This window comes from Cucurbita maxima, unplaced genomic scaffold (assembly GCF_002738345.1).
Source record: "Cucurbita maxima cultivar Rimu unplaced genomic scaffold, Cmax_1.0 Cma_Scf00106, whole genome shotgun sequence".
Classification (NCBI taxonomy): Eukaryota; Viridiplantae; Streptophyta; class Magnoliopsida; order Cucurbitales; family Cucurbitaceae; genus Cucurbita; species Cucurbita maxima.
Genome location: NW_019272122.1, coordinates 26 through 72,114, shown reverse-complemented (window position 1 = coordinate 72,114; position 72,089 = coordinate 26). Strand labels below are relative to the sequence as shown.

At 35.9% G+C, this 72,089-nt stretch overlaps 1 protein-coding gene across 1 annotated transcript; it reads right to left on the bottom strand.

Annotated features, from left to right (window-relative positions):
* Positions 1-38,339: 38,339 nt before the first annotated feature.
* On the bottom strand, positions 38,340-71,043 carry LOC111473152 (glycine-rich cell wall structural protein 1.0-like; the record flags this gene model as incomplete). The annotated part of the gene is made up of 2 exons (XM_023118705.1): positions 38,340-38,747; positions 70,987-71,043. Coding segments are annotated over 2 exons (465 nt in total), but the record flags the coding sequence as incomplete, so codon positions are not given.
* Between the last annotated feature and the right edge of the window lie 1,046 nt (positions 71,044-72,089).

The following is a 72,089-nucleotide window of genomic DNA, read 5'->3' as shown; positions in this document are numbered from 1 at the left end:
ACTCAACTTGGGCACTAGATTCAGGGGCCACTAATCATATTTGTTCTTTTTTCCAGGAAACTAGCTCCTAGAGAATGCTTGCGGACGACCAGATAACACTCCGGGTTGGAACAGGAGAGATTGTCTCAACAAGATCAGTAGGAAATTTAAAATTGTTTTTTGGAGATAGATTCATTATATTAGATAATGTACTTTTTGTTCCTGGAATGAAAAGAAATCTAATATCTATCTCTTGTTTATTAGAACAATGGTATAAAGTATCTTTTGAAATCAATGAAGTGTTCATTTGCAAAAGAGGTATTCATATTTGTTCTGTAAAACTAGAAAACAACTTATATATGTTAAAACCGAGCGAAACAAAAGCTATTTTAAATACCGAGGTGTTTTTTAAAAAGCTGAAACTCCAAATAAACGATAAAAGATTTCTCCTAATACCTATCTTTGGCACTTAAGACTAGGCCACATTAATCTCAATAGGATTGAGAGATTGGTTAAAATAGGACTTTTAAATGAGTTAGAAGACAACTCTTTATCTTCATGTGAGTCTTGTCTTGAGGGTAAAATGACTAAACGACCTTTTTCCGAAAAAGGTTATAGGGCTAAAAAAACCTTAGAACTCGTGCATACAGATCTTTGTGGTCCAATGAATGTCAAAGCACGAGGAGGGTATGAATATTTCATCAGTTGATGATTATTCAAGGTAAGGCTATCTTTACCTAATGCATCACAAGTCCGAAACTTTTGAAAAATTCAGAGAGTATAAGACTGAGGTTGAGAATCTATTAGGTAAAACTGTTAAAACACTTCGATCAGATCGAGGTGGAGAGTATATGGACTTAAGATTTCAAGACTATATAATAGAACATGGAATAAGGTCTCAACTCTCAGCCCTTGGTATGCCTCAACAAAATGGTGTATCACAAAGGAGAAATAAAACTCTGTTAGACATGGTTCGGTCTATGATGAGTTTCGCGCAATTACCTGATCCGTTTTGGGGATATGCAATGGAGACTGCTACATACATTTTGAACATGTTTCCTTCTAAGAGTGTTTCAGAAACACCTTATGAGTTATGGAAAGGGCGTAAAGGTAGTTTACGTCACTTCAGAATTTGGGAATGTCCAACACATGTGTGCAAAACCCCAAGAAATTAGAACGTCGTTCAAAATTATGTCTATTTGTAGGATACCTCAAAGAGACGGAAGGTGGTTTGTTTTATGACCCTCAAGAAAAGAGAGTGTTTGTATCAACAAACGCTACATTCTTAGAAGAAGACCACGTAAGAAATCATCAACCTCACAACAAACTAGTATTAAGTGAGATTTTTAAAGAAGCTACTGATAAAACAACAAGAGTTGTTGATCAAGCTGACACTTCTGATCAATCACATTCTTCTCAAGAGTTGAGAATGCCTCGACGTAGTGGGAGGGTTATAACTCAACCCGATCATTACTTGGGTTTGGCAGAAACTCAAGCCATCATACCCGATGATGGCATTGAGGATCCATTGACCTATGAACAGACAATGAATGATGGAGATATAGATCAGTGGATCAAAGGCATGAATCTTGAAATGGATTCTATATACTTCAATTCAGTCATTCTGGGAACTTGTAGATCAACCAGATAGGGTACAACCTATGGGTTGCAAATTGATCTATAAGAGGAAACGAGACCAAACTGATAAGGTACAGACCTTTAAAGCTCGACTTGTAGCAAAGAGTTATACCCAAAGAGACGGGGTGGACTATGAAGAAACCTTCTCTCCTGTTGCTATGTTTAAATCGATTAAAAGACTCTTATCCATTGCCACATTTTATGATTAGGAAATTTGGCAAATGGATGTCAAGACTGCCTTTCTAAACGACAATCTTGAGGAGAGTATCTATATGGCTCAACCAGAGGGGTTTATTGAACAGGGTCACGAGCAAAAGGTTTGCAAGCTTTAAAGATCCATTTATGGGTTGAAGCAAGCATCTCGATCATGGAATATAAGGTTTGATACTGCGATCAAATCTTATGTGGCTTTAAACAGAATGTTGACGAACCTTGTGTTTACATGAAGATAGTCAACTCTACTGTAGTTTTCTTGGTGTTATACGTTGACGATATCCTACTCATTGGGAATGATGTGGGATTTCTGACTGACATTAGGCATTGGCTAGTGACACAATTCATGCGCCCACGTGCTAGAGGGAGTCACCCACGTGCACAAACGCGCGCGTACAGACGCCCATGAGGGAGGGAAGATGCGGTGGTGCGCTTAACACGTGTCGCCGACTGAATGGTTCATACGACTTTGATGGTGTGGGTTCGATCTCTGAAGTACGCAGCGGACGCTGGCAAGGCATCGAGTCGGGAGGCCAGGTCGTGCGCGGGTTCTCGTGTCTGGAGCAAGTATCGGTCTTCTAATCCTACCCGACGTAGTATTTTCCTAATCTTTTATAAATCAATGCACGCGTGACACGCGTCCTCATTTCCGGCGACGCGCAGACCTCTCCCTGCCTGACATGCGTCCCTCTGCCATTCGTCTTTTTCCTCTCAACTCTGCGATTTTCCAGAAAATCGATTATCTACCATTTTCTTTGCATTTTTCTATTTCTTTCACAAGATTTGTAGAGTTTATATTTGTCTACAAGTAGATATTTTTATTGTAATTTATTTCTAATCACGGTGATAATTAGCTCAATCCAAAGTTATCAAGAAACATCAATACCTACATTCTTTGACGAACTCCAGAACTACTATTTCCAATCTTAATCGATCAGGACTTCCTGCACGGATTATGAGTCAAATCCTCTATAGATTAATACGCTCAAATTTCAGAATTTAATACTTAATATTTCTCACAGATCGGAGGAAAATCTGAAAACAACGATTCAAGAACTTACATATGGATTTTCTTCGTTCCTTGACGGTTTTGGACGATTCAATGGTGTAGAATGCTTTCTATAGGTTCTGTGAAGGATTTTTTAAGAGATCTCGACTGAAATCGGACTCCTTGTGGCTATTTTTCTAATTTTTGAAAAGATCTCGACTGGGGTTGACCTTGACCATTTTTCTAATTTTCCACCATTTTTTTCTTTTTATATTTTTCTATTTCTAAAAATTTTTCTCTTTCTACCCCATCTCAAAATTCCATCCCCAAATGAAATCTGGAAATTCAACTTGGAAAAAAAATTAGGTTTTGAGTTTATTGAGATATAATATTTAGAGTATATATTATTTATAAAATATAAATTAAATATTATAACTTAATATTCTTTATTTATGATTTGATTTACAGTATATTTTATTTTATTTTCAGTATTTAATTATTTTATATTTTCCTCATTTATTGCTAGCTTGTATCCTATTTAAAAGATATTAATATCAATGAGAAGACACATCTTTTTAATCGGAGATCGGGTGTTACAATTTATGTCCATGATTGTTAAATTATATAATGTTAATCTTCATAGGCAAGGGAGCTTTTGAATAAAAGGTAAACAAATCGTATTATAAAAGTTAGAATAAATTATACTTTTACTGTTCCGTTTCATTTTCTTTTTAAAAGAATAACAATATCTCTTTTATGAAATTTACTATTTTTTGTTTTTTTTCTTTTTAGCAAAATTGTCTAATAGTCAGTCACCTAGGTATTGAATCGAGGAGAGAAATTTGGGGGAGCAGTTGTCTCAATGAATATTACCCTTGATTTCTAAAACAACAAAAATATAATCTTCTAGAATTTTAAATAAAAATTGAGATTTACTTCCATTTTTCTCTAAAAAAATTATGTATAAACTCTATTTTGATATAATTTAAATATATACATAATAGGTAAGTATATATGCTTTAAATATTTGTTTTACTTCACTAAAATTTTACTATATTTATTGAGTCACCATTTGTGCTTTATGAAAACTCCCATATAAGGCTGGACAAATTTAGATAATAATCCTCCCATTTAGATACCCAATATTCTAGGAGATGGTTAATTAATTTTGATGGAGAATATGAGGTTAAAATTCGAGAACATGCGAATGTAATGACCTGTCTTTTCAGTCTATTTTCCTTCGGTACTATCCTAACGAGTAACTTGAACTTGTACCACATACTCTACACACAGCCCATACGTGCGAGTATGGACTCACCAGTCAGTTCGCACATCGTTGGGCCACTTTCCATGTCGTGCGAGCATACTCTAGGATCTACTTAAACTGGACACCGTTAGAACTAGTAACCCGCACGACAAAATTAGGTTAAACATAATGTTTGTTTTCCTGCCTAACAGTCGTAGCATTATGATAAACATAATGAACGTTTTTCTGCTTGGTCATCGTAGCATTATGATAACCATAATGATTGTTTTTCTGCCTCATAACGTACACGTCTGTACTATCATGAAGGGTAAGAGGTATCCTCAATGCATGAACACACAATAAGAAATGAGGTCCCAACATTTTTCTATTTTTATTATCATTTAATATAACTCCGCTAGCATTCCGTACATATCATATCATTTCTCATATCATTTCACATATTTTTTATGCATATGTCGAAATTGTATTTCATGCTAGTCTGTCGTTTTGCATGTCAATCACATCATATCATTCAAATTACATAAATATATTATATCATAGCATTCCATGCTTCCAGATGTAACAATTTTCATCATTTACATATCATACCATAACATATCGCATCACAATATATCATATCATAAACATGTCAATTATCACATATCTCGTACCATAACATATTTCATATCATTTTCATATCAAATCACAAAATATATGTATATGTATATATATATATCCGTCATTCATATGTCATATCATAATCATATCATATCTTAAACATTTTGTTGTCATATCGCTCTCTAACTTATCAATAGCCTTAACATTCTTATATCTATCATAATCATATCGTTACATGAACGTACCTTAGTCATATCCTTACAGGAACGTATCCTAACGCTATCGTTCTATCAATCTATCATCATCCTTACTTTTAGAGTCATCCTAACACTATCGTTTTATCGTTCAATGCTTAATTTTAAAGCATATTGCTTTCTTAGTATTCTTAAATCAATTTTTTGAAACTCGGAATTTCTATACTTGTGTTGATTGGAAAACTACTTTAGAATTCATTTGACTTTCCATCTATCATTTTTCTCATTCGACTTGGTGGAAAATAAATGAATTTAAATAAATAATTTTATCAAAAGTTGTTTAGTATATTTCTATCGTGTTTACAATAGCTTCTGGATCAACTTTTAGTATTCGTGAGAGAATTCTTAATTAATTTAGGAGTTCTTGAACACATAAAACTGTTTCTTAAAACTAATCATTTTTATTGTTTTTTTTATTTTGATGATCTATCATTTCCTTAAGATCCCTATTTAGTTGTATTTAGTTCTATAATAACCTTGAATTATGTTAAGATGTTACAATTTTCTCTTGTTATTGTTGATAATTTTTTTTTTTTTAATTATTATAGATTGATTTGTGTTTGTTGAACTTTTAATATTTTTTTACTTAAAATTTTTTTTTTTTAATTATTATAGATTGATTTGTGTTTGTTGAACTTTTAATATTTTTTTACTTAAAATTCTATGGAATAATTATGAAATGTGGATAAATAAATTTTTAAATTTTTTTTTAGAGTTGACAACCCGACAACCCAACCCGAAAATTTTTCGGTTGGGTTGGGTTGGTTTGAAAATTTTCGGGTTGGGTTGGGTTATCAATCCAACCAACCCGAACTTTTGGTTGGTCAAAAAAATCCCTCAACTCAACCCAACCCAACTCTGACCATGTACATCCCAACTTTTTATCTCGGTTATTTCCTTAGTCATAGTTCGTTTTAGTCAATTTCTTTTAATGAATTCTTACTTCCTCTTTAAAAATGGCTATGACATTTCCTAAAACTCATACAAAATTCTTATAGTTTAATCTCTACCCTTAGATGTGCTTAAATTTTTTTTTGATTGGTTTGTTTTTTTAGATCTTAAGAAAGGAGTGGTGAGAGATCAAAGGAGAGAGGTGGGCAATAAGTTACTATTTTTTTTTTTTTTTTCTATGCAGACTAGTCATTCAGAGAGAAATTTGGGGATAGAGATTGTGAGAAATTGGTGGAGAGAGAAGGATGGGTTACTTTTTTTTTAATTATTATTATTATTAATTTATTAGGCTATAGGTTCTGTGAAGAATTTTAGAAGAGATCTCCGATGGAATAGGACTCCTTATGGCCATTTTTCTAATTTGTGAAGAGATCTAGTTGAGTTTGACAATTTGTGGGTTTCAGAGATATTTCTAAGCATTTTTCTCTTCTACCTCTTCTCACAATTCGGTCTCTAAGATCCTCAATAAAATCTTGGATCTTCAACTTAAAGCGAAAAAATTAGGTTTTCAGTTTCTCGTCGGAGATCGGGTGTTACAATTTATGTCGATGATTGTTAAATTATATAATGTTAATGAATGATGTAGAAATTAAAATTATATCTTCCTCGTTAAGGTAGCTTTTGAATAAAAGGTAAAGAAATCTTATTATACAAGTTTTAGATTAAAAAGATTCTACTACTAAATTATTCTTTTCACGCCTAAAGAAATCTTATTATACAAGTTTTAGATTAAAAAGATTCTACTACTAAATTATTCTTTTCACGCCCATTATTAGAGTCTCTTGTCATATGGGTGGATCATCTCATAAGATAGAAGATAGAACATTCGAGACCTCATTGTAATACATCTTTATAGACAATAATTAAACTCGCTACTACCACGAGGACTCAATTCGAGACCTCATTGTAATACATCTTTATAGACAATAATTAAACTCGCTACTACCACGAGGACTCATAATGAGACCTCATTGTAATACATCTTTATAGACAATAATTAAACTCGCTACTACCACGAGGACTCATAATAAATTTAAAGGAGGGCTTTCAGGAGATGTTGCAGGATTTGGGCCAGTTGGGACACGTCTCTTCGTGCCTAGACCCAATGAAGGCGTTTCGGGAGACATTACTGGATTTGCTCTAGTTGGAACACATCTTTTGGTGCCTAAACTTGATGGAGGGTTTTCAAGGGATGTTGCTGGATTTGGGCCAGTTGGTACACGCCTCTTAGTCCCTAGACCCAATGGGGGCGTTTCGGGAGATGTTGCTGGATTTGGTCCAGTTGGGACACGCCTTTTGGTGCCTAAACATGAGGGAGGGCTTTCAGGAGACGTTGCTGGATTTGGGCCCGTTGGTACACGTCTCTTAGTTCCTAGAACCAATGGAGGCATTTTGGGAGATGTTGCTGGATTTGGTCCAGTAGGGACACGTCTTTTGGTGCCTAAATCTGAGGGAGGGCTTTCAGGAGATGTTGTTGGATTTGGGCCAGTTGGTACACGCCTCTTGGTGCTTAGACCCAATGGTGGCGTTTCGGGAGATGTTGCTGGATTTGGTCCAGTTGGGACACGCCTTTTGGTGCCTAAACTTGAGGGAGGGATTTCACGAAATGTTACTTGATTTGGGCCAGTTGGGACATGCCTCTTTGTGCCTAGACCCAATGGAGGCGTTTCGGGAGATGTTGCTGGATTTGGTCCAGTTGGGACCCGTCTTTTGGTGCCTAAACTTGAAGGAGGGATTTCAGGAGACGTTGCTGGATTTGGGCCCGTTGGTACACGCCTCTTAGTTCCTAGTCCCAATGGAGGTGTTTCGGGAGATGTTGCTGGATTTGGTCCAATTGGGACACACCTTTTGGTGCCTAAACTTGAGGGGGGGCTTGTAGGAGATGTTGCTCGATTTGGTCCTGTTGGTACACGTCTTTTGAGACCCAAAGAAAGCACATTGTCATTCTCATTCCACTTTGCCTCGAGACCATTGAGATTGGACAATATAGCGACTAGAGAGATCAACAAGAAGGCATAAACCATATTGACATCTTTAAGCAAACCCATTTTTTCCTCACACAAGTATCATAACTATGAAATCACAACTTTATATAATCTCTCTGTGAACAACTAATTTAGAAATTTAGTAATAGCTGTTGTGTAAAATATATTTCCATCTTTAAATAATTTACTGTTTATAATGATTGGAAACTAATTATGTCTGGTAAGAAATACATCTAATCATTTCTATCTATTTTATTTGAGGAAAATTTCACCCAACTTTAATATTAATTCTAGAATGAAAATATTTTCATCTAATTTAGAATCTTGTTAAAAATATTTCCATATAATTTTAAATCTGAAAGTGCAATGTTACCTTTATTTTGAGTCACTATTTGTGCTTTAGGAATCCTCCCAGATCAAGTTTTGACAAATTTAGATGTGTTAGATTTTATGTGAAAATTAGAGTTTTTGTAGTAGTAAAGTTTTGGAATATTATTTATATATCTATATCATTCTATTTTTATTAAAAATTTCATTTTCTATCATTACTAATGGTTGGTGTTACCGTTAAAAAAAATAGATAGAATTGTTTTAACATGCATGATACTTTCTTGTCTTTTGTAATTTTATTTTGTTTTATTCTTTAATTCTATTGCCTAAATGTTGCAACAAAATTTGGAAAGATATAGAATTGCGGAAGATACATAATTGGTGTGATTTCTAAGAACAGAATTAAAATAAAAGAAGAGAAAAATTTTAATTTTATTCCCATTGCCTAATTTTGTTAGAGAAGATACGTAGTTGCAAGAAATTAGGGAAGATACATAATTGCAATAAAATTAGGAAAGATCTAGACTATAATTTCAAGGAGAAGATCTAAGTGCTCACCTTTCTTAAAAATAGAATTAAAATAAATATTTCCTAAAAAAATAAAATAAAAATTTCCTAAAAATAGAATTAAAATAAAATAAAATAAAAATTTCTATTCCCATATTAATATTGGTCATTTTTGTTAATCGTTTTCTATTTTCTTCCTCTAGCCTATGTTTCGAAATCTTCTCCTCTTTCCTTATTTATATATTTATTTTCTTCCTTAAATTTGATAATTTGAATTAATAAAAAATAAATTAACTACCCTCCATTAATTATCTAAATTTTACTAATATAATAATCGTTAAAACTATTATTTATTTATATAAAATTCTGATGGTCTTTCATACGCACCAAATAAATAAATAAATAAATAAATAATTGAGAAATGGAGTAATAGCGGTAAATATATTTCCATCTTTAAACAATTTAGTATCTAATAATGATATGTTTGTAGCAAGGTAGCATATTGTAATCATCAAAGTTCTTTTAGAGTAAATTGATAAATTAGGAAAAAAAAAACTTTCGGGATTCATGTTGTCTCACTTGGGCCATTAATGTGAGTTCGATGGATTCAACCGATGATGGTATTTGGAGAAGTTGTTGGGGATTGAAACTGGACGCTTCAACTTCCATGACATGGTATTTGGAGAAGTCGTAAGTGCACAATATGCCGAAGACCTTAATATGAAAGAAAAAAGGAAGCGCGAGCGTGAGATGCCCGAACATTGCATGAACTAGAACATTCTTTATATATTTTAAAATTGTCAAGTGACCCTAAATGGTACTTTTGATGATATCTATGATTTGAGCAAAAAAATTTGTCGAGGAAGAGAAATGTTGGAGGAGAAGCGAAATGACAAAACATATATTTCTTGTGCATACGTCTCATTGTAATTTACTTCATGATAAGTATGGAAATATTATATGCAGCATCTCATTGAACCATGATTTTTATTTTGAGATTTCGTGCATGTTGTATGTCAATGATTATGAATTAGTTCTTTAACATGTTATGAATGAATACATATACCTCGATATTATTCGTGTTCTCCTCTTTTTTGTTGGTTTTTAGAAGCGTGAGCATGCTAGCCCATAGTCAAACTTAGGGAATATGTTAACGAGCCCACCTAGTGGGTTCACCCAACCCTACTCGAAAGAAAAAGTAGAACCCAAAAAACAATTATAAAAAATTAGGCCCCACCAATCATGATACATATTGTATGTGGACGCATTTTCCAATTCTAAGAGTGAAGTCACTTATGATGTTTACCATGTTATTGAGGTAAAGATAAATAACTCATGCATGGTTGACTCTACTTAGGTGTTGCTAAACCTTATTTTTAAATATGTTTTCACTTGGTTTACTTTAAATATTGTATGTGGACGCATTTTCCAATTCTAAAAGTGAATATATTTTAGTTTTTAAATAAAATATCTATAAAAAATTCTTGAGTGTGATAATCTACATAATATACTTAATTGCAATGGTGGTAGGGGAAGATCTAAGCTATAATTGCCCTGTTTTCTGAAAATAAAATTAAATAAAAGAAAAGAAAAAAATCTAATATATAGCTTAGCAATCTAATATTTTTTTAGATATGCTTCTATCATAAAATGCCTTTCTCCCTCAAATCTTAGACATTTTTTTTTTTTGTATATGCTTTTATCATAAAATGCCTTTCTTCCTCAAATTTTGACTTCTGTTTCTTTTTTGCATAACTTGATATTCAGGTGTGAGGGGTTATTTTTGCAAAACCTATATTGTAGCCTATTCTAGCATGACCCCTACTTGGTTGACAAGAGATAGTTTGGAAAAGGGATGAGACCTTATGGAGAGAAGTGTGGGGTGAGGTTTTTTTAACGTTTTTTTTTTTCTTCATTTATTTGGGACTTATATTAGTTATATATGAAAGTAAAATTAAAATTATCTAAAAATATCTCAATAATATCTCATAAATTGTATGTGGGGTCATATTAAAAAATATTCTAACTTTTTTACCCCTTAATTCTTTTTTTTTTTTTTTTTTTTTTTTGTTTTTTTGGAGAAAAGCTGAAGTCTCTCCAATTAACTTTCATATTTATGTCCATAATTGTTAAATTATAAATGTTAAACAATGAGGTAGAATTAAAATTATATGCTCATAGGTAATGGAGATTTTGAATATAAGGTAAAGAAATATTATTATCAAAGTTTTAGAATAAAAAGATTTTAAGACTAAATTATTCTATTTCACGCCCATTATTAGAGTCTGTCACCCTAAAGTTGAATCATCTCATTAGGAGGCTTTGTAATACATCGAGAACCTAATTAAGTTTGCTACTGTTAGGAGGCATCATAGTAAATTTAATGGTGGGCTTTTAGGAGATGTTGCTCGATTTGAGCCAGTTGGAATGCGCATCTTGGTGCCTAAACCCAATTGAGGCTTTTCGGGAGATTTTGCTAGATTTGGTCCAATTGGGACACGCCTCTTGGTGCCTAAACTTGAGGGAGGGCTTTCAGGAGATGTTGCTTGTTTTGGGCCATTTGGTACACGCCTCTTAGTGCCTAGAGGCAATGTAGACGTTACGGGAGATGTTGCTGAATTTGGTCTTGTTAGGACATTTTTCTTGGTGCCTAAATTTGGGGGAGGGCTTTCAGGAGATGTTGCTGGATTTGGGTCAGTTAGTACACGCCTCTTAGTGCCTAAACCAAATGGAGGCGTTTCCGGAGATCTTGTTGGATTTGGTTCTATTGGGACACGCCACTTGTTGGTTAAACTTGAGGCTGGGCTTTCAGGAGAAGTTGGTGGATTTGGGCCAGTTGGTATACGGCTCTTAGTGCCTTGACCCAATGGATGTGTTTCGGGAATGTTGTTGAATTTGGTCCTATTGGGACAGGCTTATTGGTACCTAAATTTGAGGGAGGGCTTTTAGGAGATGTTGTTGGTTTTTGGCCAGTTGGGACACGCCTCTTAGCTCCTAGACCCAATGGAGGCGTTTTGGGAGATGTTGTTGGATTTGGTCCCGTTGGGATACGCCTCTTGGTGACTAATTTATTGGTAACAAATGATTTTGGAAAACTAATTATGCTATATAAAAAAAGATATCTAACCATTTTAATCTATTTTATTTTAGAAAAACTTCATCCAACTTTAATTTGAATTCTAGAATAAAAATATTTTCATTTAATTTGAAATCTAGTTATAATGAAATTTCATCTAACTCTCCACCCTCACAACTCATTCCCCAACTTTAGACTATTTTTTTAATTTAAATTTCTTTGTTTTTTTTTTTTTACTATTTTTTAAAAAACAAATTTAGTATTTACTATTTGAAAATGTACCTTATTCCTATAAATTTTTTGAGATTGGCTGTGGATCTTCATACCATCTTTATAATCACCAAACATAAAAAAGAAAGAACAAAAAATGAATGATTTAGTGTTATTTATGCTATTCATTTTTCCACTTTTCTCTCATCCATTTCTTGCCATTGCTGACTCATCATCGGACCTGAACCATTCCCGTAGATCTCTTTCTACTTTCCTCTTCACTTCTCCGCCCCCTCCAGCGGCGTTCCTCTTCACCTCTCCGCCACCTCCAGTGCGAAGCTTCTTTAAATCTTCACCCCCGGCAACATTTCTCTTCCCCTCTCCGCCCCCTCCAGCGGCGTTCCTATTCACCTCTCCGCCACCTCCTGTGCGAAGCTTCTTTAAATCTTCACCCCCGGCAACATTTCTCTTCCCCTCTCCGCCACCCCCGGCGGCGTTTCTTTTCCCCTCTCCGCCACCTCCTACGCAAAGCTTCTTTAAATCTCCACCTCCAGTGGCGTTTCTCTTCCCCTCTCCACCACCCCCGGTAGCATTTCTCTTCCCCTCTCCACCACCACCTACGCGAAACTTCTTTAAATCTCCACCTCCGGCGGCATTTCTCTTCCCCTCTCCGCCACCCCCGGCGGCGTTTCTCTTCCCCTCTCCGCCCCCTCCGCCGCAGCCAATGGAGTGATGTGAAGACTGTACAGAAGATCAACCACGCTAGAGAAGATAAGCTATTGGTGAGAGAGATATTCTCAATAAGAGATGAACATTTTTAATTCAAGCCCTTTAATAATGTAACATACAAATCTTATGATCACTACTTTTATTTTAATAATAAGTTTATCATTATATAAATACAACTTTATTTCACGTTTAAAAATATTCATAAATTTTCAAAAATAGTATTAATATTTTTAATTTATTGAACGAGAACTTTTGTAATAATATTTGGATGAAAAAATATTATAGTTTTAAAATTACAACAATTTTGATTTATTATTATTATTATTATTATTTTACAATTTCGATCAAATTAAATGCAAAAAAAAAAAAAAAAGGAGAATTTTAAGTTCAAATTCACTTTTATTTTATTTTATTGCAACACCTCCTCCAACAACATAATGATCAGGCCATAAAAAGAAAAAAAAAATAGTAAGATTTACTGTGAGAGAGAAAAAGGAAAACAACAAGACTTTATACCGGTTTAATTGAGAGAGAGAAAAAAAAATTTAGATCTTCTCTCTTTTACTCTATTTCAATTATTTAGATTTTTACCATCATTTTAGAAAATCATGATCAACAACATTAAAATGGTAAAAAAAGAAGAATCTATTAAAATTGAATAAAGATAAAAAAGAAAAAAAAGAAAAAAAAAGCAGAGAAAAAAAATCATTAAAATTGTTGAAAGATAGTTACAAAAAGAATTAAAAGCAAGGAGAATAAAAAATGGAAACCTTTTATTGTTGGATTAAAATGGGATAAAGATAATTGTTCATAAAATTAAAAGAAAAAGAGGGGAATAGAATTGTCAATTTTGATGTCTACCGTCAAACACAACTTAGCTTCTAAGAATAAGAATTATAAAGGATAAACCATGGAAAAATAATTGAATTTGAAATATCATAGGACTAGAAAGCAGATAATACTCTAACATAAAATAAATTCATCAAATTCTTTTATATGACAGTAGCTTATATCTTCTAGAAAAATGGTTAACTCCGTCTATAAACTTGTTACATGAAAGTTCGAACTTGAAACTGATGTTATGAGCACACGTAGGTTAACTTGGATTTCAAAAGACAGAATCAAACTTTCATTAACGATAAATTTATGACAACAACTTAAGCTAATCAGGTAAGTGGCCTTTCTGTCGGCTCGGTCGGAATTCTTGTCTTCTGTATGACGACACGTGTCCAGTGGCCCTTGCACGTGTCATTTATGCTTTATGTTATATGATGTTGTGATGACGTTAAATGATGATGTGTTGATGTTATATGATGATGTGATGATGTACATGATGTTGACATGATGACGATGATGCATAATAATAAGATGATGAGACGTATGATGATAAAATGCCTTAATATGACAATCTTCCATATTAAGATGTTGTACATGTATTAAATGCCACAATGCATTATGACAACAAGTTTTCAAAGACACAACCCTAGTTAATGTTAATGATGATGAATATATGAATGTCAATGCATGCATGTTACTTAGAATAATAAGTGAATGGTGTATAGTGTTGTGTCTTAAAGATGATTTAAAAATGAAAACTGTGGGGATCTCGTGCATTTTGTGTGTTCATATATATCGGGATAATTCTTCACTAATGATGATGAGTGGGGACGCGCACAGTATGATGATGAAGTTGTTCATGGGGAGCAATTGGCAATCAACGCTTGATTAATAATTGTCAATTGGCTGATGTGAGAAGCAATCCAGAAAAGAAGACTTGAGGAGTACTTGAAGTTGATGCTTTATCCTCTATCAACGCTTAATTAGCTTCGGTGACTAATATTGTACAAAATCTAGCATTGGGAGAAGGTTCCATGAATAAAGCACCCGTCCAAGTTGCTGTTGTAATGACCCAAACAGCAGCTGAATCTTGTGTATATTGTGGAGAAGAACAAAGTTTTGATTAACGTCTACTAATCTAACATCAATTTTTTATGTGAAGAATCAAGCTAATAAGGCATCTAAAAAATAATCCCTTCTCAAAGACTATAATTCAGGGTGGAAAAACTATCAAAACGTCTCATGGAAGAGACAAGTCTTATACAATCAACAAATGTCATCCTCCAACTAACAGACCGAACTTTCACTCATCTAGAAGGAAAAATAGAAGATATTCTAATTCAAGTGGACAAGTTCATATATCCAGCAGGTTTTATCATTTTGGATTATGAAGCGAACCATGAATACCAATTATCTTGGAGAGAGCATTTTTGAAAACTAGAAGAACAATTGTAGATGTCCACAACAGAACTATAATGTTGAAAATGCATGATTAACAAATAGAATTTAATATCAATGACAACATAAAATATTCAGCAATAGTAGAGAATCGATCAACAATTTATAAATTGACAAAGAATCCAGTAGCTGATAGTTGAAAACAGCAACAAGAAGAAGACAACAATTGGAATAATTGCACTAAACAGCAATTAGAATTGGATGAACTCGTAAGATATGTTTAATCACTGGAATTATAGGAAAGAAAAAATTCATCAATAAAGTCATATATTGAGAACATACCTTGAACTACGTCTTAGAAGTAGAGCTATTTGATATATAGGGGATAGATTTCACAATATTATTTCCACCCATAAAATTATTTCTTTGACAATGGATAATTGAAAAAAACAATTGAGGAAAAAAGAGCTGACAAACTGTAAACAGGTAACAAGCTCCAAGGAAACCAAGTTAGTTTTTTTTTTTCTTTTTATTTATGCACTTGCATAGTTGCATTACCTTCCTTGGAATGATAGATTTTTTTCTAGTCATTATTTTTACTCTTTGTCGTGAACAACTTGCATGCCCCAACGAAAGGTAGTCAACTTTTGTATGAGAATTAATCGTACTTGGATGTGGTTAATTTCAGCATATTAGGGAGGCCAATTGGTTTTAGTGCATTAGGATGTCATCGATGATAAATCTTATTTTCGTGTAGTGCACGTTGCCACATAGTTTCTTGTTCATCTTCATTTTCATTTGGTCTTATTTTATTTAAAATCATGTACACCTTTTCATGCAATAATATGCAATGACACGAACAACAAAGAAGAATTTTTAGAATGGAGAGATCCAAATTCGTCCTAGAAAATTTGCTAACCCCTCCAAGAAAAAAATCCATATGGAAAAAAGAAATTGATAGAAAATAATCATTGTGCATTCTCGGGTAAGCTTGAAATGAAAAGACGACAAGAGTGACAAGAGAGGGGCTGCTACACATCATAAATCAAATGTTGCAGCAGACATGCAAACATACAGCAGTAGTTAGACAGATAACAGACTTGTAGCAAAAATAGTTGGACAGATAGTAGATTTACCGCAGAAGTATTTCCATGTTTTTTTGGAGGAAATTTTTAAAGAAAGGTCACGTCAAATTTTCACATGTGATAGAAGAGGAAGAGAACGTTTCCTCTAACGGTGCATAACGACAAGAAAATTCTTTGAACACACCCTTTACAACCTTAATGTCTTACTTAGAAGCATGTATCCATATTTTGTGGTTATTTTATTTTGCTGTCTGCATATAATTTTGAATGATGTCCATGCACCTTAGAGACATGAGTTTTATTAGGTAGAGTAATATATTATGCATTGTACATAGTAGAAATCTTTTGGGCAAGAACTAGGAATCCAATGTAAAATGCTTTAGTATGATAAATAAAAAAGTAAGATAAAGAGGTGTGTTTTTAAAAAAATTTATTATAACTGTGAGTTAATAAGTTCCACTTAGAAAAAAAAGTTATTAACCTACATTAATTTTAGGAAGTTATTGGCTTTAATAGGTTTAGGGAAATTATTAGTCTTTACCTATAAGATTTGTGAGTAGTTGCTTAATTTGATGAGAAAGTTTTAGGAACTTGATGAGAAAGTTTAGGAGATCTGTTGTACTTTCTCCACTTTTAGTACTCATGATATGTATGTTATTTTCACAACAATAATTGAAAAGCATAAAAGCTTAAGATTCCTGTATTCAAGAACTCTCTCCTCTCAAATTGTTCTACTTCAGTTATTTGTTTTGAAATATTCGACCATGGGTTATTTCCAACATTTGGAATTAGAGCTCCCAAGATGGTGAAACAAATGTCGTCACCATATAAATTCATCGGAGGAGAAGTGACAACGATAAAGAGTGGAAAGGATGGGAGTGCAACGCTCCAGTACCCGTTACTCAAAAAGAGTAACTACGCAGCATGGTCGATAAAGATGCATGTTGACTTATAGGCACAAGGTGTGTGGTATGCCATCGAGCATTTTGACATTGAGGAGCGTAAGGAAATGTATGAGGTAAGGAAATGTATGAGTTAAGTAATCTTCCTTTTTGGACCATGTATGAGCTTTAGGAAATGTCGTAGCCATTTGGACTTTTTGGACCATGTATGAGTTTTAGGAAATGTCGTAGCCATTTGGACAGAGGAAGTAAGAATTCATTAAAAAAAATTGGCTAAAACTATGAAGAAGGAAATAAACCGAGATAAAAAGTAGGGGTGTACATGGTCCGGGTTGGGTTGGGGAATTTTTTTTTTACCCAACCCAAAAGTTTGGGTTCGTTGGATTGGTAACACAACCCAACCCAAAAATTTTCACAGCCCAACCCTCTACTTTCGGGTTGGGTTATCGGGTTGTCAACTCTAACAAAAATTAAAAAAAATTATTTATCCACAATTCATAATTATTCCATATAATTTTAGGTAAAAAATATTAAAAGTTCACCTACAGACACAAATCAATCTATAATAATTTTAAAAATAGTTATCAACAATAACAAGAGAAAATTGTAACATTTTAACATAACTAACCTTATTACATAACTAAATACAACTAAATTCCTATCCTTCTTGAGAATTGATTACTCTATAAGTAAAGAAAATATAAGGAAAAGATAAGATCATCAAAATAAAAAACAATAAAAATGATTAGTTTAAATAAACTATATCTATCAAATAAAAAAATATTGCAAAAATACATTGAGATAGATTTACTTAAGTTTGAGTACCTGAATTAAAAAAAAAAAAAAAAAATTGTTATACAATAATTTTGCAACCTAAAGATAATAAATACATTAGAATTTATAATTACTATCTCAATTTTATAACAAAATTTTAAAATTTATAGAAACTAATTTTTTATCCAACAATTATTTTTGTCAACGGTCTTACATGTTAAAGAACTTCTAAAACAATCAAGAATTTTCGCAGTAAACATCAGAATCATAAAAATATTTTGAACTTTTAATAAAATTATGTATTTAAATTCATTTACTTTCCACAAAGTCCAATGAGAAAAATGAATTTTAAAGTCGTTTTCCAATCAACACAAATATAGAAATTCTGAGTTTCAAAAAAATTCATTTAAGAATACTTAAAATGATGCTTTAAAATTACTCTAATACATGTATAGTCTATGAACATTGAACGATAGAACGATAACGTTAGGATTACTCTAAAAGTAAGAATTATGATAGATTGATAGAACGATAGTGTTAGGATACGTTCCTGTAATGATATGGCTAAGGTACATTCATGTAATGGTATGATTATGATAGATATAAGAATGTTAAGGCTATTGATAAGTTAGGGAACGATATGACAACGAAGGGTTTAAGATATGATATGATTATGATATGACATGTGAATGATGGATATGAAAATGATATGAAATAAGTTATGATGTGAGATATGTGATAATTGACATGTTTATGATATGATATTTTGTGATGCGATATGTTATGATATGATGTGTACATGATGAAAATTGTTCAGTCTCGAAGCATAAAATGTTTTCATATGAAATATTTATGTAATTTGAATGATATGATGTGATTGACATGCAAAACAACGAACTAACATAAAATACAACTCCGACGTATGCATAAAAGATATGATAAATGATATGTGAAATGATATGAGAAACGATATGATATGTACGACATGCTAGCGGGGTTGTATTAAATGATAATGAAAATGGAAAAATGTTGGTACCTCATGCATTATTGTGTGCTCGTGCATTGGGGGATACCCCTTACCCTTCACGATAGTACGGACATGTACGTTATGAGGCAGAAAAAAATCATTATGGTTATCATAATGCTACGATGACCAAGCAGAAAAACGTTCATTATGTTTATCATAATGCTACGACTGTCACGTAGGAAAACAAACATCACGTTTAACCTAATGTTGTCGTGATGATTACTAATTCTAACGGTGTCCAGTTTAAGTAGCTCCTAGAGTATGCTCACACAACAAGGAAAGTGGCCCAGCAGTGTGCGAACTGACTGGTGAGTCCATACTCACACGTATGGGTTGTGCGTAGAGTATATGGTACACATCCAAGTTACCCGTTAGAAAAGTACTGAAGGAAAATAGACTGAAAAGATAGGTCCTGTCATTGGATTCACATGTTCTTGCATTTAAAGCCACAATAGTATTTAAATACTTAAGCCACTTCTGTTTCAAGTTAAGGCAAGACATTCGTGTACAGCTGACGACGGCATCGCAACTTGAGACCGTGAAACATGCATAGGGTAGTCGTATTTATTTTCATACACTTAGGCTAGAATGAGATGTCTTTAATTTAAATGTTTATTTATTTTGTTTAGTCTTTTGTTGTGTCAGTCTTTTAAAGGTGTTTTCAAACCACGTACGTCAATGGCTGTATTTTAAGATGAAGGTGAAGTTTTATGAAAGTTTAAATGAAAGTATTTCTGCCTTAAATTTAGTAAAAAATGAAACAAGATAGTCTGATTTACTTGAAAGAGAAAAAGAAAAGTAGATCCAATTTAACAAGAGGAGATCAATAGAAAAGTTCATAATTTCTTCTCTTTTATAGGAATTATTTACATTTTTGTTATCATTTTATTGGTTATAGAAAATGAAAATCCAACATTAAAATAGTGAAAAAGAAATAAGAATTGATTAAAATTGGCCAAGGATAAACCATATAAAAAAAAACTAGAGAAACACACAAAGTAAAAAATGAGAGATATGAAATTTTGTCTTTTATTCTCAATATAATTTAAAAATTGTTTAAAATTGGTCCAAGATAATTGTGAACAAAATTTAAGAAAAATTGAATAAATACAGAGACAAGTAAACAATGAGAGATATGGAATTCCTTTTGTCTTTTGTTGTGTGTAATTCAAGAATCCATTAAAACTCTTAATGGAAAAGATGGGAGAGACATGAAATCGATCTTTTATTGTCTATGTAATTTAAGAATTGATTAAAATTGACAAAAATAATTGTGAACCTAACAAAGTAAAATAGAGGGGGAGAAATAGGAGTGTGCAAGCTCGCCTAGTGGACCCATGCTCGCATGTGTGGGAAATGTGTAGAGAAGTACTACATATTCAAACTTAACCAGATGGAAAAGCTGCCTAAGGCCATGATATGCTATGATAAAAGGATAGGTATCCCATGTTGCCTGTGATTGCATTCAATGAGCCCAATAATGGGTTACTTACTGAGTCTTTCTTAAAATACTCGAGTCATGTACAACTTTTACATTTTAGGTAAAGGCAAGACACCCTTATACAGATGATAGCGCCGTCGTGTTAGAGATCATGAAACCGGTACTAGGGTAGCTACATTTTTATTTTACTTATTAGTCTTAGATTAATATAGGATATTGTTTTCTTTCCTAGTTTGTGTTAATTTGTTTATTTTTCATTTCTTAAATGTCGTTGGTTTGGTTTAAGGATTTTATTTTTAATGTATAATTCCATGGCATTTATGAACTATTTAAAATAAATGTTTTGGCATAAAAAGGGGCACATCATGCATATGGTAGCAACTCTATTTCAGTTGGAAAATAGTGTCGTTACAATTTACCACCCAAAATCTTATTTTAAATCATCAATTAATGGATCAAATATAAAAAATAAAATAATAATAAAAAAATTGCGGTTGTCAGCAAGATCGAGAACTTCGGTGAACATCGGAGTTTTCGTTCGCACACGACCAACGAAGCGCGTCCGACGTCGGGATCCCCACGAGAACCAAACCCGACCTTCAGCCACTTCCAAGACACCTGCAAGAAGAAAAAATAGTGAGAAAAACAAGGGAGAGAGAGAGAGAGAGAGGGAACCAACGAAGCTCCGACGAAGCCAAACCTTACGAAATCCATGTCAAAACCTCTGATTTACACCACAAAAACAGTCCCAGAGACCTTTACACACACCGGGGATGATTTCGACGTTGTTTACACGTCGTACACCGTCGGGTAAGGAAGACAAAATGTTGAATTTCTGAATACTCTTAGATCAGAGAGTGTCAGGCCCTTACGAACCAAACAAACACCATAAACGGGATTTTGAGGAGGAGACTCGAAAACGGAGAAAAAAGGAGGAAAAAGGATGTCGGAACGATGTGATCGAGGAGAGAGATCGAGTTGTCAGAAAACTCTCTAGTAATCGGGTGAGGGAGACGAAGTCCGACCCGAGCTTCAACAAGCGACCTAAAACCCCTCGGCCCAAAGATAGTCATTGCCTCGATCTAGCCCGGTCCACGCCTCGGCCTAATTCTTCACCCGCGACCCGAAGCTACAACCCAAACCCTCTTGGCCAAACGATTTAACCCTAGGCCCACCGAAACAAACCGCGGCCCAACAACAAAGTTTAGCCTAGACCCGTGACTGCACCCGGACAACCCGAGATCGTCTGCACACTCATTGCCTCCTGAATGTGCTACATGTCAGCTTTTGGCGCAAAAAGCCCTTGGCTCCAGCAGCTCAATTAGCTCCGCAGTGGCTTATTCGGCTTGGAAAACCTATTTCTGACCTGTTCGGCACCGCTCTGACCCTCTCGAACTTAATTTTGACCCCGTTTAAGGTAAAATAGATCATTTTAAGCCGTATTTCACAAATAGTTGAAAATTAGTTATGTTTGTGAAATACTAACAAAGGTGTCAGATGATCCAATAGGAACTAACCACCAACGGAAGTGTAGGACGTATACGAGGAGTTAAGAGCTTACATTTATATTTTAGAAGCTTACTTATACGAGGAGGTAGGACGTACACTAACCTATTTGTGAACGTTTGCAAGGATTCCAGAAGAACCTCTAGCTATGCAAAATCCAACATTGTTGACGCTTATCATCATCTCTCTACACCTCGGGGTTCTAATGTGGTACTCTAAATCTGAAGGGTAGTTAAAAATATTTAGTTAGGGGCTTTGGCTTCCGGAATCAATCAATCAAGATTTCCAAGTCCATAACAGTCCAAGGTTAAAGGGTCTCTCCCTCTAAGCATCACTCATGACACCATAGACTGTCACATCAGAAGGGTCCCCTAACTAAACTCAACTCAATCCCTACAAGAGTTCACCCTAGGCATATCTCAACACTACAACTTATCAATCATATCTTAAGTTCACCTAATCATTCAACATAAGTTTATGTATGATTAACAACACATACAGCCATACAAGCTCAACAGGAAAATATCATCCATCAACACCCGGAGCGCATATACACAAATCCTCCAGTCCAGCCACATAGTATGAACAGATAAAAGCAGTAGAAAGATAGTCCAGCAAGCATACAAACATCGAGTACTAAATCTCATAAAGGCCGCAAGTCCAACGGATATAAATTTAACTTTATAAGTACAAAGCATCTTTAGATCTAGCCACCTAGGGATAATTTGCTCTAGCATGCATGCAAAACCAAGCGTACCCTACAAGTATTACTTCATAAATTCGTTCGTGTGGTTACTTACGGGAATGAATCGTGCCCTTCGAAGCTTATTTTTTGGCTAATTAAGAGCTCTAAAACTCTTGAAAGTTCGATGATAGGTCCTAAATAAAGTTAGACTTAGATTAGATTAAAAATCGCGAATTACAAATAAACAAAAAGAAAGGAAAAGGAAAGAAAAGTAAGGTAAAAGATAAAAATACCATTTAATTAAAACAAAAGAGAGAGAAAGCTTTGTTTCAAATTATTACAAAAGGAATTACAAATATAAAATGAAATACAAAAGACTCTAAAAGACCGACAACGGACTGACGCTCTGGAACGACAACCCTCTGTGACAGTGCAGCTCTCTAACACCTCCCTGTTGGGTTTTATATCCTAAAATAGTTTGTATACAAAAATATATTCTATTTTCAATAAAGTTATTATTGATGTTTATTCAGTAAAGATCGTTATTGAATAAAGTGAATTTTATGATCATTAATCTAAATCCAATAAACTAAGAATACTCTGGATATATTATGATTACTTGAACTATATGTAAAGACATAAGAGTGGATCAAGTTCAAGTATATAGTCAAAATAACCTTTAGTACATGGATAAGACTGAGTACCTTATCCTAGGGACACTATAAATGTGACCCACTTTTATAGATGATATAAACAATGTGATCACTAAATTGTACATGTGGAGACATGTGAGTGGGGGCGTCCTATGCAATGAGTATTGCATAAGATAGAACCATGAAGAAAATCACTCTCACCTTATAATGTCGTTTACTGTTGAGACTGATTTTTTCATTCGATGACCTAGGTAACTTGATTATAATCCTGAGTTAACTATGAACTCCTGTTTATTTGGAATTATCCTTAGATTTTTATGGGTGAGAGTGGCTCGAGTTCGCCGACTCAATGAGCCTTCCATTTCAAGGGTAAGACTAGGTGAATAGCTGGGGACATAGGGTGTAAGATGGAATTCTCTCCTACCCGCTTTTAGGGATAGTAGAGAGGTTGTTCCCTTAAGTACTTACTCCAAGTCTTGAACAAGGGGCCCCACCCTCTCATTGGCTCGAGAGGGATTCGGTTTGGTGGTTGGACAACAAACCAATTGTTCATTAGAGGATTAGTGAGACTTAAGGAACAAGAAGTAACTTTAGGGATAAAATGGTAAATTGACCAATCTCTAGTTACGAACAACCTGTGAAGGATCGACTTACTAATCGTGGTTATATCAAATAGACAGAAATATATCTAAAATGAGGGGAGTGCAACTACTAGGCTATAGTGGAGTGTCCTAGTAGTTGACAAATGTTGGTTAACAAGGTTAATGAGTTTAGCTGGTTAATCTCGGATCTTTGGAGCCCATAATCTGTAGGTCCATTAAGTCCCTCTCTTAGCTCATATCGGACTAAACCATAGAACAGTGTGACGAGTGAGTTCGAAGTGATCGAATTCAAATTAGGGAATATGTGCTACATATATACGATATATTTAACCGCATTTTTGTTTTAATTATGAATTAAACAAAAAGAGAGAATCGGAGATATTTAAATAATATTTAAATATTTTAATTACGAATAGGGATTCATAATCAATATGTTTCGGTATTTATTGGGATTGACATTTTATTTACGGTTAAATATTAATTAAATTGTTTAATTAATCATTTAATATTATTTGAATTTAAAATTAATTATTCAAATTAATTATTGAATTAAAATGAAGAAAGTCAAAATGTTGACTTCGTTTAATGGAAAAATCCATGTTTGAATTAGTGGAATTATGAGGTGTCAAAATTTGGTTAACTCAAGCATGCATGCTTGCCACATAATCCCAAACATTTGAGTGGAATTTTGAGTGTCAAAATTTGGTGATCTCAAATTTTCATGAACATGCAAACATAACTTTATAAATAGAGTGATCAAGGTACATGGAAGGTCTCCCTTCGAAAAACCTTGAGAAAAACTCTCACACTCTCTTCATATATACTAAATCCCTCCCAAGTTTAGTCACTCACCAGATTCCACAATTCTGTTCTAAGGCCGGAGAATAGTGGAGAAGAGGCTAGTGGTGGTTCGAAACCGGTTCGTGGGGAAAAAAGAATTTGAACTACAAAAGGTTAGTTCTTAAACACCTTGAGTTTTAATACTTATGAACATGCTAGTTATTTACTATAATTGATGTTCTAAGAGTGCCTAAGATCCAAATTGCTTCCGCATGTGTTATATTAACTCCATCAATTGGTATCAAAGCAAGTTTTAGACACTTTATTTGCATTAATTTGAGCATGGTGGGTACTATTTCATGAATGAAATTTTGTGGTTAAAGTGGATGTTTTTGGTTTTGACATTTTTTTTTTTTTATGCTTCCATTTGATACAATTATTGTAACAAGCCTAATGTGTGTGGGCTTTAATGAGTAAAGAAAGGTCTGTTATTTTTATGGAGTCATTAGAGTCCATTTTAGATTGTAATTGATCAAAAATGGAAGAGATAGCAAGTTGAACTGAAGAAGAAGTTGGAAGAGGAGGTTCGGGTGTTTTTTCTGTCGTTGGGGTCCGGTTCAACGTTTTTAAGGGTTGGTTCGCTCACTTCGTGATCCTCGGGAGCAATTCAAGTTATTTTTAATTATTATATTATTGCATGGAATGAATGATTATATAATTGTTATATAAAGCATGTTAGATGGATGTTATAGGTTATTTTCAACGTCATAAAACGAGATAGACGTTAAAATCTATAATAAAGATAAGTGCATGCTCACTTAGGGTTAAGAACCAAGCACGATCAATTTTAATAGTTAAAATAGGCCGATGTCTTGTAAAATTGCGGTTACAAGAAAGCTCACCTGGCACAAGCTTGTCTAAGGCTGGAGGTACTTAAGTTGACGGTTTACGGAACACTTACTACTTGGAGGTCAGACAAATACTTGAGCTTAGTTAGCCTAGTTTTATGAGCATGCTTGAGTGATGTAAATTTTAGAAAAATCACCTAGGCTTAAGTTATATTTAATTAGCCAGAATATACCTAAGTAATGAGTATACCCAACCGTCTAAAATACTTAGTGGGAGGAAAAAGGAATATGAGATACATCGTTTTCTTTTTACACTCTCTAAAAAATTCACACCGTGAGATTCATGCTCGGCCTTGTGTTTCCCTGGGAACGTCCTCCATTCGGAAGGTATTTGCATGAGTTAATAACAAGGTGAATAGAGAAAGTATTTATAGTAAGTGGGAGAAGCAAGTATATCAACACGTCTTATGGTCTCCACCACTAGGTTGCACCGTGAGATTCCCATGTTTCGCCTGCATGTTGTCCTAGAGCAACTACCCATTTGGAGGGTCGTAACATGGGAGTCGAAACAACGCAAACTCCAGAAATGGATAGGATTTCTTAGGTCCATTCCCAACCTTACTTTTTCATTCGATAGCATTGTTGGGACCGATCTCTGAGGTCTGAAAATGACGGGTCACACTTACGAAGAATTACTAAGAGTTAGTATATTTTTTTTACCAAAATAGCGATAACTAAAACACAATAGTTACAAAAGTTATTCTGGGATTAGTGTTTCAGTCAAGAATGTCTTTGTTTAGTGAAGGAGTGATTGACTGCCCCTCGATAACAGTTGCTCTAACTCACTAAAGTATCGTTGCAAATTAATAATTTTTGGGTACATTATTACATTTGCTAAACCTGATTGGATTAAACACGATTAAGTCAAATCAATAATAGAATTTTTTTTATATCACAACATGACAAACTCAATAGTACAATTACTCGCTTCTGAGAAATTAAATGGCGACAATTACGCAACTTGGAAATCAAACCTAAACACAATACTTGTAATTTATGATTTAAGGTTTGTTTTAACTGAGGAATTTCCTTCAAACCCCAGGTCAAATACAAACCGAACAGTTCGGGATGCATATGACAGATGGACAAAGGCAAATGACAAAGCCCGAGTGTACATTTTAGCTAGCATATCTAATGTTTTGGCTAAGAAACACGATGTCATGGGTACTACTAAAGAGATTATGGAATCTCTGAAAGGGATGTTTGGACAACCGTCCTTCTCCCTTAGACATGATGTCATAAAATACATTTACAACTGCCGTATGAAGGAAGGGACCTCTATTAGAGAACATGTCCTGGACATGATGGTCCATTTCAATGTGACAGAAGAAAATGAAGCTGTCATTGATGAGAAGAGTCAAGCCAGTCCCGCACAAATGTGATCATGAACAAGATAAAATATAACTTGACTGCTCTTCTGAATGAGCTATAGACTTATTAGTCCCTCTTAAAGAACAAGGGACAAAAAGGAGAAGCAAATGTTACTATCTCTAAGAAATTACTACGAGGATCGTCCTCCAAAAATAAGTCTGGACCTTCAACTTCTAAAAGTGTTTTGATGAAGAAGAAGGGTAAAGGGAAAAATAAGATTCCTACTGACCGCAAACACAAGGTTCAAAAAGCAGATAAAGAAAAATGTTTCCATTGCAACGAAAATGAGCACTTGAAGAGAAATTGCCCACAATACCTTGTAGAGAAGAAAGCAGAAAAGACACAACAAAGTAAATATGATTTACTCGTTGTAGAAATATGTTTAGTAGAGTATGATAACTCAACTTGGGCACTAGATTCAGGGGCCACTAATCATATTTGTTCTTTTTTCCAGGAAACTAGCTCCTAGAGAATGCTTGCGGACGACGAGATAACACTCAGGGTTGGAACAGGAGAGATTGTCTCAACAAGATCAGTAGGAAATTTAAAATTGTTTTTTGGAGATAGATTCATTATATTAGATAATGTACTTTTTGTTCCTGGAATGAAAAGAAATCTAATATCTATCTCTTGTTTATTAGAACAATGGTATAAAGTATCTTTTGAAATCAATGAAGTGTTCATTTGCAAAAGAGGTATTCATATTTGTTCTGCAAAACTAGAAAACAACTTATATATGTTAAAACCGAGCGAAACAAAAGCTATTTTAAATACCGAGGTGTTTTTTAAAACAGCTGAACTCAAAATAAACGATAAAAAATTTCTCCTAATACCTATCTTTGGCACTTAAGACTAGGCCACATTAATCTCAATGAATGTCAAAGCACGAGGAGGGTATGAATATTTCATCAGTTTTATTGATGATTATTCAAGGTAAGACTATCTTTACCTAATGCATCACAAGTCCGAAGCTTTTGAAAAATTCAGACAGTATAAGACTGAGGTTGAGAATCTATTAGGTAAAACTGTTAAAACACTTCGATCAGATCGAGGTGGAGAGTATATGGACTTAAGATTTCAAGACTATATGATAGAACATGGAATAAGGTCTCAACTCTCAGCCCTTGGTATGCCTCAACAAAATGGTGTATCACAAAGGAGAAATAAAACTCTGTTAGACATGGTTCGGTCTATGATGAGTTTCGCGCAATTACCTGATCCTTTTTGGGGATATGAAGTGGAGACTGCTACATACATTTTGAACATGTTTCCTTCTAAGAGTGTTTCAGAAACACCTTATGAGCTATGGAAAGGGCCTAAAGGTAGTTTACGTCACTTCAGAATTTGGGAATGTCCAACACATGTGTTGTTGCAAAACCCCAAGAAATTAGAACGTCGTTCAAAATTATGTCTATTCGTAGGATACCTCAACGAGACGGAAGGTGGTTTGTTTTATGACCCTCAAGAAAATAGAGTGTTTGTATCAACAAACGCTACATTCTTAGAGAAAGACCACGTAAGAAATCATCAACCTCGCAACAAACTCGTATTAAGTGAGATTTTTAAAGAAGCTACTGATAAAACAACAAGAGTTGTTGATCAAGCTGACACTTCTGATCAATCACATTCTTCTCAAGAGTTGAGAATGCCTCGACGTAGTGGGAGGGTTATAACTCAACCCGATCATTACTTGGGTTTAGCAGAAACTCAAGTCATCATACCCAATGATGGCATTGAGAATCCATTGACCTATGAACAGACAATGAATGATGAAGATATAGATCAGTGGATCAAAGGCATGAATCTTGAAATGGATTCTATGTACTTCAATTCAGTCTTTCTGGGAACTTGTAAATCAACCAGATGGGGTAAAACCTATGGGTTGCAAATTGATCTATAAGAAGAAACGAGACCAAACTGATAAGGTACAAACCTTTAAAGCTCGACTTGTAGCAAAGGGTTATACCCAAAGAGAGGGGGTGGACGATGAAGAAACCTTCTCTCCTGTTGCTATGTTTAAATCGATTAAAATACTCTTATCCATTGCCACATTTTATGATTAGGAAATTTGGCAAATGGATGTCAAGACTGCCTTTCTAAACGACAATCTTGAGGACAGTATCTATATGGCTCAACTAGAGGGGTTTATTGAACAGGGTCACGAGCAAAAGGTTTGCAAGCTTTAAAGATCCATTTATGAGTTGAAGCAAGCATCTCGATCCTGGAATATAAGGTTTGTACTGCGATCAAATCTTATGGCTTTAAACAGAATGTTGACGAACCTTGTGTTTACAAGAAGATAGTCAACTCTACTGTATTTTTCTTGGTGTTATATGTTGACGATAACCTACTCATTGAGAATGATGTGGGATTTCTGACTGACATTAGGCATTGGCTAGTGACACAATTCCAAATTAAAGATTTGGGAGAGGCTCAGTTTGTTATTGGAATCCAAATTGTTCGGAATCGCAAGAAAAAAACACTAGCATTGTCTTAGGCATCGTACATCGAAAAAATGTTGATTTGATATAAGATGCAAGACTCCAAGAAAGGATTATTACCTTTCAGACACAGAGTTCATTTGTCAAAGGAACAAAGTCCTAAGACATCTCACGAAGTTGAGGATATGAGACACAATCTCTATGCATTAGCAATCGGTAGTCTGATGTATGCCATGCTAAGTACCCGACTTGACATATGTTATACTGTGAGAATTGTCAGCAGATATCAGTCCAATCCGGGACGTGCTCATTGGACTGCCGTTAAGAATATCCTCAAGTATCTTACAGGGTACACTGACTAAAATTTTCAGACCGATATCGGTTCGAGGAAATCGACATCGGGATCTGTTTTCACTCTGAACAGAGGAGCAATAATATGGAGAAGTAGAAAGCAAAGTTGCATTGCTGATTCCACCATGGAGGCCGAGTATGTTACTGCTTGTGAAGCAGTGAAAGAATCTGTATGGCTTAGGAAGTTCTTAACTGATTTGGAAATTGTTCCAAATATGCATCTGCCTATCACTCTTTATTGTGATAATAGTGGAGCAGTTGCAAATTCTAAAGAACCAAGAAGCCATAAGCGAGGAAAACATATTGAGCGCAAATATCATCTCATAAGGGAGATTGTGCAATGAGGAGATGTGATCGTCACAAAGATATCTTTAGAGCACAACATTGCAGATCCATTTACGAAGCCCTTCGCGGCAAAAGTGTTTGAAGGGCACCTAGTGAGTCTAGGACTACGAGTTATGTAATCTAGGGCAAGTGGGAGAAAATGCATGGGTACGTGATGCCCTAGTTTATTGTATTTATGTCTTTCTCTCTACTCAACATTATAAAACCCCACTAGAGTTTTAGTCCAAGTGGGAGTTTCTTGGGTTTTATGTCCTAAAACTCATAGTTTGTAAACAAAAACATATTCTATTTTCAATAAAGTTAAAGATCATTATGAAATAAAGTGAATTTTACGATCATTAATCTAAATCCAATAAATTAAGAATACTCTGGCTAGATTATGATTACTTGAACTATATGTAGAGACATAAGAGTGGATCAAGTTCAAGTATATCGTCAAAATGATCTATAGTACATGGATAAGGCTGAGTACCTTATCTTGGGGACACTATGAATGCGGCCCACTCTTGTATATAATATAAAAAATGCGATCATTAAATTGTACATGTGAGACATGTAACTGGAAGCGACCTATGTGATGAGTATGGCATAAGATAGGACCATGAAGAAAATCACTCTCACTTTATAATGTTGTTTACTGTTGAGACTGATTTTTTCATTCTATGACCTAGGTTACTCGATCATAATCCAAAGCTAACTATGAACTTCTGTTTATTCGGAAGTATTCTTAAATTTGCATGGGTGGGAGTAGATCGAGTTCGCCGACTCAATAAGCCTCCCATTTCAGGGGTAAGATGGAATTCGCTCCTACCCGCTTTTAAGGATAGTAGAGAGTTGTTCGCTTAAGTACTGACTCCAAGCCTTGAACAAGGGGCCCCACCCTCTCATTGGCCTGAGAGGGATTCGGTTTGGTGGTTGTACCACAAACCAATTGTTCATTAGAGGATTAGTGAGACTTAAGGAACAAGAAGTAACTTTAGGGGTAAAACGGTAAATTGACCTAGCTCTAGTTACGAACAACTTGTGAAGGACCGACTTACTAATCGTGGTTATATCAAATAGACAGAAATATATCTATAGTGAGGGGAGTGCAACTACTAGGCTATAGTGGAGTGTCCTAGTAGTTCACGAATGTTGGTTAACAAGGTTAATGAGTTTAGCTGGTTAATCTCGGATCGTTGGAGCCCAAGATCTGTAGGTCCATTAGGTCCCTCTGCTAGCTCATATCGGACTAAACCATAGAACAGTGTGACGAGTGAGTTCGAAGTGTTCGAATTCAAATTAGGGAATATGCACTACATATATACGATATATTTAACCGCATTTTTGTTTTAATTATTAATTAAACAAAAAGAGAGAATTGGAGATATTTTAATAAGATTTAAATATTTTAATTATTAATAGGGATTCATAATTAATATGTGCCGGAATTTATTGAGATTGACATTTTATTTACTATTAAATATTAATTAAATCGTTAATTAATCATTTAATATTACTTTAATTTGAAATTAAGTATTCAAATTAATTGTTGAATTAAAATGAAGAAAGTCAAAATGTTGACTTCATCTAATGGAAAAATCCATGTTTGAGTGGTGGAATTTTGAGGTGTCAAAATTTGGTTTAACCAAACTTGCATGCTTGCCAAATAAACCCCACAAATTTGAGTGGAATTTTGAGTGTCAAAATTTGGTGAACTCAAACTTGCATGCTTGCCACATAATCTCAAACATTTGAGTGGAATTTTGAGTGTCAAAATTTGATGATCTCAAATTTGTATGAACATGCAAACATAACTCTATAAATAGAGTGATCAAGGTACATGGAAGGTCTCCCTAGTAAAAACCTTGAGAAAAACTCTCACAAACTCTCTCTTCATATATACTAAATCCCTCTCAAATTTAGTCACTCACCAGATTCCACAATCCGTTATAAGGTCGGAGAATAGTGGAGAAGACGCTAGTGGTGGTTTGAAACCGGTTCGTGAGGAAAAAAGAATTTGAACTATAAAAGGTTAGTACTCCAACACCGTGAGTTTTAATACTTTTGAACATGCTAGTTATTAACTATAATTGATGTTCTAAGAGATCCTTAAGATCTAAATTGCTTTCGCATGTGTTAAAAATATACTCAGTAAGCAACCTACGTGCAGGCTCTTAATCGCATCCAAGTTTAGGAGAGAACCACCAACTATGCTCTAGGCCCTAGAATCTCGGTACTCTCAGTACACAGTACGGGGTGGAAGGACTTAACCTTTGAAGCGATATTCAGTGTTTGAGGATGAGGTGCTCCCTCATAACTACATGTACCCCTCGTACAACCCATCTAGAATTAGTCACTACATGGTCAACGTTCATCTACAGGACGGACTCATCATGCATACGACCTTGACCCACCCTCGTGATCAACATCTTACCATAAGACGGATCCCCATGCAGAGTAGTCGATCTACCACTAAGTAACACTTCCCTAATAGCGTCTCACCAAGCTCAACGGTACCATACCGTAGTAGGAAGGGAAGAGTAACACCTCCTTAACTGGCGTCTCGCCTAGCACAACAGTACCACACTAGAGTAGGAAGGGAAGTGGAGTATACTTGAACGCTATACCAGCTACTATCGGCTAAAGGATTATCTCTCTACACCTCGGGGTCCTAACGTGGTTCTCTATGTCTCAATGGTAGTTAAAACTATTGAGTTTAGGGCCCTGGCTTCCAAATTCACTCAATAAGAGTTCCAAGTCCATAACAATCTAGGGTTAAAGAGTCTCTCCCTCTAAGCGCCCCTCACGACACCACTGACCGTAACATCGGGAGGGTCCCCCATCTAAACCCAACTAAACCCCTACAAGAGTACACCCTAGGCATAACACAACACTACAGTTTATCATTCATATCATAAGTTCACGCAATCATTCAACAGGAGCTTATGTATGATTAAAAATTCATACAGTCATACAAGCTCAACGGAGCGTTAACATTCATCAACACCCGGATCACAGATACACAGTTTCTCTCGTTTGCCAACATAGTATGATAGATAAAAGCAGTAGTAAGATAGTCCAGCAAGCATACAAACATCAAGTGTGAAATCTCATTAGGGCAACAAGTCAAAAAGATATATATATTTAACTTCATAAGTATAGAGAATCATTAGATCTAGCCACCTAGGGGTAATTTTCTCTAGCATGTATGCAAAACCAAGCGCACCCTATAAGTATTACTTCCTAATTCTGTGCGGTTACATATCGGAATGGAGCGTGCTCTACGAAGCTTACTTTTCGGCTAATTGGGAGCTCCAATCACATGAAAGTTTGCCGATAGGTCTTAAATCAAGTTAAATTTAGATGAGTACCAAAATCGAGATGAAAAATAGTCGAATGAAAGTTAAATCAAGATAAAAGGGGTCTCACGCGCTGATTCACGCGCCCACGTGCTAGAGGGAGTCACCCACGTGCACAAACGCGTGCGTACAGACGCCCATGAGGGAGGGAAAATGCGGTGGTGCACTTAACACGTGTTGCCGACTGAATGGTTCATACGACTTTAATGATGTGGGTTCGATCCCTGAAGCACGTGGCGAACGCTGGCAAGGCATCGGGTCGGGAGGCCGGGTCGTGCGCGGGTTCTCGTTTCTGGAGCGAGTATCGGTCTTCTAATCCTACCCGACGTAGTATTTTCCTAATCTTTTATAAATCAATGCACGCGTGACACGCGTCCTCATTTTCGGCGACGCGCAGACCTCTCCCTGCCTGACATGTGTCCCTCTGTCGTTCGTCTTCTTCCTCTCAACTCTGCAATTTTCCAGAAAATCGATTATTTACCATTTTCTTTGCATTCTTCTATTTCTTTCACAAGATTTCTAGAGTTTATATTTGTGTACAAGTAGGTATTTTTCTTGTAATTTATTTCTAATCACGGTGATAATTAGCTCAGTCCAAAGTTATCAAGAAACATCAATACCTACATTCTTTGACGAACTCCAGAACTACTATTTCCAATCTTAATCAATCAGGACTTCCTTCACGGATTATGAGCCAAATCCTCTCTAGATTAATATGCTCAAATTTCAGAATTTAATGCTCAATATTTCTCACAGATCTGAGGAAAATCGGAAAACAACGATTCAAGAACTTACATATGGATTTTCTTCGTTCCTTGACGGTTTTGGACGATTCAATGGTGTAGAATGCTTTCTATAGGTTATGTGAAGGATTTTTTAAGAGATCTCGACTCGAATCGGACTCCTTGTGGCTATTTTTCTATTTTTTGAAAAGATCTCGACTGGGGTTGACCTTGACCATTTTTCTAATTTTCCACCATTTTTTTTCTTTTTATATTTTTCTATTTGTAAAAATTTTTCTCTTTCTACCCCATCCCAAAATTCTGTCCCTAAATGAAATTTGGAAATTCAATTTAGAAAAAAATTAGGTTTTGGGTTTATTGAGATATAATATTTAGAGTATATATTATTTATAAAATATATCTTAAATATTATATCTTAATATTCTTTATTTATGATTTGATTTACCGTATATTTTATTTTATTTTCAGTATTTAATTATTTTATATTTTCCTCATTTGTTGCTAGCTTGTATCCTATTTAAAAGATATCAATATCAATGAGAAGACACATCTTTTCAATCGGAGATCGGGTGTTACAATTTATGTCCATGATTATTAAATTATATAATGTTAATCTTCATAGGCAGGAACTTTTGAATAAAAGGTAAACAAATCTTATTATAAAAGTTAGAATAAATTATACTTTTATGGTTTCCTTTCATTTTCTTTTTAAAAGAATAACAATATCTCTTTTATGAAATTTACTATTTTTTATTTTTTTTCTTTTTAGCAAAATTGTCTAATAGTCAGTCACAGTAGGTATTGAATTGAGGAGAGATATTTGGAGGAGGAGTCTCAATGAATATTACCCTTGATTTCTAAAACAACAAAAATATAATCTTCTAAAATTTTAAATAAAAATTGAGATTTACCTTCCTAAAATTTTAAATAAAAAATTGAGATTTACCTTTATCTAAAGAATTATGTATAAACTCTATTTTGATATAATTTAAACACCCATATAAGGCTGGACAAATTTAGATAAAAATCCTCCCATTTAGATACCCAATATTCTAGGAGATGTTAATTAATTTTGATGGAGAATATGAGGTTAAAATTCTAGTATATCACATTGAATGCTTAGAAAATACATGCTAAATAGATGTTATCTATTAAACGTGTAACTACATGTAATTTTCTACTTAATTTAAGGTCGTCGCTGTATACATATCATGATCATTGAATGCAGAAATACTTCATTTGAACTTTCATAAACCGTCACGTTCATCTTAAAACACAGCCATTGACTTATGTGGTTTGAAAACACCTTTAAAAGATGACACAACAAAAGACTAAACAAAATAAATAAATTTTTAAATTAAAGACATCCTATTCTAGCCTAAGTCTAAGAAAATAAATAGGATTACCCTATGCATGTTCCATGGTCTCAAGTTGCGATGTCTCGTCAGTCGTACATGAACGTCTTGCCTGAACCTAAAACATAAGTGACTTAAGTATTTAAATAAATAATTAGTAAGTGACCCCACTATTGGGGCTTTAAATGCAAGAACATGCGAATGTAATGACCTGTCTTTTCAGTCTATTTTTCTTCGGTACTATCCTAACGAGTAACTTGGACGTGTACCACATACTCTACACACAGCCCATACGTGCGAGTATGGACTCACCAGTCAGCTCGCACACCGTTGGGCCACTTTCCTTGTCATGCGAGCATACTCTAGGATCTACTTAAACTGGACACCGTTAGAACTAGTAACCAACACGACAAAATTAGGTTTAACATAATGTTTGTTTTCCTTCCTAACAGTCGTAGCATTATGATAAGCATAATGAACGTTTTTCTGCTTGGTCATCGTAGCATTATGATAACCATAATGATTGTTTTTCTGCCTCGTAACGTACACGTCCGTACTATCGTGAAGGGTAAGAGGTATCCTCAATGCATGAACACACAATAACAAATGAGGTCCCAACATTTTTCTATTTTTATTATCATTTAATACAACCCCGATAGCATTCCGTATATATCATATCATTTCTCATATCATTTCACATATTTTTTATGCATATGTCGAAATTGTATTTCATGCTAGTTCGTCGTTTTGCATGTCAATCACATCATATCATTCAAATTACATAAATATATTATATCATAGCATTCCATGCTTCCAGATATAACAATTTGCATCATTTACATATCATACCCTAACATATCGCATCACAATATATCATATCATAAACATGTCAATTATCACATATTTCATATCATTTTCATATCAAATCACAAAATATATGTATATGTATATATATATATATATATCCGTCATTCATATGTCATATCATAATCATATCATACCTTAAACATTTTGTGTCATATCGCTCTCTAACTTATCAATAGCCTTAACATACTTATATCTATCATAATCATATCGTTACATGAACGTACCTTAGTCATATCCTTACAGGAACGTATCCTAACGCTATCGTTCTATCAATCTATCATAATCCTTACTTTTAGAGTCATCCTAACACTATCGTTTTATCGTTCAATGCTTAATTTTAAAGCATATTGCTTTCTAAGTATTCTTAAATCAATTTTTTGAAACTCAGAATTTCACAATATTATTTCCACCCATAAAATTATTTCTTTGACATTGGATAACTGAAAAAAAAACAATTGAGGAAAAGGGAGCTGACAAACGGTAGATAGATTTTAAGCGCACCCTACAAGTATTACTTCATAAATCCGTCCGTGTGGTTACTTACGGGAATGAATCGTGCCCTTCGAAGCTTATTTTTGGCTAATTAAGAGCTCCAAAACTCTTGAAAGTTCGCTGATAGGTCCTAAATAAAGTTAGACTTAGATCAATATCAAAATCAGAAATTACAAATAAACAAAAAGAAAGGAAAAGGAAAGAAAAGTAAGGTAAAAGATAAAAATACCATTTAATTAAAACAAAAGAGAGAGAAAGTTTTGTTCCATAATTGTTGTTGAATTTGGTCATCTTGGGACACTTCTCTTGGTGCCTACATTTGGTGGAGGGCTTTCAGGAGATGTTGGACACTTCTCTTGGTGCCTAAATTATGGGGAGGGCTTTCAGGAGATGTTGTCGTGTGACACTTCTCTTGGTACCTAAATTTGGTGGAGGGCTTTCAGGAGATGTTGCTGGATTTTCCTCTTGGTGGCTAAACTTGAGGGTGGGCTTTTGGGAGAAGTTGCTGGATTTGGGCCCGTTGGTACACGCCTCTTAGTGCCTAGACCCAATGGAGGCATTTTGGGAGATGTTGCTGAATTATGTCTTGTTGGGACAGGCCTCTTGGTGCTTAAATTTGAGGGAGGGCTGTCAGTAGATGTTGGTTTTTGACCAGTTGGGACACGTCTCTTAGCTCCTAGACCCAATGGAGGTGTTTCGGGAGATGTTGCTGGATCAGGTCCAATTGGACACGCCTCTTGGTGCCTAAACTTGAGGGAGGGCTTTTAGGAGATGTTGTTGGATTTGGGCCAGTTGACACACGTCTCTTAGTGCCTAGACCCAATGGAGGCGTTTCAGGAGGAGGTGTTGGATTTAGGCCAATTGGCACATGTCTCTTAGTGCCTAGACCCAATGGAGGCGTTTCAAGAGATGTTGTTGGATTTAGTCTAGTTAGGACATGCCTTTTAAGTCCTAAAGAAAGCACATTGCCACTCCACCTGCCTCGAGACCATTGAGACAAAATAGCAACAAAAGAGAACAACAAGAGGACATAAACCATATTGACATTTTTAAGCAAACCCATTTTATCGTCACACAAATATTCTACCTCTAAATATTCTACCTCTAAATCTCACCTCTATATAAACTCGAGTGAACAACTAATTTAGAAATGTAGTAATAAATTATATTATTTTAAGTTGAGTTTTCCTAATTTATTGTAACAAATGATTTTGGGAAACTAATTATGTCGAGTAAAAAAAAATATCTAACCATTTCAGTCTATTTTATTTTTAATTTTAAATCAGTTATAAAGAAACTTTATTATAATTAAACTTCATCCAACTGGTAAAAATTAATTGTATGTATGAAAGTTTTATGAAAATTTGAAGGCACTTTTTTAAAACAAAATATTAACCATTTCTATCCTAACTAATTATAAGAATATTTTTTTAATTTTTTTAAAAAATTTAAGTGCATTTTTAGTTCATGAGAAGTTTAATAAAAACTTAAGAGTATTTTTTTTAATTTAAATTTCTTTGTTTTTTTTTTATTATTTTTTTAAAAGACAAATTTAGTATTTACTATTTGAAAAGGTACATTATTCCTATAAATATTTTGAGATTGGCAATAGATTTTCATACCATCTTCGTAATCACCAAACATAAAAAAAGAAAGAACAAAAAATGAATCTTTTAGGGTTCTCTCTGCTATTCATTTTTCCACTTTTCTTTCATCCATTTCCTGCCACTGCTGACTCATCGCTAGACCTGAAGCCTTCCCGTAGATCTCTATCGGCCTTCCTCTTTACTTCTCCGCCCCCTCCAGCAGTGTTCCTCTTCACCTCTCCGCCACCTCCTGTGCCAAGCTTCTTTAAATCTTCACACCCAGCATCATTTCTCTTCCCCTCTCTGCCACCCCCGGCGGCGTTTCTTTTCCCCTCTCCGCCACCTTCTATGCAAAGCTTCTTTAAATCTCCACCTCCGGCGGCGTTTCTCTTCCCCTCTCCGCCACCACCTATGCGAAACTTCTTTAAATCTCCACCTCTGGCGGCATTTCTCTTTCCCTCTCCGCCACCCCCGGCGGCGTTTCTCTTCCCCTCTCCGCCCCCTCCGCCGTAGCCAATGGAATGATGTGAAGACTGTACAGAAGATCAACCACGCTAGAGAAGATAAGCTATTGGTGAGAGAGATGTTCTCAATAAGAGATGAACATTTTTAATTCAAGCCCTTTAATAATGTAACATAGAAATGTTATGATCACTACTTTTATTTTAATAATACGTTTATCATTATATAAATACAACTTTATTTCACGTTTAACAATATTCATAAATTTTCAAAAATAGTATTAATATTTTTAATTTATTGAACGTCTAAGGACTTCTGTAATAATATTTGGATGAAAAAATATTATAGTTTTAAAATTACAACAATTTTGATTTATTATTATTATTTTTTTTACAATTTCAATCAAATTAAATGTTAAAAAAATAAAAGGAGAATTTTAAGTTCAAATTCACTTTTATTTTATTTTATTTTATTGCAACACCTCCTCCAACAACATAATGATCGGCAATAAAAAGAAAAGAAAAAATAGTAAGATTTACTGTGAGAGAGAAAAAGGAAAACAAGACTTTATACCCGTTTAATTGAGAGAGAGAAAAAAAATTTTAGATCTTCTATCTCTTTTACTCTATTTCAATTATTTAGATTTTTACCATCATTTTAGAAAATCATGATCAACAACATTAAAATGGTAAAAAAAGAAGAATCTATTAAAATTGAATAAAGATAATTACAAAGACCATTAAAAGCAGAGGAAAAAAAAATCATTAAAATTGTTGAAAAATAGTTACAAAAAGAATTAAAAGCAAGGAGAATAAAAAATGGAAGTCTTTTATTGTTGGATTAAAATGGGATAAAGATAATTGTTAATAAAATTAAAAGAAAAAGGAGGAGACTAGAATTGTCAATTTTGAGGTCTATGGTCATGGAAAAATAATTGAATTTGAAATATTATAAGACTAGAAAGTAGATAATACTCTAACATAAAATAAATTCATCAAATTTTTTTATATGACAGTAGCTTATATCTTCTAGAAAAATGGTTAACTCCGTCTATAAACTTGTTACATGAAAGTTCGAACTTGAAACTGATGTCATGAGCACACATATGTTAACTTGGATTTCAAAAGACAGAATCAAACTTTCATTAACGATAAATTCATGACAACAACTTAAGCTAATCAGGTAAGTGGTCTTTATGTCGGCTCGGTCGGAAGAATTGTCTTATGTATGACGACACGTGTCCAGTGGCCCTTGCACGTGTCATTTATGCTTTATGTTATATGATGAGGTGATGACGTTAAATGATGATGTATTGATGTTATATGATGATGTGATGATGTACATGACGTTGACATGATGACGATGATGCATAATAATAAGAAGATGAGACGTATGATGATGAAATGCCTTAATATGACAATCTTCCATATTAAGATGTTGTGCATGTATTAAATGCCACAATGCATTATGACGACAAGTTTTCAAAGACACAACCCTAGTTAATGTTAATGATGATGAATATATGAATGCCAATGCATGCATGTTACTTAAAATAATAAGTGAATGGTGTATAGCGTTATGTCTTAAAGATGATTTAAAAATGAAAACTGTGGGGATCTCGTGCATTTTGTGTGTTCATATATATCGGGATAATTCTCCACTAATGATGATGAGCGGGGACGCGCACAGTATGATGATGAAGGTCTTCATGGGGAGCAATTGACAATCAACGCTTGATTAATAATTGTCAATTGGTTGATGTGAGAAGCCATCCAGAAAAGAAGACTTGAGGAGTACTTGAAGTTGATGCTTTATCCTCTATCAACGCTTAATTAGCTTCGATGACTAATATTCTACAAAATCTAGCATTGGGAGAAGGTTCCATGAATAAAGCACCCGTCCAAGTTGCTGTTGTAATGCCCCAAACAGCAGCTGAATCTTGTGTATAATGTGGAGAAGAACAAAGTTTTGATTAACGTCGAGTAATATAACATCAATTTTTTATGTGAAGAATCAAGCTAATAAGGCATCTAAAAAATAATCCCTTCTCAAAGACTATAATTCAGGGTGGAAAAACTATCAAAACGTCTCATGGAAGAGACAAGTCTTATACAATCAACAAATGTCATCCTCCAACTAGCAGACCGATCTTTCACTCATCTAGAAGGAAAAATAGAAGATATTCTAATTCAAGTGGGCAAGTTCATATATCCACCAGGTTTTATTATTTTGGATTATGAAGCGAACCATGAATACCAATTATCTTGGAGAGAGCATTTTTGAAAACTGGAAGAACAATTGTAGATGTCCACCACATAACTATAATGTTGAAAATGAATGATCAACAAATAGAATTTAATATCAATGACAACGTAAAATATCCAGCTGTAGTAGAGAATCGATCAACAATTTATAAATTGACAAAGAATCCAATAGCTGATAGTTGAAAACAGCAACAAGAAGAAGACAATAATTTGAATAATTGCACTAAACAGCAATCAGAATTGGATGAACTCGTAAGATATGTTAATCACTGGAATTATAGGAAAGAAAAAATTCATCAATAAAGTCATCTATTGAGAACATATGCTTGAACTACGTCTTAGAAGTAGAGCTATTTGATATATAGGGGATAGATTTCACAATATTATTTCCACCCACAAAATTATTTCTTTGACAATGGATAACTGAAAAAACAATTAAGGAAAAGGGAGCTGACAAACGGTAAACAGGTAACAAGCTCCAAGGAAACCAAGTTAGTTTTTTTTTTTTTTTTTTTTCATTTATGCACTTACATAATTGCATTACTTTCCTTGGAATGATAGATTTTTTTCTAGTCATTATTTTTACTCTTTGTCGTGAACAACTTGCATGCCCCAACGAAAGGTAGTCAACTTTTGTATGAGAATTAATCGTACTTGGATGTCGTTAATTTCAGCATATTAGGGAGGCCAATTGGTTTTAGTGCATATTAGGATGTGATCGATGATAAATCTTATTTTCGTGTAGTGCACGTTGCCACATAGTTTCTTGTTCATCTTCATTTGCATTTGGTCTTATTTTATTTAAAATCATGTACACCTTTTCATGCAATAATATACAATGACACGAACAACAAAGAAGAATTTTAGAATGGAGAGATCCAAATTTGTCCTAGAAAATTTGCTAACCCCTCCAAGAAAAAATTCCATATGGAAAAAAGAAATTGATAGAAAATAATCATTGTGCATTCTCGGGTAAGCTTGAAATGAAATATTTATGTATTTGAATGATATGATGTGATTGACATGCAAAACAACGAACTAACATGAAATACAACTCCGACGTATGCATAAAAGATATGATAAACGATATGTGAAATGATATGAGAAACGATATGATATGTATGACATGCTAGCAGGGTTGTAGTAAATGATAATGAAAATGGAAAAATGTTGGTACCTCATGCATTATTGTGTGCTCGTGCATTGGGGGATACCCCTTACCCTTCACGATAGTACGGACATGTATGTTACGAGGTAGAAAAACAATCATTATGGTTATCATAATGCTACGATGACCAAGCAAAAAAACATTTATTATGTTTATCATAATGCTACGACTGTCAAGCATGAAAACAAACATTATGTTTAACCTAATGTTGACGTGATGGTTACTAATTCTAACGGTGTCCAGTTTAAGTAACTCCCAGAGTATGCTCACACGACAAGGAAAGTGGCCCAGTGGTGTGCGAACTGACTGGTGAGTCCATACTCACACGTATGGGCTGTGCATAGAGTATATGGTACACATCCAAGTTACCCGTTAGAATAGTACCGAAGGAAAATAGACTGAAAAGATAGGTCATGTCATTGCATTCACATGTTCTTGCATTTAAAGCCACAGTAGTGGGATCACTTACCGAGTATTTATTTAAATACTTAAGCCACTTCTGTTTCAAGTTAAGGCAAGACATTCGTGTACAGTTGACGACGGCATCGCAACTTGAGACCGTGAAACATGCCTAGGGTAGTCGTATTTATTTTCATACACTTAGGTTAGAATGAGATGTATTTAATTTAAATGTTTATTTATTTTGTTTAGTCTTTTGTTGTGTCGTCTTTTAAAGGTGTTTTCAAACCACGACTTCAATGGCTGTGTTTTAAGATGAAGGTGAAGTTTTTTGAAAGTTTAAAAGAAATATTTCTACCTTAAATTTAGTAAAAAATTTTAGGTAGTTAGTTGTAATAGACAACAACTATTTAGCATGCATTTTCTAAGCATTCAATGTGATATACTAAAATTTTAACTTCATATTCTCCATAAAAATTAATTAACAATCTCCTACAATATTGGGTATCTAAATGGGAGGATTTTTATCCAAATTTGTGTTTGATATGGGAGTTTTCCTAAAGCACAAATGGTGAACTAAAACAAAATATTTAAAGCATATGTACTTACTTATGTATGTATATGTATAGGTATATGTATATGTTTAAATTATATCAAAATAGAGTTTATACATCAATTTTAGATAAAGATAGAAGGAATACAAATTTTTATTTAAAATTTTTAAAAATTAAATTTTTGAAAAGTTAGTTTTAAAAATCAAGGATAATATTTGTAACCAGCTTAAAAAAGCCATCAATAATAATAAAATTGTAACTAATTTCATCCCTCCACACGTATGAGACAACTTCTTCCCCCAAATATCTCTTCTCAATGCTACTTCAACTGTTGGACAATTTTCCTAAGAAAAAACAAAAAATGATAATTTTCACAAAAGAGATGTTGTCATTCCTTTAAAAAGAAAATGAAACAAGATAGTCTGATTTACTTGAAAGAGAAAAAGAAAAGTAGATCCAATTTAACAAGAGGAGATCAATAGAAAAGTTCATAATTTCTTCTCTTTTATAGTGTATTAATTATTTAGATTTTTGTTATCATTTTATTGGTTATAGAAAATGAAGATCCAACATTAAAATAGTGAAAAAGAAATAAGAATTGATTAAAATTGGCCAGAGATAAATGGTGAACCAAATAAAAAAAAAAAAACTAGAGAAACACATAAAGTAAAAAATGAGAGATGAAATTTTGTCTTTTATTCTCAATATAATTTAAAAATTGTTAAAATTGGTCAAACATAATTGTGAACAAACTTTAAGAAAAACGGAATAAATACAGAGACAAGTAAACAATGAGAGATATGAAATTCCTTTTGTCTTTTGTTGTGTGTAATTCAAGAATCTATTAAAACTCTCAATGGAGATAAACAAAGTGTACAACAGAGAGAAGGAAAATAGAATAAAATAAAAACGAAGTGTACAAGCGATAGAAGGAAAATAATAAAATAAAAACAGGACTAGTAATTATGAACCTAACAAAAGTAAAACAAAAGGAGAGAAACAGAGTGTACAACTGAGAAGAAAAATAGAAGTTAAAATAACAACAGAGGAAATACAAAGATATGGAAAAGATGGGAGAGACATGAAATCGATCTTTTATTGTCTATGTAATTTAAGAATTGATTAAAATTGGCAAAAATAATTGTGAACCTAACAAGGTAAAATAGAGGGGGAGAAATAGAGTGTACAACCGAGAGATAGGGAAAATGAAAGATATGAGAAATTATTATTATTCGTGTACCTAGATAATATAATATTATAGCAAACAATACTTGGATGGAACGATCAATCAGCATAAAAATTGACATATTTTTAATTTAAGTTTTACTATCAAACATAATTTAGAAATAATGAAAAAGTGATGTCATGATATGTTATGTCATGTTACAACATGAGAAGTTATGTCATACCATGATAAACGATGTTATAATATGACCATGCCATGATGTATAAAAATGATATGATATATGGATGTTGTAATGCATAAACGTCTATAGAAAATGCTATGGAAGCTAAGTAATATAATAGAAAATTAATATAGAAAATGCTATGAAAGCTCAATTATATAATAGGAAACTAAAAGGAATTATGTACGCATAATTAATCTATTTACTATAAACATTAGAAGTTTGTTTTGGAGGTTTGTTTTGCATCACATATTATGTCATGACCATAAGGTATGGAGACTTTATGCATTTTTGTGTGATATGTGATACTTCTCCAATATGATATATGATATATGATGTATTGAGGGTCCTTTCCCTTTCTATTATTCCACAAAAAGCCCGTTAGTGAGTGTTGGTCCAACAAGCCAGCCTAAGGAGCGTGCAAGCTCACCTAGTGGACCCATGCTCGCATGTGTGGGAAATGTGTAGAGAAGTACTACATATTCAAACTTAACCGGATGGAAAAGCTGCCGAAGGCCATGATATGCTATGATAAAAGGATAGGTATCCCATTTTGCCTGTGATTGCATTCAATGAGCCCAATAATGAGTTACTCACTAAGTTTTTCTTAAAATACTCGAGTCATGTACAACTTTTACATTTTAGGTAAAGGCAAGACACCCTTGTACAGATGATAGCGCCGTCATGTTAGAGATCATGAAACTGGTACTAGGGTAGCTACATTTTTATTTTACTTATTAATTAGTCTTAGATTAATATAGGATATTGTTTTCTTTCTAGTTTTTGTTAGTTTGTTTATTTTTCATTTCTTAATTATTCGGTTTCTTGATTCCGGGCTTTTTCCCTCTCGACGATGAAGCTTATCCCCCTCTCACTGGCCGACCTTGACCCCTGTGATTTTGATGGTTAGATTCTATATCTAATATACCAAAGAATTGGTTTGGTTTAAGGATTTTATTTTTAATGTACAAGTCCATGACATTTATGAACTATTTAAAATGAATGTTTTGGCATAAAAAAGGGCACGTCATGCATATGGTAGCAACTCTATTTCAGTAGGAAAATAGGGTCGTTACAATTTACCACCCAAAATCTTAGTTTAAATCATCAATTAACAGATCAAATATAAAAAATAAAATAATAATAAAAAATTGCGGGTTCGGCAAGACCGAGAACTTCGGTGAACATTTGAGTTTTCGTTCGCACACGACCAACGAAGCGCGTTCGAAGTCGGGATCACCACGAGAACCAAACCCGACCTTCAGCCACTTCCAAGACACCTGCAAGAAGGAAAAATAGTGAGAAAAACGAGGGGGAGAGAGAGAGAGAGAGAGAGAACCAACGAAGCTCCAACGAAGCCAAACCTTACGAAATCCATGTCAAAACCTCTGATTTACACAACAAAAACAATCCTAAAGACCTTTACACACACCGAGGATAGATTTCGACGTTGCTTACACGTCGTACACCGTCGGGTAAGGAAGACAGAAAGTCGGATTTCTGAATACTCTTAGATCCGAGAGTGTTAGGCCCTTACGAACCAAACAAACACCATAAACGGGATTTGGAGGAGGAGACTCGAAAACGGAGAAAAAAGGAGGAAAAAGGATGTCGGAACGACGTGATCGAGGAGAGAGATCGAGTTGTCAGAAAACTCTCTGGTAATCGGGTGAGGGAGACGAAGTTCGACCCGAGCTTCGACCAGCGACCTAAAACCCCTCGGCCCAAAGACAGTCATTGCCTCGATCTAGCCCGGTCCACGCCTCGGCCTAATTCATCACCCGCGACTCGAAGCTACAACCCAAACCCTCTTGGCCAAACGATTTAACCCTCGGCCCACCGCAACAAACCGCGGCCCAACAACAAAGTTTAGCCTAGACCCGTGACTGCACCCCGACAACCTGAGATCGTTTGCACTCTCATCGCCTCCGGATTGTGCTACATATCAGCTTTTGGCGCAAAAAGCCCTTGTGATATGAACCAAAAGACATCAATCATACAATATACTTCAATGAAGATGTGAAGAAAAGGTTGTCAAAATTATCAAAAGATGTTTCAATTCATGCCACATTGAAGAATAATGAAGTTTGATTGTTATAAATTTTGGGTGGGTTACAATTTAGAGTTATTGTATTTCATTTATGTATTTTAAGACTTTATTTACTATAGGTTACAATTACATAATGGTTAATTATGGTCATTAAGTATCAATGTTACAACTCTTGGAATGACTTTAGTAGTTTCATTTTGAGGCTATATAAAGCCATGTATGTTGTATGTGTAAGGTAGACTTGAAAAATATAGTAAAAAGAAGCATTTGTGCTCTTCTTTAGCCAATGGCTAAGTTTCTTTGCAATTCTATGTAGTTTAGGTTGCATGTAGAATCATTCAAGCTCGACATGATCAATCTTGCTTGTGGAGTGATTCGAATCTCAAACAATGTTCTTGCCTTGAGATATTCGATCAACAAGGTAATCCGAATCTTACTCCCCTTGTAGTGGTTCCTTTTCTTATCACCTTGGCTCCAGCAGCTCAATTAGCTCCGCGGTGGCTTATTCGGCTTGGAAAACCTATTTCGTACCTGTTCGGCACCGCTCTGACCCTCTCGAACTTAATTTTGACCCCGTTTAAGGTAAAATAGATCATTTTAAGCCGTATTTCACAAATAGTTGAAAATTAGTTATGTTTGTGAAATACTAACAAAGGTGTCAGATGATCCAATAGGAACTAACCACCAACGGAAGTGTAGGACGTATACGAGGAGTTAAGAGCTTACATTTATATTTTAGAAGCTTACGTATACGAGGAGGTAGGACGTACACTACCCTATTTGTGAACGTTTGCAAGGATTCAAGAAGAACCTCTAGCTATGCAAAATCCAACATTGTTGGCGCTTATCATCATCTCTCTACACCTCAGGGTTCTAATGTGGTACTCTAAATCTCAAGGGTAGTTAAAAATATTTAGTTAGGGGCCTTGGCTTTCGGAATCAATCAATCAAGACTTCCAAGTCCATAACAGTCCAGGGTTAAAGGGTCTCTCCCTCTAAGCATCGCTCACGACACCATAGACTGTCACATCAGAAGGGTCCCCTAACTAAACTCAACTCAATCCCTACAAGAGTTCACCCTAGGCATATCTCAACACTACAACTTATCAATCATATCTTAAGTTCACCTAATCATTCAACATAATTTTATGTATGATTAACAACACATACAGCCATACAAGCTCAACAGGGAAATATCATCCATCAACACCCAGAGCGCATATACACAAATCCTCCAGTTCACCCACATAGTATGAACAGATAAAAGCAGTAGAAAGATAGTCCAGCAAGCATACAAACATCGAGTACTAAATCTCATAAAGGCTGCAAGTCCAACGGATATAAATTTAACTTTATAAGTACAGAAGATCTTTAGATCTAGCCACCTAGGGATAATTTGCTCTAGCATGCATGCAAAACCAAGCGTACCCTACAAGTATTACTTCATAAATTCGTCCGTGTGGTAACTTACGGGAATGAATCGTGCCCTTCGAAGCTTATTTTTTTGGCTAATTACGAGCTCCAAAACTCTTGAAAGTTCACTGTTAGGTCCTAAATAAAGTTAGACTTAGATCAGATTAAAAATCGGGAATTACAAATAAACAAAAAGAAAGGAAAAGGAAAGAAAAGTAAGGTAAAAGATAAAAGATAAAAATACCATTTAATTAAAACAAAAGAGAGAGAAAGTTTTGTTTCAAATTATTACAAAAGGAATTACAAATATAAAATGAAATACAAAAGACTCTAAAAGACCGACAACGGACTGACACTCTAGAACGACAACCCTCTGTGACAGTGCAGCTCTCTAACACCTCCCTGTTGGGTTTTATATCCTAAAACTCATAGTTTGTAAACAAAGACATATTCTATTTTCAATAAAGTTATTATTGATGTTTATTCAGTAAAGATTGTTATTGAATAAAGTGAATTTTATGATCATTAATCTAAATTCAATAAACTAAGAATTTTCTGGATATATTATGATTACTTGAACTATATGTGAAGACATAAGAGTGGATCAAGTTAAAGTATATAGTCAAAATAACCTATAGTACATGGATAAGGCTGAGTACCTTATCCTAGAACCATGAAGAAAATCACTCTCACTTTATAATGTCGTTTACTGTTGAGACTGATTTTTTCATTCGATGACCTAGGTAACTCGATCATAATCCTGAGTTAACTATGAACTCCTGTTTATTCGAAATTATCCTTAGATTTTTATGGGTGAGAGTGGCTCGAGTTCGCCGACTCAATGAGCCTTCCATTTCAAGAGTGTAAGATGGAATTCACTCCTACCCGCTTTTAGGGATAGTAGAGAGGTTGTTCCCTTAAGTACTTACTCCAAGTCTTGAACAAGGGGCCCCACCCTCCGAGAATTTCCGCTATTAATATTTGTTAGATATATTTATATATTAAAAAATATTAAATTTTAATTTTAAAATTAAAATTTTGTTAATACTTAATAAAATTTAGAACCTCAAGTCCACTTCAATCATAATTTTCAATTAATTGATATCATTAAGAAGATAGATTTGAGGTTGAATTGGACTTTAAGAAGCATAGTTAGACTGTACAAAAAAAAAAAAATTAGTAACTCTAGTCTACGCCAACCAAGTAAGTGGTTCCACGGTTAGTTTGGTTAGAAGAATTGTCATATGTATGATGACATGTGTCTCGTGACTCCTGCATGACTAATATGCTTGAATGTATGTTATGCTATGTGATGTTACGTTATGATATAATATGAGACGTTATGATTTGATATGATATGATATGTCATTATGATAAATCATTGATGTTATGTTATAATATGATATGTCATACTATGTTATGTGATATTAGGCGACGATAAGCTATGTTGGGTAATGATATGTGATGCTATGTATCGATATGTTACGTTTTGATATGTTATGTCATGTTACACCATGAGAAGTTATGTCATACCATGATAAACGACGTTATAATATGATCATGCCATGATGTATAAAAATTATATGATATTTGGATGTTGTAATGCATAAACGTCTATAGAAAATACTATGCAAGCTAAGTGATAGAATAGGAAATTAATATAGAAAATGCTATGGAAGCTGAGTTATATAATTGGAAACTAAAAGGAATTATGTAAGCATAATTAATGTATTTACTATAGACATTAGAGGTTTGTTTTGCATCACATATTATGTCATGACCATAAGGTATGGAGACTTTATGCATTTTTGTGTGATATGTGATACTTCTCCACTATGATATATGATTTATGACATTATGGTTACCATGATGTATTGAGGGTCCTTTCCCTTTCTATTATTCCACAAAAAGCCCGTTAGTGAGTGTTGGTCCAACAAGCCAGCCTAAGGAGCGTGCAAGCTCGCCTAGTGGACCCATGCTCGCATGTGTGGGAAAGGTGTAGAGAAGTACTACATATTCAAACTTAACGAGATGGAAAAGTTGCCTAAGGCCATGATATGCTATGATAAAAGGATAGGTATCCCATGTTGCCTGTGATTGCATTCAATGAGCCCAATAATGGGTTACTCACTGAGTATTTCTTAAAATACTCGAGTCATGTACAACTTTTACATTTTAGGTAAAGGCAAGACACCCTTGTACAGATGATAGCGCTGTCGTGTTAGAGATCATGAAACCGGTACTAGGGTAGCTACATTTTTATTTTACTTATTAGTCTTAGATTAATATAGGATATTGTTTTCTTTCCTAGTTTGTGTTAATTTGTTTATTTTTCATTTCTTAAATGTTGTTGGTTTGGTTTAAGGATTTTATTTTTAATGTATAATTCCATGACATTTATGAACTATTTAAAATAAATGTTTTGGCATAAAAAGGGGCACATCATGCATATGGTAGCGACTCTATTTCAGTAGGAAAATAGGGTCGTTACAATTTACCACCCAAAATCTTAGTTTAAATCATCAATTAACGGATCAAATATAAAAAATAAAATAATAATAAAAAGAATTGCGGTTGTCGGCAAGACCGATAACTTCGGTGAACATCGGAGTTTTCGTTTGCACAGGACCAACGAAGCGCGTCCGACGTCGGGATCACCACGAGAACCAAACCCGACCTTCAGCCACTTCCAAGACACCTGCAAGAAGAAAAAATAGTGAGAAAAACGAGGGAGAGAGAGAGAGAGAGGGAACCAACGAAGCTCCGATGAAGCCAAACCTTACGAAAGCCATGTAAAAACCTCTGATTTACACAACAAAAACAGTCCCAGAGACCTTTACACACACCGAGGATAGATTTCGATGTTGTTTACACGTCGTACGCCGTCGGTTAAGGAAGACAGAACGTCAGATTTCTGAATACTCTTAGATCCGAAAGTGTTAGGCCCTTACGAACCAAACAAACACCATAAACGGGATTTAGAGGAGGAGACTCGAAAACAAAGAAAAAAGGAGGAAAAAGGCTGTCGGAACAACGTGATCGATGAGAGAGATCGAGTTGTCAGAAAACTCTCTAGTAATCGGGTGAGGGAGACAAAGTCCGACCCGAGCTTCGACCAACAACCTAAAACCCCTCGGCCCAAAGACAGTCATTACCTCGATCTAGCCCGGTCCACGCCTCGGCCTAATTCGTCACCAGCCCAAACCCTCTTGGCCAAATGATTTAACCCTAGGCCCACCGAAACAAACCGCGGCCCAACAACAAAGTTTAGCCTAGACCCGTGATTGCACCCCGACAACCCAAGATCGTCTGCACTCTCATCGCCTCCTGATTGTGCTACATGTCAGCTTTTGGCGCAAAAGCCCTTGGCTTCAGCAGCTCAATTAGCTCCGCGGTGGCTTATTCGGCTTGGAAAACCTATTTCGTACCTGTTCGGCACCGCTCTGACCCTCTCGAACTTAATTTTGACCCCGTTTAAGGTAAAATAGATCATTTTAAGCCGTATTTCACAAATAGTTGAAAATTAGTTATGTTTGTGAAATACTAACAAATGTGTCAGATGATCCAATAGGAACTAACCACCAACGGAAGTGTAGGACGTATACGAGGAGTTAGGAGCTTACATTTATATTTTAGAAGCTTACGTATACGAGGAGGTAGGACGTACACTAATCTATTTGTGAACGTTTGCAAGGATTCAAGAAGAACCTCTAGCTATGCAAAATCCAACATTGTTGGCGCTTATCATCATCTCTCTACACCTTAGGGTTCTAATGTGATACTCTAAATCTCAAGGGTAGTTAAAAATATTTAGTTAGGGGCCTTGGCTTCCGGAATCAATCAATCAATACTTCCAAGTCCATAACAGCCCAGGGTTAAAGGGTCTCTCCCTCTAAGTATCGCTCACGACACCATAGACTGTCACATCAGAAGGGTCCCCTAACTAAACTCAACTCAATCCCTACAAGAGTTCACCCTAGGCATATCTCAACACTACAACTTATCAATCATATCTTAAGTTCACACAATCATTCAACATAAGTTTATGTATGATTAACAACACATACAACCATACAAGCTCAACAGAGAAATATCATCCATCAACACCCAGAGCGCATATACACAAATCCTCCAGTTCACCCACATAGTATGAACAGATAAAAGCAGTAGAAAGATAGTCCAGCAAGCATACAAACATCGAGTACTAAATCTCATAAAGGCTGCAAGTCCAACGGATATAAATTGAACATTATAAGTACAGAGAATCTTTAGATCTAGCCACCTAGGGACAATTTTCTCTAGCATGCATGCAAAACCAAGCGTACCCTACAAGTATTACTTCATAAATTCGTTCGTGTGGTTACTTACGGGAATGAATCGTGCCCTTCGAAGCTTATTTTTTTGGCTAATTAAGAGCTCCAAAACTCTTGAAAGTTCGCTGATAGGTCCTAAATAAAGTTAGACTTAAATCAGATTAAAAATCGGGAATTACAAATAAACAAAAAGAAAGTAAAAGGAAAGAAAAGTAAGGTAAAAGATAAAAATACCATTTAATTAAAACAAAAGAGAGAGAAAGTTTTGTTTCAAATTATTACAAAAGGAATTACAAATAAAAATGAAATACAAAAGACTCTAAAAGACCGACAACGGACTGACACTCTGGAACGACAACCCTCTGTGACAGTGCAGCTCTCTAACACCTCCCTGCTGGGTTTTATATCCTAAAACTCATAGTTTGTAAACAAAAACATATTCTATTTTCAATGAAGTTATTATTGATGTTTATTCAGTAAAGATCGTTATTAAATAAAGTGAATTTTTTGATCATTAATCTAAATCCAATAAACTAAGAATACTCTGGATATATTATGATTACTTGAACTATATGTAAAGACATAAGAGTGGATCAAGTTCAAGTATATAGTCAAAATAACCTATAGTACATGGATAAGGCTGAGTACCGTATCCTAGGGGCACTATAAATGTGGCCCACTTTTATATATGATATAAACAATGTGATCACTAAATTGTACATGTGGAGACATGTGAGTGGGGGCGTCCTATGCAATGAGTATTGCATAAGATAGAACCATGAAGAAAATCACTCTCACTTTATAATGTCGTTTACTGTTGAGACTGATTTTTTCATTCGATGACCTAGGTAGCTCGATCATTATCCTGAGTTAACTATGAACTCCTGTTTATTTGGAATTATCCTTAGATTTTTATGGGTGAGAGTGGCTCGAGTTCGCCGACTCAATGAGCCTTCCATTTCAAGGGAAAGACTGGGTGAATAGCTGGGGACATAGGGTGTAAGATGGAATTCACTCCTACCCGCTTTTAGGGATAGTAGAGAGGTTGTTCCCTTAAGTACTTACTCCAAGTCTTGAACAAGGGGCCCCACCCTCTCATTTGCCCGAGAGGGATTCGGTTTGGTGGTTGGACCACAAACCAATTGTTCATTAGAGGATTAGTGAGACTTAAGGAACAAGAAGTAACTTTAGGGATAAAATGGTAAATTGACCAATCTCTAGTTACGAACAACCTGTGAATGATCGACTTACTAATCGTGGTTATATCAAATGGACAGAAATATATCTATAATGAGGGGAGTGCAACTACAAGGCTATAGTGGAGTGTCCTAGTAGTTGACAAATGTAGGTTAACAAGGTTAATGAGTTTAGCCAGTTAATCTCGGATCTTTGGAGCCCATGATCTGTAGGTCCATTAGGTCCCTCTGTTAGCTCATATTGGACTAAACTATAGAATAGTGTGACGAGTGAGTTCGAATTCAAATTAGGGAATATGCGCTACATATATACGATATATTTAACCGCATTTTTGTTTTAATTATGAATTAAACAAAAAGAGAGAATCGGAGATATTTAAATAAGATTTAAATAATTTAATTACAAATAGGGATTCATAATCAAAATGTTTCGGTATTTATTGGGATTGACATTTTATTTAATGTTAAATACTAATTAAATTGTTTAATTAATCATTTAATATTATTTTAATTTGAAATTAATTATTCAAATTAATTATTGAATTAAAATGAAGAAAGTCAAAATGTTGACTTCATTTAATGGAAAAATCCATTTTTGAATTAGTGGAATTTTGAGGTGTCAAAATTTGGTTAACTCAAGCATGCATGCTTGGCACATAATCCCAAACATTTGAGTGGAATTTTGAGTGTCAAAATTTGGTGGTCTCAAATTTGCATGAACATGCAAACATAACTTTATAAATAGAGTGATCAAGGTACATGGAAGGTCTCCCTTGGAAAAACCTTGAGAAAAACTCACACTCTCTTCATATATACTAAATCCCTCCCAAGTTTAGTCACTCACCGGATTCCACAATTCTATTCTAAGGCTTGAGAATAGTGGAGAAGACGCTAGTGGTGGTTCGAAACCGGTTCGTGGGGAAAAAAGAATTTAAACTACAAAAGGTTAGTACTTAAACACCTTGAGTTTTAATACTTATGAACATGCTAGTTACTTACTATAATTGATGTTCTAAGAGTGCCTAAGATCCAAATTGCTTCCGCATGTGTTATATTAACTCCATCAATTGGTATCAAAGCAAGTTTTAGGCACTTTATTTGCATTAATTTGAGCATGGTGGGTACTATTTCATGAATTTAATTTTGTGGTTAAAGTGGATGTTTTTGGTTTTGATATTTTTTTTTTTTTGTTTATGCTTCCATTTCATACAATTATTGTAACAAGCCTAATGTGTGTGGGCTTTAATGAGTGAAGAAAGGTCTATAATTTTTATGGAGTCATTAAAGTCCATTTTAGATTGTAATTGATCAAAAATGGAAGAGATAGCAAGTTGAACCGAAGAAGAAGTTGGAAGAGGAGGATCGGGTGTTTTTTCTGCCGTTGGGGTCCGGTTCAACGTTTTTAAGGGTTGGTTCGCCCAGTTCGTGATCCTCGGGAGCGATTCAAGTTATTTTTAATTATTGATGTAATAATTTAGTTAATTGCTCGCTTTAAAATGCCAAAACCAATCCACTTTAGTGTGTTTAATTAATTATGCATTATTAATGTATGTTTTAATTAAATAGAAAATGTATATGCATAAAGTATGTCATATAGATTTAAAATCTCACCGTAGGCTAAGCATGTTTCATGCATTCCAAGTATGTTATAAGTGTTATAATGTATAGTATGCATGTTTAGGGTTCCATGAGTGATAGATATAAATTGTTATATTATTGCATGGAATGGATGATTATATAATTGTTATATAAAGCATGTTAGATGGATGTTATAGGTTATTTTCAACGTCATAAAATGAGATAGACGTTAAAATCTATAATAAAGATAAGTGCATGCTCACTTAGGGTTAAGAACCAAGCACGATCAATTTTAATAGTTAAAATAGGCCGATGTCTTGTAAAATTGCGGTTACAAGAAAGCTCACCTGGCACAAGCTTGTCTAAGGCTGGAGGTACTTAAGTTGACGGTTTACGGAACACTTACTACTTGGAGATCGGACAAATACTTGAGCTTAGTTAGCCTAGTTTTATGAGCATGCTTGAGTGATGTAAGTTTTAGAAAAATCACCTAGGCTTAAGTTATATTTAATTAGCCAGAATATACGTAAGTAATGAGTATACCCAACCGTCTAAAATACTTAGTGGGAGGAAAAAGGAATATGAGATACATCGTTTTCTTTTTACCCTCTCTAAAAAATTCACACCGTGAGATTCATGCTCGGCCTCGTGTTGCCCTGGGAACGTCCTTCATTCGGAAGGTATTTGCATGAGTTAATTAATAACAAGGTGAATAGAGAAAGTATTTATAGTAAGTGGGAGAAGGAAGTATATCAACACGTCTTATGGTCTCCACCACTAGGTTGCACCGTGAGATTCCCATGTTTCGCCTGCATGTTGTCCTAGAGCAACTACCCATTCGGAGGGTCGTAACATGGGAGTCGAAACAACGCAAACTCCAGAAATGGATAGGATTTCTTAGGTCCATTCCCAACTTTGGCTTTTTCATTCGATAGCATTGTTGGGACCGATCTCTGAGGTCTGAAAATGGCGGGTCACACTTACGAAGAATTACTAAGAGTTAGTATATTTTTTTACCAAAATAGCGATAACTAAAACACAATAGGAACAAAAGTTATTCTGGGATTAGTGTTTCAGTCAAGAATGTCTTGGTTTAGTGAAGGAGTGATTGACTGCCCCTCGGTAACAGTTGCTCTAACTCACTAAAGTATCGTTGCAAATTAATAATTTTTGGGTACAATTATTACATTTGCTAAACCTGATTGGATTAAACACGATTAAGTCAAATCAATAATATAATTTTCTTTATATCACAGCATGACAAACTCAATAGTACAATTACTCGCTTCTGAGAAATTAAACGGCGACAATTACGCAACTTGAAAATAGAACCTAAACACAATACTTGTAATTTATGATTTAAGGTTTTTTTTAACTGAGAAATTTCCTTCAAACCCCAGGTGAAATGCAAACCGAACAGTTCGGGATGCATATGACAGATGGACAAAGGCAAATGACAAAGCCTGAGTGTACATTTTAGCTAGCATATCTGATGTTTTGGCTAAGAAACACGATGTCATGGGTACTACTAAAGAGATTATGGAATCTCTGAAAGGGATGTTTGGACAACCGTCCTTCTCCCTTAGACATGACGTCATAAAATACATTTACAACTGCCGTATGAAGGAAGGGACCTCTGTTAGAGAACATGTCCTGGACATGATGGTCCATTTCAATGTGGCAGAAGAAAATGAAGTTGTCATTGATGAGAAGAGACAAGCCAGTCCCGCACAAATGTGATAATGAACAAGATAGAATATAACTTGACTGCTCTTCTCAATGAGCTATAGACTTATTAGTCCCTCTTAACGAACAAGGGACAAAAAGGAGAAGCAAATGTTGCTATCTCTAAGAAATTACTACGAGGATCGTCCTCCAAAAATAAGTCTGGACCTTCAACTTCTAAAAGTGTTTTGATGCAGAAGAAGGGTAAAGGGAAAAATAAGATTTCTACTAACCGCAAACACAAGGTTCAAAAAGCAGATAAAGGAAAATGTTTCCATTGCAACGAAAATGAGCACTGGAGGAGAAATTGCCCAAAATACCTTGTAGAGAAGAAAGCAGAAAAGACACAACAAAGTAAATATGATTTACTCGTTGTAGAAATATGTTTAGTAGAGTATGATAACTCAACTTGGGCACTAGATTCAGGGGCCACTAATCATATTTCTTCTTTTTTCCAGGAAACTAGCTCCTAGAGAATGCTTGCGGACGGCGAGATAACACTCAGGGTTGGAACAGGAGAGGTTGTCTCAGCAAGATCGGTAGAAAATTTAAAATTGTATTTTGGAGATAGATTCATTATATTAGATAATGTACTTTTTGTTCCTGGAATGAAAAAAAATCTAATATCTATCTCTTGTTTATTAGAACAATGGTATAAAGTATCTTTTGAAATCAATGAAGTGTTCATTTGCAAAAGAGATATTCATATTTGTTCTGCAAAACTAGAAAACAACTTATATATGTTAAAACCGAGCGAAACAAAAGCTATTTTAAATACCGAGGTGTTTTTTAAAACAGCTGAAACTCAAAATAAACGATAAAAGATTTCTTCTAATACCTATCTTTGGCACTTAAGACTAGGCCTCATTAATCTCAATAGGATTGAGAGATTGGTTAAAAGAGGACTTCTAAATGAGTTAGAAGACAACTCTTTACCTCCATGTGAGTCTTGCCTTGAGGGTAAAATGACTAAACGACCGTTTTCCGAAAAAGGTTATAGAGCTAAAGAACCTTAAAACTCGTGCATACAGATCTTTGTGGTCCAATGAATGTCAAAGCACGAGGAGGGTATGATTATTTCATCAGTTTTATTGATGATTATTCAAGGTAAGGCTATCTTTACCTAATGCATCACAAGTCCGAAGCTTTTGAAAAATTCAGACAGTATAAGACTGAGGTTGAGAATCTATTAGGTAAAACTATTAAAACACTTCGATCAGATCGAGGTGGAGAGTATATGGACTTAAGATTTCAGGACTATATGATAGAACATGGAATAAGGTCTCAACTCTCAGCCCTTGGTATGCCTCAACAAAATGGTGTATCACAAAGGAGAAATAAAACTCTGTTAGACATGGTTCGGTCCATGATGAGTTTCGCGCAATTACCTGATCCGTTTTGGGGATATGCAGTGGAGACTGCTACATACATTTTGAACATGTTTCCTTTTAAGAGTGTTTCAGAAACACCTTATGAGTTATGGAAAGGGCGTAAAGGTAGTTTACGTCACTCCAGGATTTGGGAATGTCCAACACATGTGTTGTTGCAAAACCCCAAGAAATTAGAAAGTCGTTCAAAATTATGTCTATTCGTAGGATACCTCAAAGAGACGGAAGGTGGTTTGTTTTATGACCCTCAAGAAAATAGAGTGTTTGTATCAACAAACGCTTCATTCTTAGAGGAAGACCACGTAAGAAATCATCAATCTCGCAACAAACTAGTATTAAGTGAGATTTTTAAAGAAGTTACTGATAAAACAACAAGAGTTTTTGATCAAGCTGACACTTCTGGTCAATCACATTCTTCTTAAGAGTTGAGAATACCTCGACGTAGTGGGAGGGTTATAACTCAACCCGATCATTACTTGGGTTTGGCAGAAACTGAAGTCATCATACCCGATGATGGCATTGAGGATTCATTGACCTATGAACAGACAATGAATGATAAAGATATAGATCAGTGGATGAAAGGCATGAATCTTGAAATGGATTCTATGTACATCAATTCAGTCATTCTGGGAACTTGTAGATCAACCAGATGGGGTACAACCTATGGGTTGCAAATTGATCCATTAGAGGAAACGAGACCAAACTAATAAGGTACAGACCTTTAAAGCTCAACTTGTAGCAAAGAGTTATACCCAAAGAGAGGGGGTGGATTATGAAGAAACCTTCTCTCCTGTTGCTATGTTTTCAAGTCATCAGGCCAGGAGGAAGGGGTCTTTGCCAAGGCAGGAAGACAAATAGAAGTACCTCACCTCAAAGTCAAGCTAGCCAATGAGAAAGAAAGTGTGAAAGCCGATAGGTCAAGTGCTGGGGTTAGGGCAAGGAAGAAGTAGTCTTTGTGGCGGATAAGGCATGTAAAAAGGCTTGCTTGGAAGAAGGAAAAGAGTTGTTTCCCATTCCTAAAAAGGAGCTAACCTAATTAGCATTTGTGAGAAAACCTTTACCGAGGGGCTACCCTCTCCTGTAGAAAGAAAAGGGCAGGGATAAAGCGACGGGATTGGGATATGCTATAAAGAGAAGAGAAAGGATGACTTGAGTTACGTGAGTTGGGTTGGGGAAGAGGTCTTGTATTCTTACTGACTCATTAGTGCGAATCTAATATATCACTCTATCACAGGGGTCTATCCGAAAACTCAAAAAGTCACAGGTACGGTAGTTGAAGGCTTAGATAGGGAAATCATTCTAAGAAGTGGACAAGGGGGATTGAGTCATCCAATCTAGAACAGAAAGGAAGCCTAATGTGTCTGTGCAGTCTTCGGCATTAGTACTTCTCGTCCCGGATGTAGAATAGGTCTTTCGGAGAATCTACTCTTTCTTTAGCTCGGGCAGTCTGTCCGCCTGAGACAAATCACGAGACCTCATTTCTTTTCCTTCGGTCGAGCATACCCCAACCTTTCCTGTCGGTAGAATGGCTTGACTTCTTCAAACCTGATTATCTTCGGTTTATTAGTGGTTATGGGTTGAGAAGTTCTAGAATCAGGCTAGGTTAGCGAGGAGAATCTCTGTGGCAAGTTCTTGATGTGGGCATCTATCCATATTCATTCAGCTTTCTAAATATCTAAATAAAGATAGATTCTTGATCGGCTGGAAACCAACTTATAGAAGGAATTCGTGGAAGTGTCCAAAGGGGAAAACACAAGATGTGATGTCTTCGGTCCGACATCCTTAGTGAAATCAAGGTTGATGTAATTTTCCACGCTGTGAGAAAGACATCTTTCCATCTTCTTCTTTTTCTTTCAGGCACGGCTGGGACTATGTGGTTCCATATTGCAGGTTAACCCTACCCCACTAGTAGCAATAGGCGGCATAGAGGAAGAAGCACTAGGCCTAGGAATCAACAAGATTCAAACTTTGTTATCAATTCTCTCCTTTCTTATTGTGATCGGAACTAAGACTAAGAAGAATGGTTGGGACAAGAAAGATCGACCATAAAAGCAGATAAAGAGGATATCAAAAAGGGGAAAGCACTCACACAGTGAAAAAAAAGGTGTGGTATCGGGCGAGGTAAGCCCTTTTGAAAGCTAATTTGTCTATTCCGCCCCTGCACGGTAACTTCTTGACTTTAGCAATATTATAGAATATACATACATACTAGAATAGATATTTCTGCCTCGTTGGTGGCATATCTGCTTCCTCCGCTGAAGCGTATAAGTTATGTTCCCAATCTTAGAAAACCTCTACTTAAACTTAAGATAAGAACGACAATGCCGCTAATCCGAGTGGAGACTGAGAGCTTGCTTTATTCGTGAAGAGAAGGGGGGTCAGGCGAGGGCATCGAAGTTCAGTCTCAAAGGTCAGCGTTTTAGCTTGTTCCTTGTTATAGCTATTATAGCAAATAGTAGCGCGTGAAGCTCCTGGATCCGTAGCTCGGTAAAGGAATGAAAGAACGAAGCCTTGGTAGATCAACTCAAGGTACTGACAAAGCTAGTAAGAACGCGACTTCAAATGAAGAAGCACAAAGGGGAAGGGAATGGGCTAGTAAGAATCGATGAATGTATCTGTTGTATACTTTTTCCATCCAAACCACAGGTTGAAAGGGCTAGTCTTCAATGGTTAAGTTTGAACACTCGCTTCGAAATTTGAATAAGGAAGTTATGATCGGTAGCTCACGTAAGGTTCAAGAAAAAAGTGGCTTTGTCTGAGCAAGAATTCCCCTGTCTTTGTGTCTCATCTTAGGCCAGCTTGTTCGTTGCCTCACCATCTGTCATGAATGTTGTACATGATCTTGTCTGCCTCAGCCAAGTCAGACATCTGACTACCACACCATCTCTTCTTGTGAGTCAGTCTTGACGACTCCCTCCGCGGTGGATAAGTCCGTTGATCATGTGTAGTTGATTGCTTGCTGTGGCTTAGGGAAGGTTTTTTTGCCCTGAAGCAGCTCCGCGGGACCTTTGACTTCAAAAGTTGAGCGACATGCTTGAAGCCAGCAAACTATGGGGATTCGGGGTTAGCATATAGCCAATAGCTTCTTAGCGCTTAGCTACCAAAACCAAGAAAGGTAAAGAAAGGATAGGGGAAGGAGCAGATCATCCAGCTTACCTAGTTCCCTTGAAGAGTGAAGGATAATTAATTCATAAGGAGAAAGAATATGCTTTTTTCGGCTTTCGCTTGTGAGAGGAGTCCGTGTTTCGTCTTGACTTCTTTACGAGGTGGAATAAATAGATAAAGGAGAAGAGAAAGAAGCCGACCAAGGTTCAGCAGGAGAATGCATAAGGAAAGAGTCTTGACTTTCAGTTTCAGGTTCTCTCTCAGGAAAGAGAAAAGAGAAAGAGAAAGAAGAAATAGTAATAAGGAGCAAAGCCACAAGACGAGAAGAGGAGATAAATCAGTTTCAGTAGTGAAGGGGAGCGAAGGAAGCCACTCGACCCTAAAGTAAAGGACAGAAGATGCAAGCTTTAACCTATTTTTACCGAGCGAGCAAGTGTTTGAAAGAATAAGGAGCGAAGCAGGGAGACAGAATAAAGCGAATAAGCGAAGCTGTGAGACAGAATAAAAACGAATGAGCGAAGCGGCTCGACCAAGGGAAGGGGGAGAGGAGGAACGAAGCGGTGAGACATAAAATAGAGGACAAAAGAGGCAATTCAATCCTCAGTTTACCTAGTGGTGAAAGAATAATATAGGCTCAGGAGTCAAGGATCATTAATAGGAGTAGAGGGAGACTGTAAAGGACAGGAAAGAACAGATGAGAGACCGGCCATATGTCCTCTTCAGTAGAATTCCTCTTTCGCGTGGAGTCTTAGTTTGAATGAAGTCTTTGAAGGTGAAGGAAGGATCATTCTTGCTTCTTTGCCTTACAGGAGAGTCAAAAAAGAAAAGGGTTTCGGTTCAGTCTTTACTTGTTCCAGAAGGTGAAGGAGAGAAGCGGTAAGACTACTCTTTCAGTCTTGACTTGATCTTTGTCTTTCATTTGTTTGTTCAGTCTTTACAGCTGAATCAAAGGAAAGCAAAGAGAAGAGACACTAAGTAAAGTACAGGACAGGACGGACGGAAGGAAGATGCAAACACCTATTACCTACCTCAATCAGTTCAAGGAGAAAGAAGAAATAGGTATAGGAGTGAGACCAATAGAATAGGTTCAGGCAATCGAATTGCTTTACTTACCGAGGAAACAGTGAAAGAAGAAATAGGTGTAGGAGCTCAGCAGCTTTAAAAAAGAGTAAATAGTCTCTCTCTTTCGCTGGGAGTTCGTTTTTCTTTCATTTTCTCGACTGTAAAGGTGATTGAGAATGCATCTTTAATCAGGAAAAGAATAAATAAATAAAAGAGTATAAGGGGAAGGAGCAAACAGAACAGATTCGAGACCAGAAAGAAGGATAGGAAAAAGTGAATGAGCTGATCAGCCAGCTTACCTAGTTCCCTTGTGGTTGAATACAGAAAGAGGAACGAAGCAATGAAACCGTAAAGGAGAAGATCCATCAGCGAGAGGAAAGCAAAGAGAAGAGAACGAATGAATAAGGAGTGTTTACAGTTCCGTTCAAGAAAAGGTTTACGGTTGAGGATAATTAATAAGGAGTCTTGAAAGCAAAGCAAAGAGCGACTTCTTTACCTCGTTAAAGAATCCATAGGATTAGGAGTTCACTCTCATTAAGGAGAAAGATCAGAGACAGAGCTAAGATTCCCAGTTACAGTGAATAAATAGGGAGAGGACAGAAAAGATTCGAGAAGAGACCGGCCAATAGTGAAACCCGAGTGAAAGAGTGAAATCTATCTGGTTCAGGAGAAGATCAAGAATGAATCTTTCGTCTTTCCTTGAAACACTTCCTCCCTTCTTTCTTTGTTCCTGTTCCGGAGTGCAAGGATAATTCTTGTTGAGTCTTGACTTGATTCATAAGGAGAAGATCAAGAATGAATCTTTCTTACAGGAGAGTACTAGAGTGAAATCAGGGACAAGTTCAGGAGAGAAGCCAGGTTACGGTTCAGTAGCAGGAGAAAGAGAGGGTCAGGTTCAGGTAATATCGGGGCAGGGGCGCAGGTTCATGAGCAAATCCGTCTTTCATTCTCTTCTTCTTTCAATTAATTCTGTAAAGGTGAAGGAGATTGATAAAGGTTCTGGTTCAGGTAATACTGGTGTAGGAGCTCAGCTGCTCAGGGAATATCGGTTCAGGCGGGAGCTTGCTTCTTTTCTTTTACCTCCGAGTCTCATTCATCTTTCGTTTCGGCTTTCCCTTGGTTACAGTCTTTGAATAAATAGGTTCAGGTTCAGAGTGTCTCATTAATCTTTCATCTCCTTTCTTTCTTGCCTTCCTGTTCAGTCGCTGCAAGGAATTGACTCTAATGTAAAGGGTCTGGTTTCACTATCTCTTTCATTTACTGTACCGTAAAGGACTGATTCTTCCTTTTTCATTCCCTACTCGTCAGGTTCCGGTTCTCAGGAGAAAGACTACTAGTTGCCGATTACCGAGAGTTGAGTCTTTCAAAACAGAGTGCAGCTAATTCATTTCTTCTTTCACTGTAAACTCGGATAGTCAAAGGTTCGTTCATCAGTAGTTCAGGATTGAATGACTCTCCTCTCCAGTTTCCCTTCTTTACTGTTCAAGAATAAGGAACAATCACTGACAGGAATAGAGGTTAATTAGTTCCGGCTGTCTCATTAATCTTTCTTACAGGCAGGAGAAAGCGTAAAAGAGTGAAAGAAGAATAGCCCGTCCTGGTTCCTTCAGTAGTTCAGGCAATGGGATTGTTCAACCGACAGGTGAATGAGTTTACCCAGTGAAAGACAGAAGAGGAATCGGAGAAAGAACCAAAGAAACAAACACCTCTTTACATCCCCGAAAGGTGAAATTGCTGTAGAGTGAAATCAGTACAATGCAGGGTTACTATCATCTTCTTTATCCGCGCAAAGAAAGAAAGAACGAACTCACTTTTTCTTAGTGCTTGTAAGACCAATAAGGGGAGCGAAGCAAAGGGAAAGGAGTGAAGGATCATTAATGGTGACGAGGTGAATGAGGTCAGTTCCTAAACTAGCATGAATCGAGCGAGAGGCTTTACAGACAGGAGAGGAAATTCATTAGCTACTGAATGAACCCACCCATTTACCCAAGGAAAGAATAGGGCAACCCCAGCGCAAGAAGAAGAAAATCAAAGCAAAAGGAATAAGAAGAGACAGACCTAAAGGATAGGAAAAGGTTCCGGCAGTATCATTAATCTTTCTTGAGTCTTTGTTTACTGTTCCTGACTAAATAGGTAGAGGTTCAGGGAAAGTCAATTCATGCTTTACCGAGTGAAAGAAGCAAGAGGAAAGAAAAGCAAAGAAAAGATTCCAACCCGAGGGGGAGAGGGTCATGAGCTCTCGTGGCAGGCAACCAACCACTGACCTTTTTGACTTACTGACTGAATGAATAGGGTTACGATCATCTTCTTTATCCGCGCAAAGAACTGACTGAAACTTAGTGCTTGTGAGACCAATAAAATAAGGGAATCTCAGCCGGGAGACCCATAGAATAGGGAGAGGAGTTAAAGAGAATGAATGAATCTTGCTTTCCGCTTGACCTTGTTTACAGGCAGGAGAGTAACAGAGTGCCATCCGTCTCATTCTTGTTGAGTCTTAGTTTACAGTTAAAGAATCAATAGGCGAAAGAAAGAAGGTGATTGAGTTACAGGATTGAATAGTCAGTCAGTTCCGTCTCATTCATAAGGAGGTGAGTCTGGTTACAGTGAATAAATAGGAAGGGAAGAAAAGGAGTTCGTTCCACATCAGGGTCAGAAGTAATAGTACGGACAGCCAAGCCAGGAGGTTACAGTGAATAAATAGGAAAAGGAAGGAGCTCACTCTCATTCTTGCCTGTTTCGGCTTGCCCTTGGTTACTGGTCGTGTTTGAATAGTGAAACCCGAGTTCCATCTGTCTCATTAATAAGGAGAAGAGAAAGAGAATCCATAGGAAAATAGGAAAAGAAAGGAGTTCCATCAGTCCCCAAACAAAGGAGGAGGCTCAGGAGAAAGAACCAAACAAACACACATTTACCGAGCGAAGGAAAGAGAAAAGGCTCCGTCAGACAGACAGGAGAAAGAATCCATAGAACAGAACGAAAGGAGAAGACAGAGAGAAGGGTCCGGTTCAGTCTCATTCATCGATCGAGAGTCTTTACAGTCGAGTAAATTCATTAGCAGCTTTACCACCTTGTCTTTGAAGGAATAAATAGGGAAGGGAAGGGACATCAGGTTCGGGGGCGAAGCCAAGCCACTTTACCGAGAGAGGTTCAGGCAGGGGAAGGAGAATGAAGAGGGAAGGTTTTCTCTTGAGTCTTGACTTCCAGTTCACTTTCATTCATAAAGAGTTGAGTGTTTACAGTTCCGGTTCCGTCATTCATTTACTCGACTGGAAAGTCTCATTCATCTTTCATTCTCATTCTGTAAAGGGATAGGCTTGAGGTTTCGTCTTGACTGCCAGTGAAGGATCAAGAATCAATCAATAGGTTCAGTAGTTTACCGTGAAAGAATAGTTCGGGAGTGAAGTTCGGTACGGAGCTCAGCAGCTCTCCTGTCAAGCAGCTCATGAATTGACTCTCTTTTGTTCCGGTTCAGGCAATGGAAGTGCGAGACCAAGTTGGAGAGGTGACGGGGAAGTAGTTAAGTCGAATTCTTGCTTGAGTTGAGTGTTTACAGTTCGTTCAAGAAAAGAGCTACTGATACTGAATATGCTTTACCGAGTGAAAGAATAAAGAGGCAATGGAATTGCTCAAGTGATTGAGTTCAGGGGAAGGAGTGAGAAAGAGTTTACAGTCTTTGAAAGAAGGAATCGGATGACGAATCGGAAAGGGAAGAAGCTGTGAGACCTTTACCTCCAGAAATCAGGGAAAATAGCCCTCAAAATAGACAGAGGATAGGATTTAATAAGAAATGGTCTTTACAGGAAAAAGAGTGAACGAAGTAGGAGTCTTTGTCTTGAGTTTCGTCTACCTTTATTCAAACACAGTAAGGATAGGGAGTTGAGTCTTGACTTTCAGTCGAATGAATAAGGTTCAGGGAATATCATCAAAGGATTTCATTCTTTTACTCGGAGGTAAAGCAGCTAATGAATTGACTCTCCCCTGTCAAAGAAGAAGAAACAAGACTGATTGAACAATGAGACTGAACTGAGGTAATTCGGAAGGAAAGACTGAACTCCAGATGAACATGAGACAGAACTCCTGAACTTGTCCCTATTTAGTCTTTAGAAGACTCGGTAAACTCATTCACCCTCTTGAACCTATTTCTTCTGGAACTGTAAACTAAGACGAAACAAGACTGAGTGTGAGACGGATGGAACTCTAAGAGAAGGTCAAGCTCCGGGCGGGGAACCTATGGATTCTTTCTCCTTTTCTTTGACTCTATTACATTACCATCTGTTATTGTTCCTTATTCTCAGGAAGTGATTGTGAACAGGAAGTCAAGACGAAACCGAAACCCTGGACTATTCTATTTGAACGAGGTAAAGCTGCTTCGCTCATTCGCCTATATATATGGGTCTCACAGCTTCCTTCGCTCCCTGTTGGAACTCGGGTTGAACTATTCCCTTCCCTTGCCGAGCTAGCTTTCTTTTATTCCCTGATTGAACAGTAACCGAGGTAAATAGGTTAAAGCATCTTTCGGTATCCTTACTGCGAACTTATAGAGGTCGGTGTTTCTTTGGTTCTTTCTTTCTCCTTCACCTTCAAAGACTGTAAACAAGGTAGCTCCTCTCACAACTTACTCAAGCGAAACCCTTTTCCTCTATTTATTCCCTGACCTGATTGAACAAGGTAAAGCATATTCAATCCTTCTCTTCTCTCATTTACCAGATTGAACAAGGTAAGTAAATAGGCAGTAGCTCTTTGATTGAAGGAACAGTAAACTAAGACTCAACGAAAGCAAGACAAGATTCATTATCTATCTTTTTCCTTCTTGTTGAACGGTAAACTAAGACGAAAGAAGAATGAGAGCCGAAACCTATTTCTTCTTTAACTGTAAACTCTGATTGAACCTTAAACCTTTTCTTGAACTCAAACACAAGGTAATAAGTGTTTGTTTGGTTCTTTCTCCTTCAGCGGATTTCACTCTTGTAGTCTCCCTTCACCTTTTCCTTAAAACACAAGGTAAATGAGAAGAAGAAGAACCCGAAACCCTGAACCTTCTTTCACTCCTCTCCTGCCTGTAAGAAAGACTCCTTACTCCTTCCTTTGAACTACTGCCCCTGAACCTATTTCTTCTTTACCGAGGTCAAGCAGGTAAGCTGAGGATTGAATTGTGACTCTCCCTGAACTGTACCTTCACCAGATGGAACTCCTTGTTCCGTTATTGTTCGTTTCGTTAAGGAAGTGATTGTGAGAGTTATTCTTTTACTGTAAACAAGGGAAAGGAAAGCCGCTAATGTACTCTCCCTTTTGATTCTTTAACGAGGTCAAGCTCCTTTTCTTTTCGTATTTATTCTTTCACAAGGTAAATAGGTTAAGTAGCTAATGACTCTCCCTGATTTTACTCTTTCATTAAGGAAGGAAAGACTCAACTCAAGAAGAATTAGACAGAACAGAACAGGACTATTACTGATGAACCAGATTTCACTCTTTTTCCAGTAAAGACCATTAATTAATTAATTCTATCCTATATGACTGTAAAACCTCGTAATAGGTTTTTCCCTAACAGCTTCAGCTTCAAGCTAATAAATTCTATCCCCATATAACTGTAAAACCTCGTCAGAGGTTTTTCCCTAACAGCTGCATAGGAAAGCAAAGAAATTCTATCCAACATAGGGGTAAAACATTAAAAGAGCTTTTTTCCTCGGTAAAGCTGCTGAAAGAAAAGAAATTCTATCCTATATGACTGTAAAAGATCATTTTTTAGGTAATTAAGAAGGAACTGGCAGGCAGGAAGGAAAGAAAGAGAAGCGACTGAACCTTCCCCGGAACCGATATGACCTTCCCTTATTTATTGAGGTAAACTGTATTCTTCTTCTTTCACTCTTTTACTCTTCTGTAAGAAGGAATCATTCTTGATCTGATCCTGAACCTTCAAACACTCGGTAACTAGGCTTGGATTACCTCCTTATGAATTATCCTGAACTACTGAACTCACCTTCAAACGCAAGGTAAATAGGTGTTTGGCTCTTTCTCCTGAAACTGAAAGGAAAGACTGAACCGCAAACCTTCCCCTTTCTTTGACTCTATGATATTACCTGACCTATACCTTTGCCTTTCTTTGACTCTACGATATTACCTGACCTTCTTTGGAGTTCTCTTTCTTTGACTTATTGGGGGGTTATTACGAGAAGAGGGAGTAAGTAGCTCGCCGAGACTGTAAAGGAGAAGCATTCGAATCATTTAGTTTAGTTAGGTAGCTGAAGAAGAAGAAAATGAAAGAAAAAGAGTAGAAAGTCAAGACTCAAGATGCATTCTCCCTTCTTTCACCTATTCTATTTCTTCTTTCACTGTAAACTCCTGCACCAGATTGGATTGAACTCCTGAACCGATACAACTCGGTAAAGTGGCTTCGCCCCTGCCCCTGAACCTATCGGTCTCATTGCTTCTCTGTTCTTTCCTGAACCAGATTGAACTGGGGTGGAACTATTAACTATTCTTTGACTCGGTAAAGCAAGGACTAAGTTTAAGTCAGTTCTTTCACTCGCATATTCTCTCCTTCTTTCACTTCTTCCCCTTTCTTTTCCTATTTCTTCTTTCCTTTCACTCAGTAAAGCGGCTTCAATTCTCCATTGCCTGGCGGGACTATTATTACTTCTTGAACTAGGTAAGAGGTAGTAAATAGAATGGGTCTTTGTTTGATGGAACTCGGTAAAGCAGCTGAGCTCCGGAGCCTCTCCAACTCGTCTTCTTCCTGCCCCTATTTCTTCTTTCTCCTTTTCTTTGACAGTATTACCATCTGTTATTGTGATTGTGAGTTATTCTTTCTCCTTCACCTATTTCTTCTTTCATTCTTCTTTCACTGTAACCAAAGACTGAACCGACACCCTTGGCTACTGAACCGACACTCTTGGCTACTGAACCTGAACCGATATTACTTTCTTTCACAATTGAAGAATATAAAGCATTCTTTCTCTTCCCCGACCTTATACTATTGATTGAAAGAAAGACTAACTAACGATTGAAGAATGATCCATCACTCCTCTCTGCCTATTTCTTCTGTCACTGTAAACTCATGAACAACTACTTCCTTCACCTTCTCTTCTCTTTCTGCTTATTAATCAAGGACTGTGACAACTAAAGATTAATTAAATTAGTTGCTGCTTTACAGTAGAGTAAGTAAATTCACTCTGGAACCGTAACTGAACCTATACAGTCTTTGTTTGATTGAAGGTAGAGTAAATCCTCAAGATTCATTCTTGTTTACGAACTTCACTCCTTCACGGATAGATAGATAGATATGACCTTCCTTTGCCGAGCTAGCTTTAGCTTTCTTTGACTAGTCCTTCCTCAACCTCTTAAACCTTTTCTTGACAGAAAGAGATGGTTCCATGTGCTCTGATTCATTCAACAAAGTAAACAAGGTAAGGTAATCAAGGATATTCTATTCATTTACTCGATCTCCCTGATAGAACTGTAGTAAACGAGGCTTAACTCACTCCTTTTCTTTAACTCTTTCTTTTGGTAATACAGAATAGGTGTTGAACTCTTCTTCTTTAACTAACTAATTGACTCTTCTCCTGTAAAGAAAGACTGACTAAAGATTCGTTATCCTTCACGGGCGGGAGGAACCTCTACTCTCGAGTTGCTTTGCTGCTGTACCTATTCCGGAACAGTAAACACTCAATAACGGAATGAATAACCTCTCCTTCGCAGCCCTTCGGCTCTAACTCACTCTAAACAGCTTGCTGGCTTCTTTACGATTCATTCCTTCTTAACGGTTCCCCTTTCTTTGATTGACTCTATTAGTCCCGTCAGTTGTTCTTTCATTCACTCTTTCTTTTACTCTACTGTAAAGACTCAAGGAAAAGAGGAGGATCGGTTCGTTCCTGAACTACTAAATCCGATGTAACTCGGTAATTCTCGGAAGTCAAGAAACAAGAGAGAGAAAGAAACCCTGATTCTTCTTTCTTCCCCTTAACTGAATGACTTCTCCAACACTCTGTAATCTGTAAATAGATAGTATTCCCCTGACCTGAACTGAATCACTACTGAAGGAACCTTCTTTCATTCACTCAACCACTCTGTAAATAGATAGTATTCCCTTTCACTCACCTTTAATGATCCTTCGGCAGGAAGTCAAGCCTAAGAAACTGACACCCTTTGATTGACTGAACTTCACTCTTGTACTCTCTATCTCTGGTAAAGCAGCTAATTAATTGACTTTACTCGCCGACTGAAGGGGAAGGGTTGGTTTCACTACTTCTTTCTCCGTTCTTGTTGTTTGATATTCTCTTTGCTTTCAATCCTGAACTCCTTATGACTGAGAGTGAACTAACTTCTCTTTCTCTTCTAACTAACTACTGTACTAAGACTTCCTATTCCTATTCCTCCTGTAGGATGATTCTTGACTTCACTCTTTTACTCGACAGTAAACAAAGGGATGTAAGAGAATGCTGCGGCTGAACCTGATACTCTCTTCTATTCTATTCTTTGCACTCAGTAATAAATAGGTTAAAGCATGTTACTTTACGGTCTCACCGCTTCGCTCCTTCTTTTCGTGAAGAATAAAGATTAATGGATTGAACGAGGTAAGGTAAACACAGGCCGATTCCCCTATTATTTATTCACAGTAAGTAAGTAAGTAAACAAAGACAGACTCAACCTTAACAAATCTTTCACCTGCCCCTCTCTTATTCTATTCCCTCACCTGACCGGAAGGAGGTAAAGTCAAGCTATTTGAAGAAGAACCTGAACCCGATTGAACCTATAAGGAAGGGATATTCAATTAATTAGCAGTAGCAGCTTTGAAAGACTGAACCTTAACCGACTATCCGTACAGTCTTTCTTTGAAAGAAGGGAGAGGAAAGAAAAGAGACCGAGTGAAAGAGTGAAAGAATAACTCACAAGAACATCTAGTAATAGAGGGGCAGCAGGAGCTCTCCTGTCAAGCTGCTAATGAATTCACTCTCCATTCACCTGTCGGTTTCACCCATTGCCTGAACTGTAAAGGAGAAGGAATCTTTCGGCCCTTGCTTACTGTTCCGGAGAATGAATGTTTTATTTTCTTCTTCAATCAATTATCTTCTCTTGTATGTAAAGCTGCTAATTCATAAGGAGTTGAGTCTCATTAAGCTTGTCTTTCTTTCATCTCTTTCCTTCCTGTTCCGGATTGAACTGGAAAGCAGCTAATGAATTTACTCTACCTTCAAAGACTTCCAACTCTAATTCTTGTTGAGTCTTTAATTATAGAGAGTTCCGGATCAAGAATCTATAGGGGAATAGAGGTGAGTTCAGTATCAGTAGTTCAGTTCGTAAACTCTTGAGTCTTTGTTTAAGAAGTAGAATTCAGCCTCAAATCCCGGGAAAGTCAGGATAATGGATAAGGTGACAGTAGAGTCAATTCAGTAGCTAAGGGAATATCAGAAAGAAAAGGGAGAAGACGAGGCAATGGAATTCCTTTACCTTGTGAAAGAAGCGAGAGGAGCGAAGCAAGCAGTGAGACAAGGAACCGGGGCGAGGAGTTCAGCCTCGAACAAGAATAAATAGGAAAAGGAGTTCACTCTCCATTAATCTTTGCTTCTTCTTTTACAGTGAAGGTAGAGTAAGTAAATGAATTAGTAGCTTTACCTCACTCAATAAATAAGACAAGGGCATATCGGAGAAGAAAAGGTTATTACGGAGCTTGGGGAGAGGAAAAGGAAGAGAATCCATCCTCCTGTTTACCGAGTGAAAGAATAAATAGTCAAAGGGGAAGGTTCAGAGAAAGAATGAATCTTGAGTAGATAGAGTCTTTCCTTTCTTACAGTTGAG